Below are 72089 nucleotides of genomic sequence, written 5' to 3' on the forward strand. Positions count from 1 at the left end.
AATCAGTGCCCCCTCATCCCAGATGCCTGCTCCCATCCTTTTTTGCCTCTGTGTCCCCTGAGTAACAGGCCTGCTGTCCTACTGTCTATGATGGCCACCACCTCCTCTCCCAGCCATCTCCCCTGCCTGCCAGCTTCATGGAAGGCATCAGTCTTGCCAATGCTGGCACATGGTGGGCGTGTTCTCCTCAGCAGGGACTGTCTTGGTGGGTGCTGTGGGCCTTGGCTGTGGGTGCAGTGTGGCCCTGGTTTTGTGCTCATGACCTCTCTGATGCCTCCTTGTGCACTCAGCACAGTCTATCTCCCTTTCAGATGACTATGTTGACAGGCAGATGAGATACGCGAAGTGAGGAGGCCTCTTCAGGACACAGCTGCTATGAGCCTGCACTTGGCTTCGCTCCGGACATCTGCTGCAGCGACCCCATTCCACACCACTGCCTGCGTGTTCTGATGCCTGAATAAGATGGTCCTCCAAGTGCTCACGTCCAGCTAATTCCTTGCAGAGTGCTTCGTCTCACCATACCTTGAATGACTTTGGACACTTATCCCAGTCACTTGTTCCCCTTCTTTTTTGCCTTTGGGCCCCCACCCGAGTCACCGGTCTGCTTCCCCACTGTGACAGCCTCATGTCCTCACCCAGCTATCTCCCCTTCTCTCCAGCTTCATGGAAGGAGGCCTCCTGTCCTTCTCCTGCACTGGGACTGCCCCAGTGCAGGGAAGGCTGCAGGGCCTCAGAATAAAGTCCTGTCCCAGGGAGATGCAGCCCCAGGAGGCCAGGAACTGCCCAGGAGAGTTTTGCCTATAACAGTGTGCACAGTCCTGGGGGACAGTGGCACAAGAGGTGCAGGTTGTTTGTGTCTGTGCCTGGGACACTGGCCAGGGCTCTGTGGTCTGGCGGCAGTGCCCTCACCTCCAGGGGAGCAGGAAGGGCAATGGGGGAGAGATCTCCAAGAATCAGGGTCCAGGGCAGCCAGGAACTTGGCACTTGGACATCAAATCTGTTCCTTTTGGGATCATGAGTGGATAGAGGGGGAAGGGGTGCCCCTCCTTTAAAGTAGGGCTTCTAAGAGACTCTCTTCTTCCCCTCCAGCCCCTGCTTTGTACCCCAAGTTCAAACAAATCCATGTAGACATAGAGGCTGCTCCTTCTAAAGTTTCTAGAAAAATGAGATTAAAATGTTTTCTAAACCTTTTCCAAAACTTTTGAAATTGATGCATTTCCTTGTATGTGTAACATAAGTGAGAAATAGAGGAAGGTCAAGAGCATTATTTTTCAAAAAGGATGCATTTATTCATTTGAAAGGCAGAGTTACAGTGAGAGCACGAAGGAGAGACAGAGCTTCCATCCACTGGCTCACTCTCCAAATGGCTGCAAGTGTTGGAACAGGCCAGCCCAGAGCCAGGAGCCAGAAGCTTCTTCCAGGTCTCTGTCACGGGATCAGGGGTCCAAGGGTTTGAGCCATGTTCCTCTGCCTCCCCAGGCACTTTAGCAGGGAGCTGGACTGGAAATGGATTTACTGGGCCTGAAAGTGGAGCCCCAGTGGGATGCCAGCCTCCCAAGTGGTGCTTCACCGGCTACAGCATGCCACAACAGCCCGCCAGGATGATTCTATAGGGGAGGAGTTCTAGTGGATGCCTTTCTCTGCCCCGCCCTCTCCTGCACTGCCAGCACAGCTGAGAGCCTGGTGCAGTGCCTAGAGATGCAGCACAGTGGCTGGCAAGCAGGAATCCTGAGTCAGCTGCCTGGGACTCACTCACCCAAAGTCTAACACTGGGGCTGGGCAGGGGACTCTAAGCTGAAACGGACATCCGGCCCCTCACTTCCCCGCCCTGACCCCCAAGCCCTCACTGGTCCCCATTCTCCCTGCACTCCAACGCCCAAACCCAAGGGCCTGAGGCACCTGGCACTGACTCTCAGAACCTAAGTCCAAGAGAAGCAGATGGATGAGGAACGAGACATGGCCTCTCCACATCCATACCCAGGTTCCCAGAGGCTGCCCGGATTCAGTCCCAGGACAAGTAACCCCAGGTTTCTGGGATGCCTTCTCCACACAGCAGGACCAGTCCTCAGGGACATTCCTCACCTAGAAGGGAAACTTCTCTGAGGAGCCCTTTGCTTGAAAGAACAAAGCTGTTGGAAAGGGGCAGGCAATGGGCTTGCCTGGACTGAAGCGTGCAGGTCCGGGCTCGTGGTCACCCAGCACATGGGGCTGGGGTCTGTGGTGGCTGCGTCAGGCCGGGCACTTGGGTGCACACATCAGGAGAGCTTGTTCGGCACTCAGCCGCCAGTACCCCAAGGACCCTAGCACAGGTACCATGTTCCACATGACCCCCACACCCTGAGAAACCCTGAGCCAGGAGCACCCTTTGTCCTCTTGGGCCCCAGGCAACCATCTGCCCTGTGGGGGTGCAGACAGGTGAGCTTGTGTGTGGGCCTGCGTTTCCAGCAGAAGCCATCAAGGACCCTGGGGCTGCAGGGGTCTGTGCAGTCAAGCTACCTCCTGGGTGGGCAAACGGGTCAGTGGGCCTCACCCTGCACCCTATGCAGCTATTGGGGCCCCTGAGACCTGGAGGTGCTGCACCTGGTAGCCACTAGCAGTCATGTGGCTGTGAGGTCACCACCCACGTAGGAGACCCAGAAGCCTCTGACTCCTGGCTTTGGATCAGCATGAGGAGGACAGCCAGTTTCAGAGAAGAGTCAAAACTTCCCCAGTCAATGCGCAGCGCCCTTGCCTTCAGCTGCTGCCTGCTTCTGGGGTCAGGGGTGGATGGGTGGGACAGAACAGGAGAGTCTTACGGGGGCAGGGCCAAGCCTGCAGATTCTTGCTGTCTTGGGGCCATTCCTCCCGGCAGATGCTAGTTTCTTCTGAGGTGTGGCAAAGCACTGGCCGCTCCTGGGTGCCATTGCCACAGGTCACCAAGCACTGCATGGGCAGAATCCCTGTTCAGGGTCCTCAGCCTGGAGAGAGCTGGAAGAGGCTATGACAGCCCTGCCTCACCTCCTCTGAATGTGACCCAAAGGAGACTGGCTGAGCTCCAGGGGCAGAGTGCAGGTCAGAGCTTGCCCACTCTCAGTGGCCACTCCATCCTCCTGGGCTCCAAAGACAGGACACACGTGTTCACCTCTGAGCCAATGACTGTTAAACACAGGTGTGCGATGCCTGCCTGTGGCCTGGTGCTTGTGGGAGCCACAGGCAGGACACTTGGTCTTCAGTGTGGTGATAACGGAGGCATCTTTCAAGGCTGGGGCCTCTTAGGAGGTTGCTGCTGTTCCCTCCCTGTCTCTCTCCCAGCTGCCTTCTCTGTTGGTAAATGCTGGGGCTGTGACGCCACCTGCCAGGAGACCGTCCCCAGAGTCGAGCTGATGGCTGCAGCAGGCCCTTAAGCCTCCAGAATTGTGGACTGAATGTATTTTTTTTTTTTCAGTTTGACACTGTCCCAAGCAGGTTAAGCTGTTGCGTTCAATACTTGCATCCCATATGGGTGCCAGCTCCACTGCCGGCTGCCCCACATCCATTCCAGATCCCTAATGTGCCCAGCAGAACGGCCCAAGATGGCCCAAGGACTTGGGCCCCTGCACCCTCATGAGACACCTGGCTGAAGCTCCTGGCTCCCAGCTTCAGCTTGACTCAGCCCTGGCCATTGTGACCCTCTTCTCTTCTCTAACTCTAGCTTTCAAATAAAGACTAAAATCTAAAGAAACAAATAAAAAACTCCACCCGTTTTCTTTATAATGTACACAGCCTCAAATATTTCAGTATAGCAACGGGAAAACAGACTAAAACCAGAGCACTTCAAAAGCGTTAAGCCAGAATGTGTGGAATACAGCCATGCATAACACATATCCACATAAACAACACAACTTGTAAATGTGAAGTAGGAGAAAAGTATTGAAATAAAGCATTTCCTTAAAAAAATTCATGGAAAATTGAAGTGCAAGTAAACTTGCTTTGGTGCAAAAAAGTTCTGAAGTCCCTGCACAGGTTTTGCATAACTGGTATCTTCCAGGGACTTTGGGAGGCCCCTAGTACACATCTGTTGGAGGGGCCAGAGGCCAGGGGCAGTTGCCCTGTGCGGGGGTGTGTGTGGGAGATCACCAACGCACCCCAGGAGACTCGGGCTGAAAAGGGAATCCCACCTTTCAACTATGGCCCTTCAGCATGCCCACACCCTCAGCCTCACTAGCTAAGTGGTTTTCCAGAGGAGTGGCCTGACTTATTCCAACCCATAGAGAAGGACAATTTCATTACCACATCCTCACCAAGATGTGCCATTTCCATCTCTCTTATGTATTTTAATGTTTGTACTTCCATCTACTTGAGGATCAGAATAAGAGAGGAAGAGAGAGAGAACCAGAGATTTTTCACTCCCCAAATGCCTGCAACAAGCCAAGACTGAGCCAGACCAGGCAGGAGCAGAAACTCCCCCGGGGTCTTCTAGTGGATGGCAGGGCCCAGGACTTGGCTTCACCTGCTGCTTTCCCAGGCACATCAGCAGCAAGCTGGCTTGGAAACAGACCCGTGGAAACTCAAGCCAGTGCCCTAACACGGGATGAGCGTGTGCTGGTGTTGCAAGGAAGGGCTTCATCTGCACCACAACACTGGCCCCAGTTTTTCAACTGTAATCCATGGATTCCAAAGAGCCAAATTTGGTTTTCCACCACCCTTCAGCTTTTATCATTTCTATGTCCTTCTTTTAGGGGGATTAACTTGCTGCTCTTTGTCCAGTTTCTTGGTAAAGATGTGGCAGGAGTGATCTTTACTTTCCTTCATGAATGCACTCGAGGCTCTGAAGGTCCACCTGATCCCGGGGCCGGCTGTCTCCACAACTTCTGCTCCGTCACTGCTGTCATCATCATCATTCAGATAATGTATTCTCATCCACACCGAGATTTCTAACTTGACCCATGGATTATCATTAACTGTGCCATTTAATTTGCAAACATTCGGTATTTCTTGTCTTCCTTTTCCAGTGTTGCCTGAGAATAGTCTCTGTGCAATGTTTTTGATTCTTCACACTTTGCTGGGTTTTCGCTGTGGCCAGCACATGCTTGCTGGAGATTTCCATACAATCCTCAGTCTCTACTACTAGAATAGCCATTTCATCTGAGTCCCTTCAGTTAAAGATGACAGCATGATGGAAAAGCAGCAAAAAAAAGTAAAAATGATGCAAATAAGCATATGGTCATATAAACTACTAAATGAAAATGGGCAAAGTCCAGAATATAGTAAACATTATGTTATTCTTGTGTAGAAAATTACTGAAAATGTTACAGGCACAGGAATTTGAACAGGTATGAAAAATCTCTGCAAAAGGGCATGGCATCAAAGATCTCTTTTTTTCCAAGCGGAATCCAATAACGAAGATTGCAAGAGAGTTACACAAGAAAGGAACAGAGTTGTGTCCATTGGATTAAACAAATTCAGGCCATAAAACATTTGTGACTTAAATTTCTCCTCTATACTAAATTTATATAACCCAGTTAGCATGAAGTGTTTGCTAGAAATCCTTTTTCACAGCTTCTTTTTAAGATCTTCAGTTATCTTCTTCTTTTTGCATTAGGATTATATCTGCAAGGAAAGAATTGGCACTAAAGGATGTTCAAATAAGGGATCATCATTTATTCTGAAAGCTTAAGACACACACACAACAGCCAACAGGATGAAAATGCCAATTTTATCCTTTATTAAAGGATTGGCAGTTCATTTTGCATTTATGCCTTTGATGTTGCTTTTATGAATATATTATAAACTGAAACAAATCATTAACAAAAAATGTTATAAAGCACTAAAATAATTAAAACAATAGTTTAAAAGTCACGGCATGTTTATACTTCTTTCAGTAAGGCTTGGAATGGATCCCACATACCTGTACTCAGAAATTAAAGCATACCATTTACACAACAGAACAGAATGAACCCAAAATAGAATTATAACTGTAGAAAAGTTTCTGCTACAGCAATTAAACAAATATAATTGGGCCACCTGACAGTCTCATTTAATCCTGAAGAAATCAGTATTAAACCAGTATAAAAGGCATTTTCATCTAAAAAAAGTTGACTGTATTTTCAAAATTAGAGAATCAACCAAACTGACTGTGAAAAGTACATGACTTTCTTCTGTCTTTAAGGTCAGAGAAAAAAAAAAAGATTAGGAAAATGCACCCTCACACTGTGTTTCTCTTCTATTTAGTATTTGAGCGTCAACTAAGACTTGTTTGGCTTATTAAATTTCCAACACTCATTACACTCCTCTAAAACCTCCCACAAAACTTAGAAAACTCCAATCTATTTTTTTTGCTTTTATGTATGTGCCAATTAAAGTTAATGTCTGTCATTTTGTCTTAATTCAAAGCCCCATTCCTTCATAAGTCTTCTTAAGAGTTGAAAATAAATCTCACAAATTGGTCAAGTTCAGCTAGCTGCGGGAAGTCTCCTTTTCCCTGCATGAGCCAATACAGATGCTAACTACCTTATGTTACAGCGCAACTGCATCAATCCCAAATTTGAAAACTATATCCAATAAGCCCAATTGAGAGGTGCTCAAATAGTACAAGGAAATAGGTATGTTAAAAATAAAACACTCGTAGTGAAGGGCCTATTCGTCCAAAAGGACAGAACAACAAAAAGTCATCTGTATAAGTAACAATGCAAAGTTTAAGAAAGCTGAAATCAAACTTTACCTAAAGAGATCATCAGCAAGTGATTCTTCCTTGGCGTGCTGAATTTGCACCTGTTGAAATGAACACACTTTCAAACATTTGCTCAGGGGTGAATATTAAGGAATGAATATCTCGGCAGACAGGTCACAGTGAGCTCTGGCCTCCCAACCATCTCCCCTTCCACAAATCATTTGGTTTCACTTCACACTGAGACTATCACTGCCCTAGTGCTTCAACAGAACAATTCTCTCATGCCTGCCTTCTACAGGTGTCCAACACATATTATTAGCTTGTTGAGTTTTTCATTGATCTTTCCAGCAGAATCCTTCCACTGCATGAAATTCCAGTGCACTCATGAGCCTGAGATGGGGGCGCTTCCCCAGTAGCAAATGGGCTCCCTTCCGTTTAGTCCCAGCTGAGGATGCTGAAGTGGCTGCTGAACTACCCCAGCCGGGCAGTAATTTTCACACTAAACTCATCAAGCTTCTAACACATTAGAACAGAAAAACCATGTGCTGAGGGCATTTCCTCAAACCCGCCTCTGATCCCTTCATTCGCCATCCAAAACCCTTCAGTGACTGAGTCTGACCCTTACAACGTGCAAATCCCTTGAGAAGCTGGCTTCCTATCACCTTCCTAATCACATCCTGCCTCTCCAGACCTGTTCTTGGGCCCATGCCTTCGCATCACTGAGCTATGGATGTTGTGGCCATTTGGAGAATGAACCAGCAGATGGAAGAAAATCCCTCTCTGTCTCTCCTTCTCTCTGTAACTCTGTCTTTCAAATAAAAATAATATAAAGCCTAAAAAATATGGAAAAGACATAGTAGATAGCAATAAGACAGTTATATCTTAAATGTAGAGACCAATAAATAAGCAAATAAATATTTTAAAAGCTATCAGAGAAGCTCCTAAAATGAAGCAGAACTAAATTCAAAAATCAAACTGTTATACTTTGTATTATATCAAATATTATACAATATTCCAGGAAAAAAACAGTGGAGGATGATCAACCCTGAGATCTACTCTGTTTGCTGCTGACTTTCATGCTTAAGATACTTCAAACACGCAAGTCATCCAGAAAGTGGAAAAACTGGACTATCAAAAGGTAGAGCAGGGGAGCTGGACAGAGGTACAAACAATACCCTTTGGGCTTACGGCAGAGAGACAACAGACAACACACTTTCTGTGACGTTTGCAGGGACACAGAAGAAAACCCAAGGGGAGGATGAACTCAGCACGAAAGGGAGAAACGTAAACCACAAAACACAGGACAGACCGCAGCATTGTGCGTGTCACGACTCTGGCATCTGAGAAAACAAGGAAATCAAAATTTTACGTTAAGCTTCTGACTCCAAATACATACTAACTGAGTGCTCCAAAAACAAATATCACAAGAGACTGTAAAATGGTCACGTATTGGTGAGCAAGACTGGCATATAGAGGCAAACTTTATTTTTTCTGGAGGAAATAAACTGAACCTACAATCCAAACAAAACACACAGATAACATTCCAAGCAAAGTGATCACAATCAGAGCATACAAAATAGATACTCTGGAAAAAAGGGCAAAAACAGATCAAGGATCAAGAAATACTAGGTACTGATCTCACAGGCAAAGGAAACAGGAACTTTAAAGAATCAGTAGGAAACAAGAAAGTTTATAGAAGAATGCAACAGACTCCCGGTGATACAAACAATACACTAGGCTGAATTAGAACTCAATGGACTGAGGACATACCAACCAGAACTGAAGAAAGCAGCTGTAAATGGGGAGATGATCTGAAGCTATCGCCAAAAATAAAGTTCAGTGACATAAAGAAAGAAAACATGTAGAAAAGAGGTCAGGATGCATGGGAGAAAACAGTGAGAAAATCTAACTGACACCAAATTGGACTTCCAGAAGAGAACAGAGGAAATAAAAACTGGACTCCAGCTGTTAGGAATGTTTTGTTCTTAACTTGGATGGTGGTTGTGAGCACAGAAACACTCACTGATCTGCAGCTAACGTGCACTTGTTGGCACGCACACCAGATTTTAATGGTTTCCAATACTCAAAAAAATTACCTATGATAAATTTTCAGGTATGTAAATTACAGTTCCTGGTTTAAAACAGCAGGCCATCTATCAAATTTATCACTGATATATTTGTAATCACCTACAGAAGCCTACACACCCATACTTTTTGTGGCTGAAAACTTTTTCCTTTCTTTAGATTAGAATGTTAACTAACCCACTTGCTTATGTATCATTTTGTAAACTAATAACAATAAATTAGAATTTTCTAAAAGAAGTGATATAGAAAGTACAGATTAATCTCAAGGCTTCAGATCTCAAGTTTCTTGAATGATCTCAGGCTAGTTATCTTTTTTTCTGGCTTTAAGTAGCTGTTTTTAAGAGCTCAATCTTAAGAAAGCTGCATGTGTTGCCTTAATTTAAGATGATATGATGTTATATATAACATGTTATGTTATGAATGTTATATGTTGTGTATAAACTAAAATTGAAATGTCAATGAGGTGGTCACAGAAGGTGGCTAGGAACTCGCATTTACTTTTAACATATTGGTTACTCATCACTATGTCAATTAATTCCATAATGATGTAAATTTTTGCTGATGGTATGTTGGAGCTTTTAATTGACTGGGATGATACTCTGCTGGCTCTGTCTTCAGACCAGAAAGGGTATATACCTAAGAAGCCGTTGAACTTGACTGGACAATAAGATGCTGGACTCTATGTTTGGTATACGCTTGCAATGGGGGAATCTCAACTGAACTTGAGCTGTGGTTATGCAACAAGGTGGAGGAATCCACCATGGTGGGAGGGTTTGGGGAGGGGTGGGGAGAACCCAAGTACCTATGGAACTGTGTCACATAATACAATGTAATTAATGAATTAAAAATAATAAATAATTAAAAAAAAAAGAAAGCTGCATGTGTAATTTAAATCAGTAACTAACCTCCATCTCCTGCCTTAGCCACTCTTCTAACTCCGTATTCTTTCGAGCATTATGAGCTATTAGATCTGATCCTCCAATGATGTGTGGCATTCTTCCTGCTCCGGGAAACGTGACCTGTTAAGCAATAAAAGTAATATGGTTTTCAACATTTAACTAACAAACTACGACGATCATTGTTTCAAAAAAGTTAAAAAGCAAAGACTCAGAAGAATCAGGTATAACATACTATAAAATATTTAAATGCCATAAATGAAAACAAGAAATGAGCTAAGAAACACATGTGATTTGGCTTTTTATCTTTTTGAGCAATGTCTATACCTAATTTCAGACATGTCACTAGGATATATGTGCAGAGAAGATTCTCAGATTTTAAAATTGGAGTTGTTAGAATTAAAAAATGGATTTAGCTTATTATCTAGCAATTCAAACAACTCAAGTGAACAATAGTTTTTTAGCCTAAATATACTGGAGATGGAATCAATTTATACTCTAAATGATATTTTAACTATTTATAAATGAACAGTTTGCACCAAATAACGTCTGTGTGCAAATGCATTTTTCAAAGCACAACAACCACTATATTACTGATTTGGATAAAACTCAGATTCCTTTTAATTAGAGGCAACCCAGTACCTTTTCCATAGAAATTTTGATTTGAACACCTTGTGAAGTTTAAAAAGAATTTTAGCATATCAATATTTCTAATGATTTTTATATATTCAAACTACTTTCCAGGTATTTGGACTACTAACACTGTTTTCTACTGATTTATATACCAACAGCAAACACCACATTGTTCCCTGGTATCTTAATCAATAGTAAAATCCCGTCTCTTTTGGGTTTCTATTCACAAGCCACAGCTGTGAGTTGGGAAAGAGCAAGTGCACAAGTTAAAAGGCGTCATATGAGAGGGATCTCGTCTGAGCAAAAGAGATTGCTCCTGTCGGACGGAGTTCAGACCCCTCTAGGCAGCATCATAGCAGGTACAAATCAACCTGAGAAATGACAACAGTACACGCTCGCATCAGAGACAAAGAGTTACACTATGTCAGTTATGGCCGACACTGAAATAATGACTGTTCTCTGATCAAATGCATAGGGCAAAGGCCACCAGTTAGTGACAGGTCTGGATCAAGAAACAAAACTCCCAGAACAGATAACAAACTCACACTGATTGAATCAGTGATATCTCATTAGTTGCTCTAATCAAATTTATGTAATGTCAGTTCTTTAATAAGCAGGAATTCAGATCTGATGCAACATTCAGTGTCCATGAAGTAATGCGTATATCATGGTATTGAGTCAATGACACACATTATTGACACTGGTTCCCAACAATTTTAATATAATATAAGCCAGATATGTAGACAGGTGTTGTGATCCACACCATGGTATCTCACAATGAGGAAACTGTCTTCTCAGAATGTATCTCAGTGTTGTTAGGGATACATGACTGTGTTTCTATTCTGCTTTATAAAGGCATGTAACAATAGAATGCCTACACCCTTCACTACTGGTTGTGCTCAGCTTTTGGGTAGAAGAAATTGCATCCGTTTTGAACATAAGCTGCTCTCATTACCAGTTAATCTTAACAATATTTCAAAAAACATTTCAAACACTGCCCTCTTGTGATACACTTAAAGAAATAACTACCTTTTTGAATTTCTTGAAATTCTTCAGTTGACCATAATCAATATTTACACCTGACATATTTCTGGAAGTGGAGCTAACCACCAATGATCTAAATTCAGTCAGTAACAGCTTTCTTGGAAGCACCTCGCCATCTTCCCGAAGTTCATCATCGTTCTTAAATGGAGTCAGAAGGGATGGAAAAGGAGAAGGAAAATTACTTCTTACTTAGGAATTTACAGCAAAAACTTAGAAAGTCTGAGAAGACTAAGTTTGCTTTTGGTGCCTGCACTTTGTATTTGCAACCAAATCATACCTTCTTCAAACCCCCCAAATTATTAATTCAAATGTTTTATTACTTTGGAAACATTTAAACACATTGGCCTGTAATAGAAGACTAAAAAAATCATATGGGATTTTAAATTTAGTATCCTATCCTAATAAATAAATGGCTCACCTTCGTGCATATGTTCTCAATACAAAACCTCAGCATTGTCTGCTTTTCATTAGAACGGCTCACACAGATGATTACATATTCTACCTCAGCCACAGGTCAGCTACCATACTTAAGCATTCATGGATTCTTAGTACTTTTTTATTTTTACTTTAATACCTCAAAAAAAAAAAATCAATCTTTATCTTTAGACATTACTTCATTCACTCACAAGCCATTTCTTTTTCCAGATGAAGAGTTCTAAAATCAGCCTCAGGATTCCTTCAGACATCCTTCACTTGCTAACAGTGACCTCTGTTTCATGACATTTGTTATTAGCTACTTAGTCAGTCACACAGCACCACTGTTGAAGCTGCTCCTGAAGCTGCTAAACTGGAAAAACTCTAGGGGAAAGTGCTAACAGGTCTAAATTACAGGCAGTCCGGAAGGAAAGGAAAACCAGGACAGACAGCAAGCAAGGGTTCCCGAGACAGACAGAGCGCCGTCAGGGGCTCATTCTAAAAAGCAGCAGCCTGATACTTCCACAGTTCACAATATCTCACATCTCCCACCCTCCAGGATTCACTTTCATTATTTAAGTAAAGAACTGGAATTTTATGAGTATGAAAATGTCTTGCTCCAGGTCATGTACCTACTGATGTCACAGGAGGCAAGGAATGACTCCATACTGTCAGTTAACAACAGCGTTCATTTCCAGAGGAGGCACGAGGAAGAACAAGATCAGAGTTGCAGAAAGAGAAACAATTAATCCCAAGAGTGTCCAATGAAGGAAACAGATGATAGTTGCTCCCTACACATCAGATCTTCTAAAAATAAAATAGAACACATAAAAATTTCCTCACGTGAGCTTCTTCTTTGATGGACACTTCTTTGACTGACCACAGTGATTCTTGCTTGAGATCACACTTCTTCCCAATTTCACTTTCTTGCTATAGGAATAAAATTCATAAAATATTGTTCATACGAGTTACAAAAACACACATATTTACTTAACTTGAAAGGCAGAGTTACAGAGAAAGAAGCAGAAAAAGATATTCCTTCTGCTGGTTCACTCACCCATAGACACAACAACTAGGATTGGGCCAGGTCAAACCCAGGTTCCAGGAGCCAGGAGCTTCATCTGGGTCTCCCAGATGGCTGACAGCAGAAGATGGCCCAAGACCTTGAGCTACTTGCCTCCCACTCTGGAGCCCTAGAAGAACTTCCTGGCTTCACCTGCCAGCCCTGGAGGCTGTGACCACCTGGCCAGCGAACTAGCACATGCAAGCTCTCCTTGTCTCTGCCTCTCTGTAGCCCTGACTTTCAAATCAATCAATCAATCAATCTTAAACACAAACCACTGTCCACTGTGCAAGCCAAACAGACTTTGTTCAGGCCTATAGTAAGTTCTAGAAGCACACTGCGTTCCCCTAAAAATCATCTGCCATTGTACCAACACTCCCTTCTTCTCCCCTTCCCTGTGGAAAAGCGGTACCTATGTTTCTACATAATTGGGATGGTGGGAAACACTTGTGTGGCCTTGCCCTGTGATGTGACTCTTTCTCCTTCTTTAAATGCCTTTCCTCCTCCATCACCTCTGTCAGTTTATTCCAGGAAAGGGTCATAGGGCAGAGGGAAAGTTTTCCTTCATTCCTACAGCAGCAATACCAATAAATTGTCACTGTGCTTCCCTTTATCCTCCACATTTTCTAATTCTCACAGATGAGTTCTATAATCAAAAAACACCTTAATTCCACTTAGCTATGTTACAATGGAATCTTAACTCATATTTACAATTATAAAGTCACATTAAGTGTTCAACATATTTGTCTGCAATGAAAGTGGAGAGCATCTTGTATAGAATCACAGTGTCTTTCATACTGAGATGTCCAGATCACGTTCTAGGCAAAATCATATGACATAGTTTCCTAAACTTTCAGTAAAACTACAGTCCCTTTAGATACAGTGCACGACATATGATTGTATATAAAGTTTTCAATGTTACAGCAATAAATATTCACATCACTTTTGAAAAGGAGATTGGAAAGTGCATGTTTAGGAACTAAAGAAAATTAATGCTTCACTCACCAATTATTATGAGTAAATATGTGTCTTCAACCCTACTAGGTATGGCTACTTTAATATACACCCAGTTGCTATCACCTTCAGATTATTTTAACTTCATTTAGACACAATTATAACATAAATTCAATATATGAACCTTCTCCTACCTTACTCCTCTCTACATCCTCAAATCTGCTAATTCTCCTAGGGTTTTGGTTTTTTCAATAATAACATTTACCTAGTTATTTGAAACACAGAGTTCCTGAGAGAGAAGGAGAGAGAGATCTTCTACCCATCAGCTCGCTTTCCAGGTAGCTGCACTGCCTAGGACTAAGCCAGGCTGAAGCCAGGAGCTTCACCCAAGTCTCACACACAGGTGGCAGGGGTCCAAACATTTGGACCAATTCCACTGCTTTTGCCTGGCCACTGGCAGGGAACTGGATCAGAAGAGGAACAGCAAAAACAAACCAGTTCCTATATGGGATGCAGACATGGCAGGCAGTGGCCTAACCCACCACACCAAAACATCAGCCTCCAACATTTTATTTTGTAACTTAGAGAATCACATAATTATCAATGTGGACTCTCAGAATGTAAGCTGGGGGATGACCTATACTCTTTCTCATGTCTCATGTAAGTCTACCGCCAGGTCAGAGATCTTATCTCAAGGCCTATGAAAAATAACATCTCAGATTGCCTTGCATATTTGCATGTTCAGTCTCCAGTGTAACTAACTAAATGAATGAATGACATTCTGGGAAAGCTGACAAAAGAGATCAACAAAATCACAGGGCATCAACATAAGTCCCAGTATCTATGAGACCCACTACAGTTAGTGTCTGCCCATGTTCAATGGATATTTGCTAGTGCATTGCAGGTTGAGTGTAAATATAATGATGGTATCTCCCAAGTAATAGCTATTATGACAGGGTAGTGGAAAATGATATAAATTAAAACCAGAAGGAAAACTTTGGACTAGGAGGGTATAATGAGAGGAGGAAGAACTAGGCCATAGACGCAGTGGGTGCTACTAAGAAGAATGTTAACATGGCAGGAGGCAATTGCCTAGACTGTCTTGGACCTAGACAAGTGTTAAACTGTTGGGAGAAAAGCAGCCAATAGCTGGTGGGCATTCTGGGCCTGGATAATGCCAATCCAGTGTGAAGTAAACCAGTGTGCCAGCATAGCTGCTTATTTTATTGTTTTTAAAGATTTGCAGCAAATGCCACACAGTGGGACAGGGGACACACTAGCCTGGGAACCCCCTGCACACACTGGCCCTCAGGCTTACTGTGTGCTGCCCAATGGCAGGGGTGCTGCAGACTACCTGAGGAAGGGGGTCAGGGGCATGTTGCAGTGGGGGGCCCTGACAGCATGCCTGACAGATGAGGAGTGACCTCATAAAACTTCGAGCTGATAAACCTTGGAAATTGTCTCAACCCTGGTGCAATGAAGCTGACAACATCTCAGAACTAACACAACCACTCAAGTTATCCCCTTTGCAGCATTCTTCCCCACATCGGGGTCTCTAAGCTCTCATCAAATGACTGTCCCCATCCCTAGGTGCTGATGTAGTTTGACAGCAAGGAGTGACTCCCTTTCTTTCCCACTGTGGACACATGAGAAACAAAGAAAAAAGAACTGATACTTTTATCCCACCCACCTCCCTCCCCACCCTAACTGGAGGCCCACATGCTGTACATTCCCCTCAATGTTGTAAATAATAGTGAAAATAAAAGTTAAAACAGATTAGAAATAACTGAAAAAGAAGGATAAAATCGTTGCAGGAATATCACTAAATCTTCCATTTCAGCCAACAGTAAATCTATGGACATACTATAATCTGTATTAAGTCCCAAAGTAGAAAAAGCAGTTCTAGGGGCTGGCTTTGTGCTAAAGCGGTTGAAGCTGCACATTGTGTTACCAGTACACCATACCTGAGGGCCAGTTCAAATCCTCCTGCTCCATTCCTGTTCCAGCTTCCTGCTAAGACGCCCGCCTAGGAAGGGAGCAGCTTAAGTACTTAGTCCCCTGTCACCAATAAGGAAGACCAGGATGTAACTCCTGGCTCCAGCTTTTGGCTATGGCCATCTGCCAAGTGGGCTGGCAGCTGGAAGGTATCTCTCTCAATAGCCCTCTCTGTTACTCTTTCAAATACATACATTTTAGAAAGAAAAAGAAAGGACAGAACAGTTCTACCATCCACATAGTTTAGAAACTGCCTTTTGGAAATCCAGCTCAGGCTGGATTCAACATGTCACCACAGGGAGACCTGCACGGAATTCCTAGTGCTGAGACTGAGCCTGCCAAGTCCAGGTTGTCATGGCCACCTGGCTGGAATCACTCTCTCCCCCTCCTTCCCTTCATCACACCGCCTTTCAAGTAAATCGCTCAGTACATGAATTTTTAAAGACACTTACAGATCCTTTGTCTCTTTCTGGTGCTGTTTCATCATTGCGAGTGCTGCCTGTTTCCAGATCCATCTTGGTCCTTTTCCTCATATTGACATTTTCCTCTTGCTTAGGAGCATTCACTTGCATTTCCAACTCTGGTTTTGTGTTCTTCAATAACTCTTCCAAGACTTCATCTTCTATGGCCCGAAAATCCATTTCTTTTCTCTTTTTAGTTATTAGCTTTTCCGGGCAAAGAGACTGATGAGCAGAATTTTTCACATCAGATTTGAAATTGTTCACTAGAATCAAGTGCTCTGTTTTTTTGTCAAGAGGCTCATTCTGAGATAGATGCTGCTGTGTATTTTCCCATAGTAAGACTGGGGCAGGTTGGGTTTGTTCTAGAAGAGAACAAGACATTTCTATTCGTGCTGACTTGGATGAAGACATTTCTTGATCTTCTTCATCTCGTTCCCTTAGATTTCAACAAAGAAAAGACAAAAACAGATCATGAATACAGTTAAGTAATTTTTCAGTTAGGTAATAGTTACAGTTCCTTCCATCTAACTCGCAATATACTCCTGATTTCCATAATTAATACTATCACTGGAAACCAACCACAGACATTTGAAAGCATTTCAGTTACATACATTCTACAGTTGTGATAGGACTAATGGACCTTGTGGCTCAAGCAATAAGGAACTCCATTTTCTCTGCTGAAGCAGAACTGATAAATCAGTGCTGAGAAAAAGGTAAAAACAAACAAGAAAAAGTCTAAAAATACTCTGCTGCCAGGAGACAGCAGCTGATGTGTAATGTAGGGAATCGTGGGTAGTGAACATTCCCCAAAGGATAAAACTTGACAGGTTAACTCACTTTAAGTTAACAAATCAGAGTAACTAAATCTTAAAGATGCTACTGACGTTCAGTGCATTTACTGTGTGACCGGATCACGAAAACACAATGACCTAGGTCCCTGCTCTCAAGTGCTTACTGGATCAGTGCTGAACTGGACCTGTTAAGGTAATGTTTTAACGCTGATTCAATGTTAGGGTAAATGGCGGGCAGAATGACCAAGAGAAGTTGATAGTAATTTAGGAGATCAGAATTCAAACCAGGGAGCTGTAGCTCAGACAGGAAGGGAAGGACTGAAAAGATACTGAAAAGCAGAAGCCACACATGTTTTTTTGAGAGGCACAGGAGAGTTAATCACAAGGGAAATGACCACAAACAAAACATAACAAAAACAAAAAACCCAGAATGACCTCCCCCAAAACCAGAATGCATACAAAACATACACAAATGTGTAAAGCAACTCTCAGGGCCAAGTCAGACAGACCAAAGAATCTGGATAGGCCACTATTGTGAAAAACAAATGAAGACTACAATAAAGAGAAAGATTTAATAGTTAAGCACTAAGCAACTGTGTCCAAGAATGTCACTTAAAGATGATGCATTGCTGGTTACGAGACAAGCCCTACAGAATGGCAGAAACATCAATGATCTGCTTTCAGAAAATACTCATTGATTGAAAGGTAGACACACTTCATGACAGAGTGATATAGACAGATTTCTTTCACACGTTAGTCAATTCCCCAAATGGCTGTGCAGGCCAAAGTCAGAACCCTGCAATGCCATGCAGCTCTTCCACGTGGGTGGCTCGTGACCAAGTACTAGTGACCTACACCAGCAGGTAGCTGGACTGAGAGCAAAGCAGCCAGGACTACAACCGGAACTTACTGCAAGCAGCAGCTGAATGCACTCTGCACAACAATGCTACTCCAGCAATAATCATCTTGAACAGCTTCATGGTGACTTAAGAAACAAAAGGGAAGGGGCCAGCATAATGGCTCAAGTGGCTAATTCTCTGCTGGCAGCGCTGTCATCCTATATGGGCACCGGTTCATGTCACTGCTGCTCCACTTCTCATCCAGCTCCCTTCTTATGGTTTGCAAAGGTGGTGGATGATGGCCTACATCCTTGGGACTGTGCAACCCACATGGGAGACACAGAGGAAGCTCCTGACCTTGCCTTCAGATCAGTTCAGCCCCAGCGCCTGCAGCCATTTGGGGAATGAATCAGCAGATGGAGGATCTTTCTCTGTCTTTCCTTCTCTCTGCAACTTTGCCCTTTCCAAGAAAAATATGCAAAATCTGCTAAAAATTCCACAAAAAGTAATTTCATCTAAGAGAATTATTATCCACAAGCACACACAGAGGCAAAATAGGACTGAAACAATGCCAACTATATAATAATAGAAAAGCAATATTTTCTAGAGACACAGAAAAGTCATCTAAAAATTTACCTTTTTTTAGGAAATGGTTGAAAGTAGTTTTTGATGGAGTTAGTCTGCTGCGCAGAAGCCCATTTTCTACCTTTATGTTCACCTGCAAACTTTGTGGGTGAACCTTGAGAGTCTGACGTTTTCTTCCTTTCCAGAGCATTTGATCCTGTATTATGAGAACCTGTTTGGGGAGGCTCCCTTACAATGGATCTTTCCTGTGGAAGTGTTACAGACTTTTCTTCCAATCTGCACATCTGGATTTCTTTTGGCCTTTCACTCAAATCCATACTGCAGCAAAAGAAAAAAAATGCAAGTAGGTAATCAAGTTTACAGCAAATTTATCTACAAATAAGGATCTTGGAAAAGTCTAAAGTGATGTAACTTTAGGAGCAAAGTCCTGACAGACACTATTTCGCTGGACTGATGTTACCATCCAAGGGAGCAGCTACGGTCAGACAAGCCCCAGGAGGAAGAGCTTCATCCTCACAAGCATGTAGTTTCAGGCATGCTCTAACAGATAAACAGCCTACACAAGGAAAATCTACCTTGTCTCTTACTATAGATCAAATGAAGTGATAATCCTAGATAATGCTTATTTTATTTCTAAGTAAATGTGCCATAATAAAAAAATTAAAAATGAGAAAAATCTGTCATTCCAATATCACATGTAAAGAGCTATTTGTATCATTCTAGATGGGTTGATGTTGATATTCTAGCTAGATGGCATCTCTAGAATAGAACAGAACTCCATACACTGGCAGAACATAGTTTAAAGACACAGTTTTACAGCATATGGTTGAATAATGCCAATGCTATTATTTTCACACACACACTCACCCATAGCACAACAGGTAAACTTATCATTCAGCATCCAAAAGAGTCTCTGTTTAAAAAGTTAAATCTGGCCTCAATATAAATGTAAGTATAGCAATAACTAAATACAGTCCAATATATGAGTAAGGATAGCTCAAATATCTTAATATGAACACTTCATTGAGGAGTATTCAAAATAAAATACACTATCTTAAATAAAAAGTATAACAGAGCATACATAAACAAGCTAATCTAATGCATTCCAAAGAAAGTCATCTCAAAAAAAATAAAACCCCCAAACCCTTAACAAACATAAAGGCACTAAATAAGCTATCTTTATAGTGAAATATTTAGTGATTAGATGACTACAATTGTAAATAATTATGTCAATGGGGGCCCTTTTTAAGAAACAGAGGTAGTTCTACGGGGTCCCTGGCCTCTTGTCCCTTCCCTCTCCCCCCACTTCTTCCCCTCCCGTTTCCTCTCCTTCTCTCTCCCCTCCCCTCTCCATCCCTCCCTACCCTTCTTCTCTGCTCTCCCCTCTACACCCCTCCTTTACTCTCCCCTCTCCTTTCCTCTAACCTCCCTACCTCTCCCCTCCTCCCCCACTGCACAGAAGAACGACCAATGTCCTGGATGGGATGGCGTGGGAAGCACAGACTTCATTATGCTGAGAACGGCACAACATTTGAAACTTACAAAATGTTTTCTCTGCAATGTTCCACTTAATCATTTTTGATCATAGTTGACTATAGATAATAGAAGCTCCAAATGCAAAACTATGGATAAAGGAAAACTACCATTGTTTCAAACTATACCACAAGTGACAAAGCTATGTAATTCTTTCTAATCTACAAGATACAACTGAAGGAAATGAAAAAAAGAAATTCACGATAAGCCAAGAGTCTACAGAGCTGGCTTCCATGTCACAAAGGCAAAACTGAGTAGATGCAACAGAAAAGTCAAAAGGCTAAAATACTTACTTGCTGGTCCCTTACAGAAAATTGATGACTTCTATTCTGTCATCTTCCCTGCCATCCTACTTTGCCATGCTTCATCTCCTAAGACAGGATGTGATAAAGGCACTATTTCTTCACCATATTAATCTATCATTAATCTAGTGAGAGCACATTGGCAATAGCTTATTAACACAGATGCCTTACCACGTATCTACTTGCTCTGACTCTGTGTCAACGACAGACGTTGTAGTGTTCACTGGGATACTTGGCCTTAGTTTTTCATCAACCAATAAGGCTTGTGAAAGGCTTGGCCCTGGAGTCGTTGTCTTTACTCCTGTAAATCACACAAGTGAACAAGTGGAAACAAAACAAGGCAAAAAGAATCACAAGGGCTAGAACCAAGAGAGACATTTAGTCTCTGCATTTCCACAACTACCACACTGGACCAAAGCACCAGCCTCTTCATCACCTTGAGCTTTTCACTTGACCCACCCTTCCACTGTAGACCTTAGGAATCCATTCTCCACACAAACCCAGGCTAATCCTTCTCGTCTACCTGGACACTCCGTCACACAGACATATAATCTGCCTTCTCCCTCATTCAGGCTGCACTTCAGTGAAGCCCCCACGCCTGCCTCGCTACAAGAGCTTGTTCTCAATCACTTCCTCTTCACCTTGCTCTACTCTTCTCTTTCTTTGTACTTGGCCCTATCTGAACTGAGGCAGTAGACTGCTGTTTACTTTTGAATCCTGAACTGTAGGATATAAAATTCATTAAAAGAGGCCTGCATTACGTGATTCACCAAGGTGTCTTCAACACCCAGAACACAGCTTAGTACCTGGTAGCCATGAATATTTATTGAAAGAGTTAACAAATGTATGCATGTATAAACAAATGTTTTAGGAGACTGCAAATGCGATCAGTCTTAGAAAGCATAGCAGTACATAGTATATATACAGACTATGACTAAATGATAAAGTGGCTAAACCATAGAAGAATGTTTTAATTACCTAAACGGGGCTGGTGCTGAGGATCACAATAATTCTCTGCAGTCACGAAAATAACTGCCAATCCAATTTCTGCTTCAGGAATAGGTCGAAGACCCTGTCTACCAGGACAAAATATTAAGATTACATCATGCAAAATCAATCTTATGTTTCTCCCAGATATCGTAATTTTTTGGTAGGAACAGAATTTCAAACACAGACCTAGCTTCCATTAACAATAATTGCATTTTATGAATTCAGATAACTATCTATAAAATGAAAAAAAAGGTCAGAAAAAGATACAGATCTTTATAGTCATAAATTTTGAATAATTTTCATAAGAAAACGGCAATTCCAAGATGAAACAAGAAGACAGTATTATAAATGAATCTATGATGACAATGATACAAGAAAAAAGGGAAAAAGGAAAGGAAGTAGAAAGGCCTACATACAAGCTATAGCTATACATGTGTCTGTACGTCAAATAAACTTCGACAACCAAATGTATTAAATATCCTCTTTTGGGGGCGGGTTATTTATTTTTATTGGAAACGCAGAATATCTTCTGTCCTCTGGTTCATTTCCTAAATGGCCACAATAGCCGGAGCTGAGGACATCCAAAGCCAGGAGCTTCTTCCAGGTCTCCCACCTGGGTACACGGTCCCCAAATTGGGCCATCTTCCACTGCTTTTTCCAGGACATTAGCACAGAGCTGGACGGGAAGTGGACACCAACTGGCATCCATAGGGGATCCTGGAGCTTCCCAGGGGAAGATGAGCCACATGAGCCACTGCCCTGGACCCTGAAGTATCTTCTTAAAGGAATCTCGTGGTATATTAATTTTCTGCTATTTTATACTGTGAATGACTGACTTTACAAAACAAAGACAAGTATAAACTGAACTTTAAAAAGACTTCAGGTACATGTGTAATCCTAAAAATTTTGTACTAAAACATTTTTTAGACATTATAATCAGCTGATCACATATACCTATGTATCTTTTTGGCAACATAAAGCCAGTATTTAAATGCCCTGTTAAGCTTTAAAACTATTCATTATAATGTGCAATTCATTCTAAAGAATCAATACTTGAAATACTTAAGTATTAACAATGGTATACAGAAAACACATCGCTCTAAGTGGGAAGACAAAAGAAGCATCTTTCATATGATTAAAATTGTTTAATATTTCTCTGACAGGCAGACACAGAGTTTGCAAGCTTTGACCCACTAGCTCATTTAAATAGGCACAATGACTGGGGCTGGGCCACTTGCAAGCTCATTAACTGAGGAAGCAATCCAGCTCTTCCATGGTTTGGGCAGCGGCCCAGTTACTGGACACTGTTGCTTCCCAAGATCTGTACTGTTGGGAAGCTAGAGTCGGGAGCCAAAATAAGGAACTGTATCCAGGCACTCTGACGTGGGAGAGTGGCATCTTCATGACAACATTCAGCTAAAGGCCTGCCCCACTGCTTCTGAAATCAATAAAGAGAGTAATGTGGTCACCGTTACTACATTTATTCAACACTGCTCTCACGGCCCCAAATAGAACAAAACAAAAAAGGAGAGAGAAAAAAAAATAGACGAATCAGAGGCTCAGGGATTAGGAGAGAGAGCAGAAATGTTATTATCTGTAGGTACAGTTTATACAAAACAGGATATATTACTAAGGGTGAAAGGGGAGTCTAAGGAGTGGCTACACACAGGATGAATATCTAAATGTCAACACTTTACATACATCAACAGCAAATAACCAGAAATACCATCAGGGAGACAGTGTCATGCTTTTGCAATAGTACCTTAGGGTACAGACTATCTACAAACGAGTCTAACAAAAACATTAAAATGTACACATAACAAACACAAACTTATACTGATTTATAAGGGATTTTAAAAGGCCAAAGTGAATGGTTAGGGACATCACATCCAGTGACACTAATCAACACCTAATTCTACTCCGTGCACATACATTCAGTGGAATGCCAAATAGAAGTTCCAACACGGGTTTTGAGATTGTGATTCTAAACATACATGGAAAATTGAGAAGCTAACAATAGCTGGGATGCGTCTGAAGAAGTGGAGAAAAAGTCTCCCAGCAGAGAGGAACTCACTGAAGTAACAGCGATTACAACAAAGTGGTAAATGTGGTCTGACACACTCATCAATGGAATAAAACAAAGGTAAAAGCATAGCTGCACATGAAGGAACTCTGTTATGCAACAGAATTAACTTCAGAAATTAAAAAAAAAACCAACTTTCAAAAACAAAATAAGACTAGTAAAAAGTCAATAACACATGAGCATTTTCTGACCTACAAAAATACTTCTTAAACATTAACAAAATCACTGACTACAAAAATTGTCAATTTCACTACAATAAAATTAAGGGCTTTTTATTTATCATCACACTAAAAACACAAGCTCCAAAGTTACAAGTTGTACACATTTCACAGATCTTGCAATACTCCTAAGTAAACAGACAAACAAAAAAGAATTCATAGAAAGTTTCTATAAATGTAAAAGAACACAGAAAAATGTGAATACTAAGATGGCCTGTGGGCCCAGCACGATGGCTCAGTGGCTAAATCCTCACCTTGCAAGCGCCAGGATCCCATATAGGCATTGGTTCGTGTCCTGGCTGCTCCACTTCCCAGCCAGCTCCCTGCTTGTGGCCTGGGAAAGCAGTCCAGGATGGCCCAAAGCCTTGGGACTCTGCACCTGTGTGGGAGACAGAAAGAGGCTCCTGGCTCCTGGCTTCGGATGAACTCAGTTCTGGCTGTTGTGGCCACTTGCTGTGTAAGGCAGTGGAAGTAAGATCTTTCTTTCTGTGTCTGTCTGGTTGCCTCTGTAAATCTGCCTTTCCAAAAATAAATAAATAAATACATGAATCTTCACCAAAAAAAAAAGGCCTGGTATTTGCACCAGACATTTATTCTCAAACATTTATTCACAAATTAACCTTTACATGAAATGTTCCTAACAGTCTATTTTTAAAAAATACTGTATTTTTTTTTACAAAGACTGTAAAGAATACAAATATTCTCTGATAGTTGAAGATTTAACCAATAGTTAAGATTTTTTTTCTTTTTTGAATTTGAGAAGGACACAACGGAGAGTCCACAGCCAAGTCTGTGCCAGGCCAAAGCTAGGAGTCAGGAACTCCATTCTGGTCTCCCGTATGGGCAGTAGCAGCCCAAGTACTTGGTACATCTTCTGGTGCCTTCTTATGTGCCTTAGCAGGAAGCTGGATCTGAACTGGAGCAGCCAGGACTGGAACAAGCCCTCTTAGAAGGCATACTGCAGTGCTGCAAGCATGGTTACTTAACGTGCAGTGCCACAACACCAACTCCAACCATCTTTTTCAAATTCTGAGACTTCTCTGCCTATCCCGGAGTCCTCCACACTTATCCTGGCCCCAAAACAAATAACAGGGACCAAAGACTATAGAAGCAAATGTCACCTATGGCCAAGGTTGTCAGTCCAACCTTGTACTCCACCGAGGGTTTCTTCCCAGCATCTATGTGTGTGGAAAGCAACATGCACTGCTGAAGAGCCTAGACTAGAGAACTAGACTGCCTGGATCCCTATCCTGGTTATACTGCTCACTCCATCTTCTAGTCAAACCCCTTCATCAGGTACCACTGGCAGTGTCGTTAACCCACACACCACGGTACTAGCAGGAGGGGCCTTCTATATTTAGAATGGACTTCTCCACTTAGCCCTGTTACCTAGTTTCCTTCATGCACATACATAATTATCGGCCTACTTTCTCTTTCTCTCTCTCTCTCTCTCTCTAGACAGTAAGCTCCCCTCGTGGCAGAGATTATGATTATCTTGCTAACCATTAAATTCCTAGTACACAAAATATAATGAAACAGTACATTTCTGTATTAGCAATAAAATAATTTCGCTTTACAAATTTTTTTTTTACAAAAAAAAAGATTTACTTATTTTTATTTGAAAGGCAGAGTCATAAAGAGAGGAGGAGAGACAGAGATCTTCCATCTGATGGTTCACTCAGCAAATGGCTGCAATGGAGTGTTGGGCCGGTCTGAAGTCAAGAGCCAGGATCTTCTTACTGGTACCTCTCACACATGCAGGGGCCCAGGGTCATGGGCCATCCTCCACTGTCTTCCCAGGCTGAGAAGCAGGAAGCTGGATTCCAACTGGAGCAGCAGGGACTCAAATTGGCCACCAAATGGGATGCTGACACCACAGCCTACTACATTACGGTGACGGCCCTGAAATTTATTTTCTATTTAGCAAACCCATGTGAGGAAAAAGAAACCACCATCGTCAGAAGGACTCTGGGGACAGGACAACTGAATCTCTAGTACAGAGCTGGTGATGATTTCTCGGGCATATCTGCACTCAAGGTCCCATCTATGTATCTTCTTAGCTGACTATAAATTTAGTCACCAGACTAGCAAACCTGGTATTTCCATTGTGAGAAGTTGGTGTGATGGAGGGGGTGAACAATTCACTAGAGAGAGTGAGCACAGCGAGGGTAACTGAACTCACCCTGCAAGGAGGCAGGAGACAGGCAGGTCCCCACGGAGTGGCTGACAACAGTGGCCACACAGAGAGTGACCTGAGGGGTACACCTGCAGTGCAGTCCCCTTTTCCTTATGCTGACTGCCACCACATGCTTGGAAGGGAGCAGTGGGCGGAACAGCTGTCTGTTCCAGTATTGACCATAGTTAAAGAAGCATACTTGTAGCTACAATTGGTCCTCAGCTGGGATGAGTTTTCTCTGGTCCACCAGATTGTCCTAGGTAGGTTTTTAGTGATTTTGCCCTGTGCTGGGGAATCTATATCCTCCGTCATCCGAGACGACTCCACCGAGTGCTCCAGGAACACCCTCCACAATCTCGCAAATCCTTTTAAGCTTCAGTAACACTGAGACTGTGGATCAGTGGCACGGTGGGTAGGTCGGAGCTGCTTCACTCCATTTCAGCTCCCCGCTGATGTGCCTATGAATGCAGGGGAGGATGGCCGCAGCGCTTGGGCGTTTGTACCCACAGGGAAGAAGCTCCAGGCTCCTGCTTTTGGATCAGTCCAGCTGCAGTCACTGCAGCCACTTGGGAAGATCTCTTTCTCTCTGTCTCCCCCTTTTCCCTTCTATGACTCAACGTTTCATATAAATAAGTCTTAAAATAAAAATCATACTGATTAGGCTGGGTCCCAATCCCCTCTTGAGCCATGTTTGAGCTGTATGTGGGTATGGACGAGCCATGGCCGGGCTGAAACATCCAACAACAAGAACCAGAATGGGGTGAAAGCCAGCCAGGAAAAGCCACTGTTCCTGCTAGGACAGGAGGTGAACTGGGTAGGGCTGGCTCAAGGACCCCCTGGCATGCGCAAAATCTGGCATTGGGAGGGGTTCTGATGGAGGAGCCTGGGCAACTCCTCTGGCAGGACACAGTCCCTGCAGGTTAGCACAAGAAGCATGATAGGAAACAGCCCAGAATAGGCCATGGAAAGTTTCCCACTGGCACACATTCAGCATGGGTTGGGGGCAGACCAGGCTGAATCAGTTCATGTCACCCACTGGCAAATCCGATCATCAGAACAGAGTGTGGGATGAGCCGGGTTTGGTCGCGACAAAACCAGTACACATTATGGAATGCCAGGGCGTGGTTGCCTGTACTGGATATGAATGCAGCACCCAACCAGCACACGTGAGATCCAGGAAGGGAGGGGTAGAACTGGCAGGGGGATTAAGGGGCTGGTCCCCTCGCTGGACAGCTACTCCCACCGGAGAGCGTGGGCTGGGATAGAGACAGACCAGACTAAGCAAGGCTACATCACCTGTGCGCTGCATGTGGATTAGACGAGGGAAAAGCCAGGCTGGGCTGATTGTTCCTGCTGGTGCAAGCATAAACTAGAGTGGGTGAGGGATGTTTGGGCATAGCCGCAAAAGCTGGCACTGGGGACTAATTCTGTCAAGTCAAATCACAGGACCACCTAAAGAGTGCATAAACGGGGATAGAGAGACCTGGGAGGGAAAAAGTGGGTTCCCCCTTCTTGGGTCACTATTCCCGTGGGAGGGCATGAAAACTAGGACGGGGGCTGGGATGGCTAGATAGAGAGGCACTCAACCACACCCGTGAGGGCTGGATGGTTGAGTTGGTTAGATAGAACTAAGCTTTAATACCCATTGACACGTACAAGAGCCAAAGGGGATGGGGGACAGACTGGTCTTCTGCTACACATACTGGCAAACCAGGGCAGGGAGCGGGCCTGGTGGGGGTTATTGTGGGTCGCCCCAACTAGGCTGCAGCTCCCACTGGTTGATGTAAGGGCCGAACCAGACTGGACTGCAACACCCATTGGTTCCAGTGCAACTCGGGACCGAAAACAGAACCAACCCAGCAATTGAAACCACCAGCTGATCGGGGTGATGGACTGTGCGAGGCCCTGTGCTTGCTAGAACATACAAGAAACTAGTCTGGGAATACCACAAAGTTTCTTTGGAGATCTCCCCATTCGAACTGCTGGACTCAGAACTCTAATCAAGAAAAGGCAGAAGACAGAGCAGATCAATCATTCATCTCAGCTATATGTTGGCAGCGAAATATGGGGCAAACGGAGACTTTATAATGGACCATATCAATCAGTGGACGACCTCATTGAGCAAAACTGGCAGCGATTCATAACCGGAGAACTACTAACACCACTCGAGCACATATCTCAGAGCATGCCCCACATCCGGGACTCGGAGTGGGCGGGAAACCGGGTGGGGCTTCTCCCTCAATATCCCCCTTTACCTCAGATACATGATGGAAACAATATGGACATAATAGTATTACCCACTTCCCTATCCCCTTGAACCTTTTTTTTTCTTTTTCTTTCTTTAACTGTAATTAACTATGTAAAGATTGTCAACAACAATACAATAAAATAGATTAAAAAAAATTAAAAATAAAAAAATAAAAATAAAAATCATAATATTGCTGAGATGGTTAACCAATAAAAACTGATGGCAGAATGGCAGAAACCCTTGACTGAACGTATCTACTGACTCTATCCCCACTACAAATACTATTCTAAGGTATCCGACCTTTATTTTATTATTATTATTTTTTGCTTTCTCAAAATCACATTATAGAGGAAGAAATTTTTATATGAATTTTAATATGTAGTTATGAAAGGACAAATACATTTCAGCTGTAAGCAACTTCAGAAAGAAATTATCTTTGAATTTTAACCTTCTCAACTGTATCATATTCAGCAAAAAAGCTTAATATGACTTCATTGATTCAGAAACGCTAAGTTTACAAATTCTATTAATGCAAAAAAAAAGAGGCAGAAAATATTCTGATAAAACTGTTCTTTGCACACGAAGTCACAATCAATTGTCAAGTCAATCACACGGCATAACTATAACAAGAACCTTTGTATCTAGGAAGCATCTTCAAAAGTTCATGAAAATTGGGTATTAGGAAAACACTATGTACGAATTTTAAAGTGTTTTTGTCTCCAAATGAATGTCTTTCAAGGTCATTTTCCCAAAATTTTCTGAAGTACTCTAATACTTTTTCATTGCTAAATGAAGTGTAATCAAAATGTGACATACAACTTCCCATTTGCATTTTTATTTAAAATAATAGTACTGTACCTCTGAAGCAGCTCCATAATTGAGCGAATCCATTTTCTCTGAGAGTCAGGAATTACCATTTGTGTACTGGTTATTGCTATATCAATAACACACGTTCCAGGAGCTGAAAAGAAGCTATCATCTTCTTCATTTTCTTCTGTTATCAACCTCGCTTCTCCACCTCCAAAAACAACTGCTGAACTTAGTTTCTTATACTAAAAATGGAAAGAAACATGTTTTGTTAGCCAAAGTGTCCTGAGATAACTTTTGCTATGAAAAAATTTAATTTGGAAAATAAAACTGAATTGGAATTTAAAAAGAATTGGTTCTACTCCTAGAACAGATCATTTGAGATTTCATTTTGGGAAGAATTCTTAACTCAGAAGTTCTCCAGGCAGCCCTGGAACCATTGCCTTGTCCACAGTAATATCACCATCGTCATCAGACTTACTCTAACTGTCGGCTTAGCCGCATGACTTTTCTGCAGTAACAAAGTGTAAGGACCCTTGTTTGGCACAGAGAAGACACTCTACGGATGCTTACTGACTGATAAGCTAGGACAAAGTTTCCTGTCCTCTGTGTTTACATATTTATATAAACCAGGTCAGTTAACAGGTATTAAGAAATATAATTCTATACATGATCACCTGGCAGACTCTGGTACCTGCACTTCACAATTCTGTACAAAAATTCTCAAATCAAATACCTTCTCAGTGTGAGAACAACAGCACGTGTTGATTTATGGTCTTCTTTAGGAAAGTATAATTTCTAACATTACCTGCTTGGCATTTAAAAATACAAATGTTTTTCCTTTGAAGATCTCTTTTCTTTCCTGCCGCCTCGACAGATCAATATTATTATTTCCAATAGCTGGTTCATCAATAGGTGGGTAAAAACTGTAGAAGTTTTTAAAGCATATTATAGTTACATACTATTATGCATGCTTACTATTACATTTATAAATTTCTGATACCAGAAAAGCATAATTTCCATAAAATCACAACAACTTCTTTTTAAAGTAAGATTTTTTTTTTTAACTTGGTACAAAATGACCAAAAACCATCCATGTGCCTTTGCAGGAACTATAGTGAGAGGTACTGCACAGCACAGCAGGACTGGCTTTCAGTTCCTCAGAATAACCAAGGTAGACAATCACAATCAGACACATATGAAACACACATGACTCAAACAGTTCATGTGAATTGCAAAAGGGTGAGAGAAAAGACCAAATTCTATTAGCAGCTCGTGTTGATCTGGGAGCCACTCTGTGTTACTAACGCTCACATTTAGTTCTGTGAACACTACCGTAATACTGTTTCAGAGCATCTTAGAAAGGTTCACAATAGTTTAAAACCTACTCTAAAGAGTAAAGAACCTATTTTTCTGCTCTTTAGTAAGATGCTATAATATTTTTTCAATCATCTGGGAAAATGAGAAGAAAGCAAACAGGAAGTAAAATTCAACAGATAATTCTTAAAATTTCACTAGGCCATACTTTGAATTCCCTAAGAGATTTTGTTACAGTAAAACTATTAACCAGCTCCCAGTAAAACTATTAACTCAACATAATGATGACTACAGGGAACAAGACAGGAAGAGGCAGTTCACAACATGGACAGTCAATAAACATTTAAGGGCTAATTATCTTCAGAGAGTAACAACCAATAGGACAATATAGCAATCTTAATGGTGATCAAAGGACTGTAGAACTGATTTCCCTGCATTCCTCCCTCCAGCTGCCATCTCGCTCCGCCTCCACTGCTCCTTGGCCACACAGAGTATGCACATCTCCTAAAGAAAAGCTGAGTCTTGACAGAAAAGTGGAAAATTTATAACTTGAAGGATAATAGCATTTACTCCAATCCATCACAACAAATGCTCTAAGTATATCCTGAGATGATTTCTGCAAGCCAAAATCCCAGGTGACTGGGTTATCCAGAAGGATCACCACAGATTTAATTGACAATACAAAATTCGAGCTACCATGTTAACTCTCATGTTTCTAAACAACTTTTAAAATTACATAGTTCACTTTTCGCAGTTTACTGTACCTAAGAAAAGAGTTAACTGTAGTTTAGTTCAAAGGATTTAACATTCTCTCTACACTGAACCAGGTTTGTAAAAATAAGCATAGAATTTACATTCAGTTTTTCTTAACAACACTATGAGAGTACTAACTATGTCTGAATCTAGAATATTTGGCTCTTCCACTAAATATGATGAGGGCAGAAATTTAAAACTACACACACAAAAAAAGATTTAATTATTTTATTTGATGGAGTTCCAGAGACAGAAGGGAAGAGAGAGCCAAGCCAGGGCGCTATCTTCCATCTGTGGATTCACTGCTTTCACTTCCCAAATGGCCTCAACAGTCAGTGCTGAACCAGGGTGAAGGCAGGAGCAAGGAGCTCCTTCAGGTCTCCCACATGGATGGGTCATCTGCTGCTGCTTTTCCCAGGACATTAACAGGGAACTGGGTCTAAAGTGGGTAAGTCAAGACATGAACTGGTGTCCATATGACATGCTGTCAGCATTGTAGGCAACAGCTGAGACTGCTGCGCAACGACCTGAGTTCCTGTAAATTTTTTTGGCTTATTTGATCCTCAATGTATCTTTTGCCTGGTTTATGGTAGACATTCAACAGACGTAATTATAAATTATAACTTTGATAAATATACAAAGTATAAACATCCCTCAATTTGGGGACAACAAATTTAAGTATTAAAATTCTAGGATTAAAACAATGTATCTTGTTTACTTTAGAACACTGTTCAATTTGAAACCCACTAACAAGTAAAATCTACCTTGGGGAAAAAAAAAGATACAGGTAAGAACTACCCTGAGCCAAGAACACCGATGCATTATGGGTAGCTGGAGAGAAAGCCGTACTTGACCTGGCACACAGACTGCGATCTCAGCTTCACCCCTGTGCTCCAACTTCAGCCCCAGGACAAACACAGAAGATTAATAACACACTGAGAAAAAGCATACCAGTGGGAGTGGTTGTCCAGCAGGGGAGCCCACATTCCCCTGCCGGCTTTGCCTCCTCCTCCCCAACCCCGGTTCTCACGTGTGCTGTTTGGGCACTGCAACCATATCTGGTACGGCTCACCTCACGTTGGCATTCCTTAATGTGCATGGTATGTGTTGCGACCAAAATTGGCCTGACCCACACTCTATGCTGGCATTCAGATTTGCCAGCAGTTGATGGTCTGCCCCCCACCTATGCCATATGTATGATGTAAAGATTTATTTTATCTTTTTTGCAAAGTCAGATATACAGAGAGGAGGAGAGGCAGAGAAGATCTTCCATCTGATAATTCACTCCCCAAGAGACTGCAACGGTCGAAGCTAAGCCGATCCAAAGCCTGGAGCCAGGAACTTCCTCCAGGTCTCCCATGTGGGTGCAGGGTCCCAAGGTTTTGGGCCATCCTCCACTACTTTCCCAGGCCATAAACTACGAGCTGGATGAGAAGTGGGACTGCTGGGATTAGAACCGGCACCTATATGGGATCCTGGCATGTGCAAGGCGAGGACTTTACTGCTAGACTACCACACCTAGCCCCAGATAAAAATAAACATTAAAAAAAAACAAACAAACCCTACTACTGCCTGCCTTCCTTCCTTCCTTTCCTCCGTCCCTCCTTTCACTCTCTCTTTTCCCTTCAAGGTCAACAATCCACAAGGTAACATGGTCAGTGGTTCTGGCTGTTGTGCAACCTCTGCGCATATACGTTACCCTGGCTCCCCTTCTGGCTACTCTGGAGGCTGTCAGCACCACATTGGGCCACCAGGGCAGAAAATGAAAGGCCATGTGGATGGGGCCAGGAGAAAAGCAAAGAGCAAGCTACAAAGGAGACTCAGCGTCTCAGACAACGTTCACAGAGGCCTGTTGACAGTTGCTCTCCAAGGTTCTGTCCTCTGCCTACTTCTACATTTCCCCTGGTGACCATGTCCACACTCAGCACCTCAAAAGATGTGTATTAGGATGAAGGTGACATCAGAAGAGGATGTGGAGGCCCGGCGCAATGGCTCAGTGGTTAAATTCTTGCCTTGAACGCACTGGGATACCATATGGCTAAATTCTTGCGGTACATGCCCTGGGATCTCACATGGGTGCCAGTTTGTGTCCTGGCTGCTCCACTTTCCACCCAGCTCCCTGCCTCTGGCCTGCAAAAGCCTTGGAGGATGGCCCAATACCTTGGGACCTGCACCCACACTGGAGACTTGGAAGAAGCTTCTGGCTCCTGGCTTCAGATCAGCTCAACTCTGGCCATTGTGGCCACTTGGACATTGTACCAATGAATGGAATGAAGATCTTTCTCTGTGTCCTACTCTCTATAAATCTGCTTTCCCAATCAAATAAATAAATTTTTGGAAGTAGAAAAACAAAAAAACACAAGCTACTACTACTACCCAGTACTTCATACCCATTGTAATATAGCATAACACATAACCCTGTGTTTATGGTGATGCTGATATTAACAAACCTATACTTGTCAGTCCTATAAAAACATAGCACATACATATGTATACAATAAGACATGCTTTGAGCTGGGATAGGGATGGACCAGACTAGGCAGGGCTGCAGCACCTGTGTGCCTCATGTGAACCAGATTAGGGAAGAGCCAGGGCGGACTATTCCTACTAGTGCTAACAAACCTAGAGGGCATGAGAGCTGTCGGGATTTAACCATAGCAGAAGCTGGCATTAGGGGCTAATACAGTCAAATCCAACCACAGGGCCACCTGGAGAGAGCACAATCTGGGAATGAGAGTGACCTGGGAGGGAAATAGTGGGCTCCTTCCTCTTGGGCTATCACTCCCATGGGAGGGCAAAAATAACTAGCACAAGGGCTGGGTGGCTAGACAGAGAGGAACTCAACAACATCCGTGAGGGCTGGACAGCTGAGCTGGTTCGATGGAACTAAGCTACAATTCCCTTCGACATTTACGAGAGCCAAATGGGATATGGGGCAGACTAAACTAGTCTGCTACACATGCTGGCAAATTAGGACAGGGATGGGCCTGGTGGGGGTTATTGGGGGTTGCGTTCACTAGGCTGCAGCTCCCACTGGTTGTTGGTGTGATGACGGAGTATGTGATGAGCAGAACCAGGACAGACTGCAACACCCTTTGGCTGGAAGTCGGGGCTGAATGGAACCAAACCAGCAACTGCAACCACCAGCTGATCGGGGCGATGGACTGTGCCAGGTCCTGTACTTGCTAGTACATACAGGATTCTGGTCTGGCAACACCTCAAAGTTTCTTTGGGGATCCCCTCAACCGAAATGGCGGACTCAGAACCTTAACCAAGAAAAGACAGAAGATAGAACAGGTCAATCAACTACCACAGCTATATGTTGCCAGTGAAACATTGGACAAAGGGAGACTCTATGATGGACTATGTCAATCTCCAACAGCCTCATCGTGTCTGGAGTGGCGAGATGAGCAGCAATGCATAACTGGTGAACTACCGGGACCACTTGAGCAAGGATCTCAGAGCATGTCCTACATCCAGGACCTGGGGTGGATGGGAGACTGGGTGGAGCTTCTCCTCAATATTCCCTTTAACCCTTGTAACTTTTTACCCTAATCAACAATGTAAAGATTGTCAAAATATAATAAAAAAAAATAAGACATGCTTATGAACATGAACCACTATGTTACTGTTCTCAAAATAAAATTAGTGGGCTCAGCTTGATGGCTCAGAGGTTAAATCCTTGTCTTGTAAGCACTGGCATCCCCCAGGGAGCTGATCTGTGTTCCCGTTGTTCCACTTCCCATTCAGCTCCCTGCTGGTGGCCTGGGAAATCAGCAGAGGATGGCCCAAAACCTTGGGATCCTGTGCCCATGTGGGAGACCCAGAAGAAGCTCCTGGCTCCTGGTTTCAGATCGGCTCAGCTTTGGATGTTGCAGCCCTTTGGGAAGTGAACCAGTGGATGGAAGATCTTTGTCTCTGTCTCTCCCTCTCTCCAAAAATCTGATCTGTCTTTCCAGTAACAATAAATAAATCCTTAAAAAATAAAAAAATTAGTAACAAACACTACAAAATCCTGATAAAAATACTTTTGAAATACTTAACTTGCTTAACACCCTTAAACTTAAGGCCATTTTAAATATCAACTCATTCTATAGAAACAATATAAGCTTGTAAATGTACAATCTGGCCACACTGATGGCTTTGGGGCAGCAGGTTAGGGTCTAACAGGTTCCAGACAGTCGCACCCATGGCAGTAATCATGGGGTGATCCACACCAACACCCTCTGGTGTCACCAAGAACCCCAGGCTTTCGGGACTGGTTGGTCCCAGACACGGCAGGACCCGCAATCTCAGGGAGCACAGAATGGGCTGTGTGTGCTAGCGCTGAAACACACAGTGCACGCTGTGCTGCCTGCGCTGACTCCAGTGCGGAGGAGGGAAGCCTGCCCAGGTGCACTCGAATGAGTGGGGCTGCTCCTACAAACCAGCTGAGGTCCTCAGATGCCACTTCAAACACAAAAAAGGCCAGAAACTTCTCCGAGTTAGTGACAGTGACCTATGGACACAGCCAACAGAATCAGCTAAGTTTTCTATGGCTCCTGAGATGTAGCCCTGAGATGAGATGCGGAGAGCTTTCTGAACCCAGGACATGAAGACCTTCACACCTAATCAGTAAGAAGCAGCTACAGAAGATGAGACAAATGTATATCCTTCAGCAACCCTTAAGAAAAGGGGTTGGAAATCTCTTAGTGGGAGAGTGAAACAGGACACATAAGGAGCAAGCTTAGCATCACCAACTGGAAGTCAAAGCTCCCCTACCTTATGCAATGTGCTCTACCTACTTGTCAATCAAATGGCCCCTTTCCCAGGAGGCACTCCCCTCACCTGGGACTTGGGGTGGTATTAGGTACCACCCCTCTTTCCAGGATCACAAGAAGCCAGCCAATGGCAAGTGGCACTCTCTCTTCCCCACCCAAGATAACAAGGTTAAAGCAGAAAACCTCTTTCCTGCCTTTCCTCTCTCTGGCCACTCTAGCCCTAAGTGTGTGTCTGTGGTGTCCTCATCTTTCAAGTAAACTGTGCCACGGGGGGGGGGGGGGGGATATATATATATACAATCTATTTTGTCACATTACCCTATAATTTACTGATTTGTGCATTTTGACTAAACAAGCTCTTGTCCTATGTAACTGACTAAAGACACTGACCATTTTGTTACGCTCAGCATTTTGATCATACAATCTGGAATAAATAATAACAAATACTTTCCCTTGTAACAATCATTCTTACTGCTTTAAAGATCACTAACAATATCCATAAATAGATCTCCAAGTCTAGTGGCTCACAAATCTGGCACAGTACCAACAAAATCAAACAAAATTCTTATGAATCATACACATTTGGTTGCAATGACCAACAATCAACATTTCTTTTAACAAGCAATTAGGATGAGAGCAAGCCGTGTGCTCAGATTTTATAGATGTAATTACTAATCTAGAGCTACTCAACTGTGTCAGTGCTGATCTCGTTTTGAAATGAGGTAACAAAAGCAATGCTCAGTGCTGTCAACATTTAGGTCCAAATATGTGGTTCTCCAAGAGGGTTCCTGCACCCCCACTTTCAAGCGTACCTCACCCATGACCCCAACACTGGCACATGAGCAATGCTGACCTATTTACCATCCTTCAACACTTTTTTGTTATATATAAGCAGTTAACATCTGTTTCACAGAGCTAAGAAATAACCAATTAAGAATTTGGGGTACTCTTTCTGTACAGTCTAACTGAAACAATTTCATTATCATGGAACACATACACACACACAAAAACCAAGCAACTATCACATCTAGAATTAGAGCGAGTTCACCGAAAGTCAATGCTCTTATCTTTTCTAAGTCATATGTTGTTAATTAGAAACACAAAATATACCTTTCCAATTGTGGAGGTTGTTTCTTGGACTGAACTGCTTTGAGAAATTCAGTAAAATACTCTGGCTTGACAATAGGGCATCCACAAATGAGTGCACAAATCGTCTAAAAGGAAGAAAATATAGGTGGCTATAATATAGTCATTATGATAGCTTCTTCTAAAGAAAAAATTGATGTTATAAATGACAAAGATGCCTTTCTAATAACTGTTTTCTTTCCTTAAATTCATAAATGAAGTCACAATCTGTAAAATAGAAATTCATATTTGCTCAGTTTTATATCCCAAACCAGAACTACTCAATTATCAGGAGCCTATGACACAGTAGTCCTTTTGGATAGGCAGAATAACATCAAGACTTTTAAAATGCATTCCAATTTGAAAAATATTACAAGTATACTTTCAGGCTGAAGAAATCTAACCCATCCTGCAGAGGCAATACACATTATGAAATACATGGAAATTATTTTGGAGCCTAACTGCTTTCAGAAGGAGTAAGAGTATAGAATAAAGCCTCTTCAACAAAGTAAATCAAGGAGCAACTGGTTAGGCTCAGTGGAAGCTGATGCACACATAAAGAGGGAAAGAAACCGTGAACTAACGGGAATCAAGCTATAAGCCTCAAGTAACATACATCCACAAAATCAGAAAAGGACTAGAGAATACTACTGTAGGCAATTAAAATAAGAAAGATCTGGCATATTCTAGGAAATAATCCAACTATACAGTTTATACAGATGTTTTCAATAATGCAGGTGTTAGGAGTGACCAGATTGAGGGCATCTCTAAAGACTGGAATCTGACAGGTATCAACTTCCTATGTGAATGAGATCATCCAAATCCAACAGGAAGTAGTGAAATGCAATCAACAGAGGACTGAATAAAACTCCAACACATGCGATTCTGGGCAAAGTGCTTAATTGCTCCAAGTCTCAAATTGCTCTTCAAAATATAAAAGCTGGGCCCGGTGGCGTGGCCTAGCGGCTGAAGTCCTCGCCTTGAACGCCCCGGGATCCCATATGGCCGCCGCTTCTAATCCCGGCAGCTCCACTTCCCATCCAGCTCCCTGCTTGTGGCCTGGGAAAACAGTTGAGGACAGCCCAATGCTTTGGGACCCTGCACCTGCATGGGAGACCCGGAAGAGGTTCCTGGTTCCCAGCTTCAGATCGGCACACACCAGCCATTGCGATTCACTTGGGGAGTGAATCATCGGACGGAAGATCTTCCTCTCTGTATATCTGAATTTGTAATAAAATAAATAAATCTTTAAAAAAAAAAGAAATAAATAAAAGCTGAACTAAATACTCCTCAGGTTTCCCTTTGGCTCTAACCTTCAATAATCTAAACAAAACAAAACACAAGCAAGAGAAAACCTATGAGCCTAAATATAAGTTGGGAAGGATGACCAAAAAATAAAATAATATAATGATCAGATTTATTTTTTTTTAGCAAAAAGTGGTTAGAAACACTAGAGGAAGCGCTGCACACTCCATGGTGGTGTCTCCAATGGTGGGCATTGGCATGTCAGTTACTACAAGTGTCCAGCTCTGAGGACTTGGCAAAGTCTCCTAGGACAATCAAAGCATCTGCGACCTTATTTCAGGCCTTCTAAACCCACGTATCATTACCTATTCCATTTAAATAACTTAATATCTTAAGGTCCCAAAATGGGGCATATGATTTTTGGTTTTACAAATGTTCTATGAATCTATTGCCTGTGAGTTTATCAATGTGAGTATTTTTGATATGTCATGCTGCAGAAGCTATAAAATCAATGTCCTAAATTTCCAAGAGGGAACTATCTTTGTTCAGGGCTACCTTTCCCATGGTACATGTTTAACTTCAGGTTCAATCTGGGCAGCGAGCCTTTCGCTTTGACAGCTATTTCACACACATAGATGTATACATGTAAGAGTTATTTATACATAAATTAGAACATAACACTACCATTTAATTAATTATAACTAAAGGTTTTTGCATCTTTAAACAAAAGAATCAAAGTATTTGTTGCTTTTCAGCCTAAAACAATCCCACATATCTTTCTGCACTGTCAGCCTGTCTAACGAATCACATCTTAATGCCATTCTTCAATTACCTTTGGATCTATCAAAGCTGATGAAAACGCAAAATCTGAAAACATACCAAAATACATCACTGTTTTAATGACTAGTCAGCATCTTTGGAAGGAACATATCTATACATCTCAGGACATTAAAGATACATCAAAGAAATCTTGGTGTGATTAGAGCTTAACTGAGGGAGCATGAGACCATGAGACAATGTCAGGGACAGGAGGAAGACAATCTGACAGAAGAGACACATGGTGCTAACTCTGGGCTGTGGGTGAGCACACTCAAGCTCCCAGAACTTGTGTTAATATGGCAACACAGTTCAACTTACTTTAATGGTGACTTTCACTGACATCATGACAAGGTGAGTACATTCTTTTGTCCAACTGTTCACAGTGAGTCCTCCAAGTTGCAATACAGCTTGATTTAGAGCAGTTTTCCCAGACACATCTAAACAAGAAGAACAAGCAACCAAAGGCTCATACTCCACCCTGTGAATGACAATAAAGTTGCATTATCACAGTTACAGAGAGGACAATTTACAGTACTTTACAACTTTAAGCTTACAACATATTATTAACTTAATTTTGACACACTATACATTTGTAACTTAGGAAATTCTTACTTCCTAAGTCTTGTGTTCCCAAAGAAGAACACATCAACATTGTATTTTCAATTATGAAGCATCAAACAAACGAGGCTCCTATCACAACTCACAGGGACTAACACAAACTTTTATGCACCTGTCACCCACCACCTATGATCGACCAAAATGCACTAACCACACAAAGTTCACTGCCATGCTAAACGGGAAGTCAATTATACTGTCATCTTATAATCCTTAAATCTTTTCTTTAAAATTCAATTGTTGTGAAATAAAATTGTCTACTTTAACATAGTTTAAAGTTTGGGGCCAGCGCCGTCGTTTGGTAGACTAAGCTTCCACCAGGATTCCATATGGGCAACAGTTCACACCCCAGCTCCCCAACTGGGGATGCAGCTCCCTGCTTGTGGCCTGAGAAAACAGTCAAGGACAGCCCAAAGCCGTGGGACTCCTCAGCCATGTGGGAGACTCAGAAGAAGCTCTGGTTCCTGGCATCGGATTGGCCCAGTTCTGGCTGTTGTGGCAACCTGGGGAGTGAACTAGTGAAGGCAAGATCTTTCTGTCTCTCCTTCTCTCTGTTTATCTGCCTTTCATGTTAAAATAAAGCTTTAACAACAAAAATTAAATAAACAAATCCATACCTGAATTTACTTTCAAACACTCCAAAGGTGACTCTATCCCCTGTCTTCAAAGTTTGGGGAAGCTTATTTTGCATTTTTTCCTCATTAACAAAGGTACCATATTTAGAATTATCTTTGATTGTCAATACAGGGATTTCATCAGTTTGACTCTGAAAATTAGATAAGTAATTACAAGTCTTTTACAGCTCAAGTACATACAATCCAGGGGGAGACGGGAGACATTTGATAACTTTTGAAAAGGGCAAAACAAGGAAACAGCTGGATCTCCTGCCACCAGAGGGAATGACAGCTACTGTTTTGGCTGCCTTCAAAGGACTCATTAGGAATTAACATAAATATCTCCCTTTAAGAAAACCTCTGAACTTCAGAATTACAACTCTTGGAACACACATTTTTCTTTATTTCTGTAAATTTCCCAATCCTTCCATTTCACACACTGGAGAATTTGACGATTGGCAGCAGTTTGCCTCATGCATACCATGTCAGCTTCAGTCCTAAGTTTTCATTTTGTTTTGTTTACATTATCAAAAGCACATGGTAAACACTGGGCGAATGAAAACAAGGCATAAAGCCTAGAGGTTCTGACTTTTGGTAATAATTTTACTTTTTCTATAGGAACTTCTATAATAATGCTTTTCTACAACACAAATAGACACAAAACCTAAATGCCAGTAAACAATCCATCATTTGTGCATTTGTCACATTTGTTCCAACTAACTGCTTACTTTCTTGTTACTACCACGATTATTTTGAACATATTTATTCATATATTTTTACTCTCATCACCCGTGGTTCTGGTGAAAGCTAACAAATACATTCCAAGCTATTCAAAAGAGCTGTGGATGAGAAGCAACAGTTGTCTTCCCAGGAACACCGTCATTCCCACTGCAGAGCCTCCCTTTACACACCCAGAGTTTGTGTCCATCAGTCACATACTCTCTTGAAGAGCAAGCATCATGAATGCATCACAGCTAAGCCCAGTAACTCTCACCAGGGAACATTCAATGCTTGTTAAGTAAACAAACACAACTACAACCTACTTTCTCCAAGTTTCTAAGTCACTAAAACAAAAGCATAAAATGCTCAAACAGCTCTCTCTCACATCAAGGCAATATACTGTGATTTCAACTCTCACTGCAAGCTAGCAAAATACAATCAGGAACATACCAAGTCGGTCACAGCAAAATGAGCGGTTAACACTGCATGATTTCGACTGATAGACTGATCATTTTCAATTAGTATAGCACAGTTTTTCCTTCCAATGATGTACTCAGTGCCAGTCAAAAGTCTGTACGGTTCTAAGAGAAATAAAATAAAGAGACACAAACACATATACATACATGTGTACATTATATAGGATAAAACTCATGATATTTCAAGAAAACATTTAGTTTGCTATTTAAATATGAATCAGTTTCACATAAGTTAAACTCACATTTTCTATTAAACCCTATTGAGGAATAACAAAAGATCACCTACATTCATGCAAGGGCATACCATTTCTCTCCAGGAGGAACAACAGTGAAAGGAATTAATGCTTTCCCAAATTATACATTTACTGAAATCCTAAGTAAAGTCCCAATACGAACTTGATTGGAGCTTCCATCCAACAGTTCACTCCCCAAATGGCCACAACACCGGAGCTGAGCTGATCTGAAACCAGGAGATAGGAGCTTCTTCCAGGTCTCTCATGTTGAGTGTAGGGCCCAAGGCTTTGGGTCGTCCTGGACTGCTTTTCCAGGCCGCAGAAGGGAGCTGGATGGGAAGTGGAGCAGCTGGGAGTAGGAGTGGTGGCCATATGGGATGCCAGTGCTAACAGCAGAGGATTATCCAGTTGAGCCATCACACCAGCCCCTATTCTTTGGTTTTAAATTTTTACTTTACAATACTTTACTTATTTGGGGGACAGGGATACACATTCTGACTCACTGCCCAAACATCCATGGTATCTGGGCACAGGACTCAAACTAGATCAGCCCACAGGTGGCAGTAACTCAACTCTGAGCTGTGCCCAAGGATGCACTTTAGCCAACAGTGGAGACAGGGCTGAACAGGACTCCCAGGCTAGCCCTGCTACACAGTGCCAAATGTCCACCCTTAGCAGTGCTATCCCCGTAACAGATGGCTAAGTCTCAGCTTGTCACCTACTCAGACCAGGTCCTGCAGGGCAAATGCCTTCTCACTGCACACTCAGTGCAGGCCACCAGTGAGCTGCAACTAACCAATCTGGCTGCTTCTGGAAGTCACCTCCTACTATCTGCTGGACTGTTGGGTACTGCTCTCCCAATCTCCACTGGCTTTGTCCACATCCTGATTCAGGAATCCTTTCCTCAGGTGTGCTGTGCCAAACTCAATTTGTCTCAGGTCTGTCTTCTTTCCACACATCCACAGGAACCCTGAGACCCATGAGAAAAACTGAAATCTTTATGGTCTATCCTTGCACTGGTCCAAGTTCATAGGGATGCCTGTATTGGTGTTTACAAAAGTCCTTCAGGGACCAGATCATATTAATTCTCAGTCTGCAGCACCGGCATCCCATGTGGACACTGGTTCAACCCCAAGCTGCTCCACTTCCCATCCAGCTCTCTGCTTGTGGCTGGGAGAGCAGTGGAGCACGACCCAACGTCCTGCACCCCTGTATCCACATGGGAGACGAGACGAAGCTTCTGGCTCCCAGCTTTGCACTGGTCCAGCTCTGGCCATGCAGGCCATCCCGAGAATGGAGGACTTCTCTGTATTTCCTGCTCTCATTCAAATGAAACAAAGAGTTCCTAACTTTTCTTTTCTTTAAACCTCTTACATAGCCAGTCAACACTGCCTCTCTGCAGACCCTTTTCCCAATCACAATGTCAACACCCTGAGCACACAGGCTATCATGGCTTTACCGGCTCACCCTTTGATCAGCCAATAAGGACCACAAACAGCAGGCAGGCAACTAGCAACTTCTCCTACAGAAGTGCAGACACACAACAAAGGGGCGGGGTGAATGCCTGGCTTTTGGGGCAGCTCCCCTGGGACACCAGCATCCCAGGTTTGTGCAGGGGCTTCAGTCCCAGCACCGCCAAGGCGCACTCTGACAGACAGCAACTGAGGCCCTTGCATCCCGGGGTTCCTGGCTCGGGCCTGGCCAGCCCCAGTGTTGGACACATCTAGGGCACTGAACTCGGAGATGCAAGATCTGGTCTTTTTTCAAAAAGAAAGTCTGGGCCACCCCCTCTTGCTGACAGCGCGGGAACGCGTCTGAGACCACAGGAAGCTGCTCGGTGCACCTGTTTCTCCTCAGCCTCCTCAGCCAGGGCTCAGCGCAGGGCCAGCCGCCCACCGCCCATGCCCACTGCACAGCGCCGGGGGCCCACCGGCCACTGCACAGCGCGGGACACGGCCGGGCGTCCACCCGCCCACGCCCACGCCCCAGGGCCGGGGACAGCGGCCTTCCCCGCCACGGCGCAGCCGGGACCACCACGCGCCCGCCAGACCCCGGCTTTCCTTCCCGTGCCCCCTGCCCCGTGCCCCGGAACGTAAGGGCACCGCACCGGAAGCGGCGCTCCCACACCTCCTTCCCCGCGGCGGCCGCTCCCCAGAACCCGGGCCCTCTGTCCCTTCTCTGTCCTTACCTCGGGCTGGGCCCGCGGCCGGGAGTAGCTTCCACATGGGCCCTGCTGCCGCCCGACGCCACCGGCGCCAGCCCGCCTGCCAGCCGCCCGAGCTCCGGCCGTGCGCGCTCCCGGGCCGCGCGAGCCTCTGTGCTGCCGGCGGGACGCAGCGGGCGTGCGGCCAGGGCGCGGGGCGCCACCTGCTGGGGAGCCAGGAACGGCGCTGTCTCTGCAGAAGTTGACCAGGTACTTGTTGGCAAGAATGGCAGAGAGAGCAGGAGAGACACACAAATCTTTCCAGCTGCCCTGTGGTTCCCCAGATGGCTCAAAGATCAGGGCTGGACCAGGCCCAAGTCAGGAACTTCATCAGGGTCTGCCTTGAGGGTGGTAGGGGCCCAAGCACTGGGGCCATCTTCCAGCTGCTTTGGAAAGATTTTTTTTTTAATTCGTCTTAGCTGAGGACGTTTTTCATTGATGCACGAAGATACTCCATGCATTTGGAGTTCCTAAGTTGCAATGATTCATTTGTGTGGATCCCTAAGGAGAGTGTTAGCAGTGAGGATGATGGTTTCATCCCAAAGTAACTCCCTTAGATTTTCTTTTTCAAATTCAACTTATCCTAACTTCTGTTTCATATTACACTCTCATCTAATCATACAGTAAGTATGGATAGTCTGCCACTATTTCGATTTTTTCCTGTTCCAAAATGGTTTACAGTCTCCTAATGTATCATCACCTAACTGCAAAACTAATCTTATCTTCAACCCAGGACACTTCCGAGTACTTGAGAACACACTTGTGATGGCGTAATTTCTGCTTTTCTGAAAGAACTTGGAGGAGACCTGATAGAGGAGCTTCGGGAACACCTGTCAGGACACAGTCCCTGCAGGTAAGCACAAGAACCAGGGCAGGGAGCAGCCCAGACCAGGCCCGATTACAGTACCCACCAGTACACCTGTGGCTCAGATATGGGGGCAGGCCATGCTGGGCCAGTTCTTGGCACCCACTGGCAGATCTGAGAACCAGGACAGGGTGCAGGACAGGCTGAGTCAGGCGACAGTACCTACCAGTTCACATTTAGGGCTGCGACTGAGGGCTAGCTAGGCTGGGCTGGGTGGCACTGCCCACCTGCATGAGCTGGAAATGGGTACAAACCATGCCAGGCCAGGCTACAGCACCAGCCAACAAATGCCGAGGTGAGGCAGAACATGCCAGACCGGCTGCAGCACCCACCAGTACATGTGAGACCCGGGGAAGCTTGGTGGGGGCAGCAGGGGATTCTACTGGATGGGAAGTGGGGCTGCTGGGATTAGAACCAGCACCCATATGGGATCCTGGAACAATGAAGGCGAGGAATTTAGCCACTAGACCACGGCACCAGGCCCTGTTTTTCTGAAAAATTTGTTGATTTTATTTGAAAAATTACACAGAGAGGGAGAAGCTTAAAGAGAGATGTCTCCTATATGTTGATTCATTCCCCATATGTCCACAATGGCCAGGGCTGGGCTAGGCCAGAACCAAGAGCCCGGAGTTTCCGTTGGATCTCCCAAGTCATGTTCCGTTGCTTTGCCAAGTACATAGGCTAGGTAGCCAAGACTTGACCTGGTGCCCGTATGGGATGCCTGCATTGCAAGTGACTGCCTGATCCTTGGTGCTACAACACCAGCCCCAACATTTGCATATTTTAATTTGTCTTATTGAGTTCTTCCATTTTTAATATTTCTATTCACTCCTTTTCAGTCTCATTCTCTTTGCTGAATTTCTTATTCAAACCATATACTGATTATTGAATTTTGTTTAACTGTCTGCTGGTATTCTCTTCTGTCTGTTTAAATAACCTCATATTGATGTCTTTGACTGTTTTCTGAGGAGTCACTGATTTATTTGAAAGAGAGTAAGACGGAAAGAATGATTATTGAGATCTTCCACTCACTGATTGGTTCTCCAGATGGCCATGGCGGTCAGAGCTGAGCCCCAACAGTCAGGAATTTCCTCCAGACCCCCACAATGCCAGCCTCACACACAGTGACTTAACCCGTTGTAACCCACAGCATCAGCCTCCCCTTTGAATTCTTCAGCAGGCATTTCATCTGTTTGTCCTCACGTTTTGATTTCTGGAAGTGCTATTATGCTCATCTGGGGTGAGGCTGTGGGCCAGTGTAGTTGCTCGGAACCCTGTGATACATACAGGTCTCCAGTGATTTCCTGAGGGAAGTATTGGAGTGAGGAGCTTCTCAGGTTTTGTGAACAGTTCCTGCTGGTATAGCAGGTGCCCCTGTAGCAGGTGCCCCTGGCATACAGGCTTCCAGCAAACACAACTTGAGATCAGCAGTGACTCAAGGACAAGGGTGAGCTCACAGACTCCCAAAGTCACTAATGCTGACTGGGAGAGGCAGGTTCCCCAGATGCTTTCTGAGTAGATGGATTTGAGGGGAAATGTGCTGCAACAGAACAGGAAGTATTCCCAGGCACTCTGCATGGGCCATGTGCTGAAGTGGGATCAGGGGGCGCAGAGCCAGTCTGTGGGTACTGAATCTTTAACTGGAGCCCGGAAGCTGTAGGCAAGAGGTAGCCTTGCAGGGGCCTAGAAACTTGCCAACTTCTGGGCCTGATGCAATACCCTAGAGGTTAAATCCTCGCGTTGCATCCACTAGGATTGTCTGTGGGTGCTGGTTTGTATTCTGGCTGCTCCACTTCCCATCTGGCTCCCTGCTTGTGGCCTGGGAAAAAAGTAGAGGAAGGCTCAAAGCCCTGGGAACCTGCATCTGCATGGGAGACACAGAAGAAGCTACTGGCTTTGGATCAGGTCAGTCTCAGGCATTGTGGCCATTTGGGGAGTGAACCAGCACATGAAAGATGGTTCTCTGTATCTCCTCTCTATATATGCCTTTCCAATGGAAACAAACAAATAAACAAATAAACAAACAAAGAACTTACCAATTTCTGTGGGAAAGGCTGGATCTCTTAGGACCAAAGCTGGACCTGAGTGAGGCACAGAAACCATGGGTTAGGATCCCTAGCAAGTCCAAATGCTGCGCTAGTGAAAGCATGGAATCTTGGGCCAGAACCCTGCCTGTTTTTTTTCAATATTACTTGTTTGAAGGAACACTCCCCAAGTGGCTGAGTTTGTACATAGCCAGGCACTGGGAATTCTGGGCAAGACTCCTCCATGGCTGCAAGATCCCAAGGTCTTGGGCTGTTTGTTGCCTGCTGCTTTCCCAGGCACATTAGCAGGCAGCTGGATGGCAAGTGGAGCAGCCAGGACACAAACTCCTGCTCTTATGGGGTGCAGACATCACAGGTGGTGGCTTAAACGGCTGCACCACACTGCCAGTCCCTGCTGGCCCTTTGCTGTACTGCTGTTATTAGTTAGCTAGGTGCAGCATCAAGCGTGACTGTACATCTCCCCTCCCAAAGGTGCATTGTCCAGAACATGGACACACTCTAATGTGTGCTCAGACCCTAGTCTAAAACCTGTGTCTTGGTGTCCCTACTCCAGAAACAGCTTTGGGTCTCAGAGGGGAAATTGTACAGGACATAGGACCCCCGAGTGTCAGTATGTACATGTTTCAGCAGCAATGAGTGATGCCTTGAGTGGTCAGGGGAAGTGGTAAAGGGGGCAGGGGATGATCTGAGAGTACAAAAGGGCAGGCACCCCTACTTCTAGGTTCCTTGGACTGAGATGTGCAGCAGCTGTGTGAGCTGTGATGCTAGGGTCACCCCTGCTCCTTTTGACCCCTGAGCCTCAGTCTTCCTCATGCAGGGCTGTTTGTGGGGCTTAGAGAGAAAGATACACCGAGGCTTCTGTCTTAGCATAGCATGGCTTCTACCAGTGCCTCCTTCCTGTAAATGGCACCTCCCTGCCTCAGCCTGCACGCTCTGAGGGCCAGGAAAGGACATGTGCCCCACTTCTCTGGAGCAAAGCTGCTATGTTTCCAAGGGAGCCCTCCTTACCAAGCTTCTGGTCTGTGCTGACTGGATTGCTGTTGGGCAGGTGTTGCCCACTTTGGGGGTTCACATTGTTGGGCTCTGCTGGTGCTCCCTTGCTCGGCCTTTCCCCTGTGGGAGGGAATCCCACTGGCTCTGGGGCTGCCTTCCTGGATTTTATTCCCCTCTTCTGTGCTGCTGTGTCTTGGTGTCCTGCCCTGTACCCACTGTCCCGTTACTGCCCCTTGGCACTCAACCTTGACATGTGGCTGATTTGGGTCTTCTTGGTGGAGGTAAGTGCTGAACTCCTCTATTTGGCCATCTTGAAAATGCTTGTTTTTGTCTTTAAGATGGTGATGTTGATCCACACCTGCACACAGTCACTGATGCAGCCGAGAATCAGTCTTAGCAGACTCCTTCTTTTCTCTCTGTCTCGCTGAGTTCTTCTCCTTTTCTGACTTCCATGGGGTGAGATTTTAGCATTCTATTTTACCTCCTCTGTTGGCTTTCAGCTCAATTTTCTTACTAGGCACAGTCTTCCATAAGTTAATGACATGCTATTTCATCTATGATGTATAAACACCTTTTAAAAGTATCCTAACTCTAAACTGCAGGCAACTGGCTAGCTTGCATTGTACCTAGGCAGTGTTCTATTGCCAGCAGCAAAAGAGCCAGTGGGTGGTGGGCACTCTGGGGCTGGATAATGCCAAATCTGTATGAACTATACCAGTATGCCAGCAAAGTTACCTATTTCTATTTTTTAAAGATATGTGTGGATGTGGGGAACACCAGGCTGGGACACACAATCCTGGACCTCAGAATGGGGGTTGGGGGGCCCGGCAGCGTGGCTAGCGGCTAAAGTCCTCGCCTTGAACGCCCCAGGATCCCATATGTGCACCGGATCTAATCCCGGCAGCTCCATTTTCCATCCAGCTCCCTGCTTGTGGCCTGGGAAAGCAGTCGAGGACGGCCCAGTTCATTGGGACACTGCACCCGCGTGGGAGACCTGGAAGAGGTTCCTGGTTCCTGGCATCAGATCGGCGCGCACTGGCCCGTTGCGGCTCATTTGGGGAGTGAATCATCGGACGGAAGATCTTCCTCTCTGTCTCTCCTCCACTCTGTATATCTGACTTTGTAATAAAATAAAATAAATCTTTAAAAAAAAGAAAATCATGATTATGTATACATTGCTGATCATTATTTATGGCTAATAGTATTTACAGACATTTTTTAACCTGAAAATAGAAAAGCAAATGAGAAATGACTAAAAACAGTAAGGAAATCTAATAAAGTGGGTGCAAACAAAACTAACACAATCTCCAAAGGTTAATGTAGCTTTTATATAACAAATCACTAGTTACATGGAAGACCCAGAAGAGCTTGTGGCTTCAGCCGGCCTGCCTGGCCCAGCCGCTGCAGCCAGATGGAAACGAAGCAGCAGATGGCAATCTGTGTCTCCCTCCTTCTGTCACTCTGCCTGGTAAAGCCACAAAACAGGGGCTTTGAGCTCTGTCTCACTCAGCCTTTCCAACAAACAGTCATTTCTGGAAATCTGCAGATGCAGCTCTGGCCCAATGGCTCAACTGGATATTCCTTCACCTCCTAGTGTAGCATCCTGTATGGGTGCTTGTTCATGCCCAGCTGATCCACTTGCTACCCAGCTTCCTGCTTATGGCCTGGGAATGCAGGAGAGGATGGCCCAAAGCCTTGTAACCTGGACCCATGTGGGAGACCTGCAGGAGGCTCCTGGCTCTAGACTGGCTCAGTTCTGGCCACTGTGGCCATTTGGGAAGTAAGCAACAGATGGAAGAGCTTTGTCTCTTCTCTCTGTAAATCTGATTTTCCAATAAAATAAATAAATCTTAAAAAGAATACCCTACAGATTCACAACTAGTGGAAATGAACTCACTGGGGAGCAAGTGAGAGATGGTATGGCGTGTAAGATTTCTACAGCTGTAGGCTTCTGTCTGCCATCTATTAGATGATGAAACAACTTGATCTTTCCAGAGCTCAGCATTCTAGGCTCTGTAAGAGGGAAATGCTCCTTAATTCAGGGGCTTCTGCAAAGAAATGAGATGTGTGAGAATGCCCGTGATACAGGTCTACCACTAGGGTAACCTCCTCTGGGTTCGAATCCTTTCTCAGAGAGTTGAAATGACCATGAGAACTGCACTACATTATCCATGTGCAACAACTTAAAGATGCAAATAATTTCCATTCCAGAATACCAACTCTCAGAATACACTGAAATAGGGAAGTAGTACGTGGGCTCAGCTCAGGCCGTTGCTATCCGGGGAGTGCACCACTGGACTTTTCTCTCTGTCCTCTAGGAAACTCTGCCTTTCAAATAAAAATAAAGCAGCTTTTAAAAAGATGTATTTATTTTGGGCCCGGTGTGATAACATAGTGATTAAAGTCCTCACTTTGCACATATCAGGATCCTATATGGTCGCTGGTTCTAATCCCGGCGGCCCTGCTTCTCATCCATCTCCCTTCTTGTGGCCGCGGAGGGCAGTCGAGCATGGCCCAAGTCCTTGGGACCCTGCACCGAAGCAGGAGACCTGGAAGAGCTCCTGGCTCCTGACTTTGGATCGCTCAGGTCTGGCTGTTATGGTTACTTGAGGAGTAATCATTGGACAAAGGGTCTTCCTCTCTATTTCTCTTCCTCTCTGTAGATCGCCTTTAAAATCAAAATAAACACATTATTTTTTTAAAGATGTATTTATTTTTATTTTAAAGGCTGATCTACAGAGAAGCAGAGACGGAAGGAAAGATCTTCCATGTGCTAGTTCAGTCCTCAAGTGGCCACAACTGAACTCCTCTGAAGTCAGGAGCCAGGAGCTTCTTCTGGGTCTCCCTCATGAGTACAGGGTCATCCTCGACTACACTCCCAGGCCACAAGCAGGGAGCTGGATGAGAAGTGGAACAGCCAGGACTACAACCGGTGCCCATAAGGGATGCTGGTGTCTGTGTACGGCCAGGACTTTTGCCAACAGGCTACTGTGCCAGGCCCATAGATAAAACTTTAAGAAGAAAATTAAAAATCTCTTGAAGTCCTAAAGTAGTCTTACCTAAAATGCCTAGCCTTTAATGTAACGATACCCACTCAATAGCCCGATTTGGGGGGCAGGGTAAGAGATGGTTCTCTCAAGAAGCTGGCATCGTGGGGTGAGAGCTTTTGATACAAAATGTGCTTTTTTTTTTCCAAAATGCGCTTTTTACCCCTAAAAGTCAACTGGCTTTTTAACACACATCTTACAGAAGTCGGATGCCAGGACACAGCCGACCAGCACAGCACCAAGAAGGGGTGTCCCTGAGAAGGGGACAGGGACGTCCAGCCAGCAGGAGAGGACAAGCTGTGAGACAGGGTGGAGCCCCAGGATGTGGTGACAGGGTGCCCGCGGCGGGGAGGGGTGCTTCTCCCTGGGGGAAGCCTGAGAGCCACTGCGGGGGGCCCGGGATGCCACCCCCACCCCGCCTGGGTCCCACAAGGTGCCCCAAATGCCCGCTAGAATTCACCGGAGCCGCCTCTGCAGAAGCCAACACCACTCCAAAACCTACAACACAGAGGCCGGGACGACGCCGGAGGGAAGCGACCCCACACCACACCCGCCGGCCACGCCCGAGGACCGGGAGGCCGGCGCCCAGCCCACCTGGTGCGCTTGGAAGAGGCCGCAGCTGCAGCACCTGAGGACGCGGCAGCGCTGAGGCGGCGCCATGGGGCCTCCCACCCGGAGCCTCCCGCGCTCCCGCGCTCCGATGCGCCTGCGCCCTCCGCCGGCCCCGCCCCTGCGCCCTCCGCCGGCCCCGCCCCTGCGCCCTCTGCCGGCCCCGCCCCTGCGCCCTCCGCCGGCCCCGCGCCTGCGCCCTCTGCCGGCCCGCCCCGCCCCCACAGGCCTCTGCTGGCCCAGGGGCGCAACCCCCACTTGAGGGGATCCGGATGTTGTGGCTGCTCCAGCTACACTTAGGGCCCTGGGTCTCAGTCAGCCATTCACAGACTTGGCGGCCGTCCCACGGCATTTCCTCCGGGTCGTGCCTTTGCCCATTGCTGCCCTCTGTGCAGGGTCACCCGGGAACCGAAGACCCGGGAAGGCTCCCCACAGTGCGTCCAGGAGACCCCTGAGGATGAAACCCACACCGGGCACCTTGGAAGGCACAGGGCTACTTAGATAGGACTGTGGAGAATTTCCCAACACCGAGCCCTTTCAAGAGTCTCCTCAGAGTCCCCTCAGCGCATGCTGCTGCCAGAACAAAACAAAAATGGGGGACAAAACCAAAAACACATCAGAAAGCAGCCTGGCCGTCCACTGATTCCTAGGGAGAGAACCCTAAACCTAAACCCAAGCCCAACCCCAAACCTAACCTTTGTAATTTGTGAGCTTGGAGCTCAGCCCCTGGGCGACAGCACTGAATTAGGCCACATTCTTGCAGAACCCTCAAGGTGTAGGTTTCTTTGAGAAAAGACCCTGAATTGTTACTTAGAATTGCATGGAAACAGGGAAGCCTGATTTGGGGGCAGGAGGGTGGTCATTAATTAGGAGGTCTCCTAAAATAGCTGGGTTCCCCAAATTTGCCAGGTGGGGGGCCATCACTCCTACTCCATCTTTCTCATCCCAGTTGTTAGGCAAAGGAAATGTGGCCTGGGGGTGGACTGCAATGTTCCTGTGCTGGGAAACTTTGTAACAAACAGGTGAGCCTCAGCCAATGACTTCAGCCCAGATTCTCTTCAGGGCAGACAGCTAAGTGTCCAGGCAGACAGACACCTTTTGTTGCCAGTGAAGCTGTGTTTGTTCCTCCCTTCCCTTTGCTTTCCTGAAACAGTGTGCTGAGGTCTTTGAGCTGGTGCTTCTTCCTTCAAAAAACTGCCGCATTCAACTTGCCTACTGTTTTTTGTTTTTGTTTTTGTTTTTTTTGGCCTTTTCACACTAACTTAATGTTAAAAATGTGTTTTCATGTTGTGTAGAACTGATTTACATCTAAAAGCATCTAATAACAGGTTACTTGAAATGGCAATTTTTTTTAAAAGATTTTATTATTATTGGAAAGTCGGATATACAGAGAGGAGGAGAGATAGAGAGGAAGATCTTCCATCCGATGTTTCACTCCCCAAGTGAGCCGCAACGGGCCTGTGTGCATCGATCCAATGCCGGGAACCAGGAACCTCTTCCGGGTCTCCCACGCGGGTGCAGGGTCCCAAAGCCTTGGGCCGTCCTCGACTGCTTTCCCAGGCCACAAGCAGGGAGCTGGATGGGAAGTGGAGCTGCCGGGATTAGAACTGGCGCCCATATGGGATCCAGGTGTGTTCAAGGCGAGGACTTTAGCCGCTAGGCCACGCTGCTGGGCCCGTGAAATGGCAATTCTTATATACACTGGCAAATCATATGATGCTTTTAGGATATTGCCCTTAAGTCACTATCAAGCAAAGGTTTGTTTCGGTGCAGCAAATGAAGCCACCATTGAAATGCCTGCATCCCATCTCGAGAGTCCCACTGGAGTCCCAGCTACTCCTCTTTTGATCCAGCTTCTTGCCAAGGCATCCTGGGAGGCAATGGGTGGTGGTTCAGGTGCTTGGACCCCTGCAACCTCTGTGGGAAATTCAGAGGGACTTCCAGGCTCCTGGCTTTGGCTACACCCACTCTGGGGAATTAATCCGCAAGCAGGAGTTATCTTTCTCACTCTCTCCCTTCAAGTCAATGAAAATAATAAGCATTATGAAGCAGTTCATTCTGAATTTGAACAAAGAAGAAAGCATAAGTTTAAAGAATCACAAACACATAAATATCAGTGAAACGAGTTTTGTGTAACAATTTACTGCATCAGTTTAAAAAGGTTGTTCTTTTTGGGGCCCGGTGTGGCAGTCTAACATGTAAAGTCCTTGCCTTGCATGTGCCAGGATCGCATATGGGTGCCGGTTCACATCCCAGCAGCTCTGCTTCCAATCCAGCTCCCTGCTTGCAGTCTGGGAAGGCAGTTGAGGACTGCCCAAAGCCTTGGGACCCTGCGTCTGCCTGGGACACCCAGAGGAGGCTCTGGGCTCCTTGGCTTTGGATCTGTTCAGCTTCGGTTGTTGCGGCTGCATCAATGGATGGAAGATCTTTGTATGTGTCTCTGCTCCTCTCTGTATATCTGACTTTCCAGTATAAATAAATAAATCTTTAAAACAATTTCTAAATTGAGTTTCTGCTTTATACCAGAGAGTTCCTAATTTTTCCATCTGTCACTGTGTATTATTTTGAATCTCTTCAAGTGTGCTTTAAAGGGGCCCTCCAGATTGATTCCAACATCCCATCCTAACATGGATGGCCCTCTGGTTCCCCCTCATTCATAATTGTTCTCTTCCTTCTATTTTTCCCCAGCCTGATTTCATGTGTTCAAAATATCTCCACACTCAAATGCAAAAACTCTCCCCAAGCCTCAACCAGCTTCTCTCACAGGGAGATCTACTTTTCCTCCTGCAAACACCATGAAACTCTCACCTAGATGATCCTGTGTCCCAGTTCAGCTCAGAGAAATTATAGAAGAACACAGCATTCCTCTTCCTTTTATTTATAAAAAAGGGAGGAATGTGAGAAGTGACTCACATCTACAACTTGAAGCCCAATGCCCTTTGTCCTTCCCCAAGTCCTGTTTTCTTCTGGGCTTACTGCTTCCCTGCCCCAGAGCCACGCCCTTTGTGTTCAAATTTTACTCCCTGCCAACCAGCTACAACCCTATGAGCCCTCATTCCCCAACCCCATGGCATGACTACCTCCAGTGGCCTGATCCATAGGCTAACTACTCTGCCCATCTCCAGTGGCCTGCTCCCTACACACCCACTCTGTCCCCTGTGAACACCCGCTGTCCAAGCCGTTCCCTCTGACCTCATTCTCTCCCTCTGATGCCGCTGCTTCCTGCGACCCTGCATAAAGGACCTTCTGCGTGACTTGCATATCTGAGGCTTCTGAGTTTGCGCTGGCCACTGAAAAGAGCCATTTAGCAAGAGCTGCTTGAACAAGAGCTGTCTGAAAAGAGCTTGTAACTATGCATTAAAATCTATCTCTTTAAGTGTCCTTAAGATGGATCACTCATCAGAGCACTATTGGGCATTCTAATGAGTCATTGTCAGTTTTTGTGCATGTGGAGTCTCATATTAAAGTCTCCTGTTAATTTTTTGATTCTTTTGGGGGCTTTACACACTGCTTATGGGCCCACTTTTGTGCATCTAGCATGTCATTTGTTTGCACTGGTTTAAAAGGGGAAACTCCAGGCCTGAGGCTGTGTTCCAGAATGTGTCTTTAGGAGTGGGTTTCACAGGCTCTGTTGGCTGTAGCTCTAGTTATATACTGAAGTATGCTCTCCCAGCATTGGGGGGTGGTCATAGGATCCCATTAGACCCTGCAGGGTTCTGTGGGTCTTGTTGGTGGGGACTGGAATCCCGGCAGTGCTGGACCCAGATCATAGATGTCTGTGCACGCAAGCTCCTGCATGCCAGGGCTGGGGCAGCTCAGCACACGTCAGGACCAACTGGAACAGGCTGGAGATGGGAACTGTGCAACCAGGCACTCCCACCAGAGCTGGAATCAATTCAGACCACAGTGTTTCTAGCAGCCCTGGTTCTCACCCAGGCTGAAGGGGTACCTAAGAAGGGATTTGTGCAGTCCTGCTGTGTGCGTTTGTGTGTGTGTGTGTGTGTGTGTGTGTGTGTGTGTATAATCTGCCAGCCAGGCAGTGAAAGCTGAGGCTAAGGTCAGGGAGGCCTTGCAGTTTCCGGGTCCACATGAGGCTGATATTGCAAGTCCTCTTTGTTACCGTAGTGGATGTTCTACTGCATCCCAAGCACAGGGTGTGCAGGTGCTTCTGTTTCTGGGGCCATGTATGCTCCACAGTGATGGTTTTCTCCAGGTGGCGTCTCATGGCCACAGCTCGCCCCCTGGCGTCAGCAGCAGGACATGTGAGCACTTGATGAAGCTACTGTCCCAAGTCTCTGGGTCATATGTGTTCCCGATGTTCTCCCCAGACACTCATTCTAAACAGAGTGAATTACTTGCCTTCTGTTGAGAGGAGGAGAACAAGCCCCTCTGCGTGAGTCCTCTCGTGTCCGCTGAAGCATGTGTGGCTGCATCTCACTGTGGAGCGTGAGTTCTATCCCAGGTGTGGCTCCTGACACCACCCTTCCAGCTAATGCAGACTGCGGGAAGAAGCAGTGTGGCTCAGGTTCCTGAGTTCATCCCTGCCACCCGGGAGACCTCAGCAGCATCTTTTCCTCCTGACCTCAGCCCTGTATCACAGGGATGGGGGAGTGAACCAAATGATGGAAGCAAGCTTCTAATTCACTAATTAACTAAAATTTTAATTTAACTTTTCTCTCTTCTACATTTCTACATTTCATTGGAAACAGGTTTAAAGTTTTCTGTGAATGCTAGTGAGTTTATTGTTTAAGATTGTATTGATTGTTAATGTAAAACATATGTTCTACTAACACACTAAATCCATCCTTTACTATGTTTTGAGTACATAGAATTGTTTACCATTAAACTGTTATGCTTATTGCTGAACCAGAAAAGAAGAAGTTGTTTCACAGGTTTCCCTTTCCCCCAGCTCTTTCTTGCTGCCCGAATATTTTTTCATATATACATGAAGGTACATCTCTATGTACATATCTGTATGTACATCTCTATGTGTATATATATGAAGGTACATCTCTGCATGTGTTCTTGGATTCCACACATATTAAAGTTGTAATTGAGACTTTCTCTGTGTTAAATATGCAGTCTACTTTTCTTGTCACAGCCTTCTTTATCAACTCTTCTCTGGATTTTATATTTTATTGATTTTTTTCTCTCACAGTCTATAGAACCTTTAGTTTTTCAACAATTAATTTCTCCTTTTTGCATTGAGGACTTAAATTTGCTTTACCATAGTTCACTGTTCCCCAATAGTGTGTGTGTGTGCGAGTGTGTGTGTGCCTACTGACCTTCAGTCTTTCCTGCCTCTAATATGCTTTGTAACATTTTTTATTGGAAAGTCAGATGTGCAAAGAGAAGGAGAGACCAAGAGAAAGATCTTCCATATGCCGAATCACTCACCAAGTGCTTGCAACAGCCAGAGCTGAGCTGACGTACAGCTAGGATTCAGGAGCTTCTTCCAGGTCTCCCACACGGGTGCAGGGTCCCAAGGCTTTGGGCCATCCTCCACTGCTTTCCCAGGCCACAAGTTGGGAGCTGGGAGGGAAGTGGAACAGGTGAAACACTTCCATAGATGGAACACTACCAGCTCCCATATAGATCCCAGCATTGGTAAGCAGAGGATTTAGCCACTGAGCCATCATCCTGGGCCCCAGAGCAGATTTTTTACCCTCCTGTAATCCCAGTCATGTTATTTTGCTTTATTCCTGTGTTTCCTCTTTCTGAGAAGTCATTGTGTGTGCCAGTGTCCTGCCGAGTTTCTCAGATGTTTTCTAGTAATCTGATGATACCAAGTCATGAACTTAGATCCTTGATCCACGGACTTGGTTTTCATGTAAGGTGTAAGGTGGGATATTGTTTCACAAATTCTGCGTGCAGAGATCCAGTTGTTCCCAGGTCCGTGTGTTGAAGAGACTGGCCTCTCTCAGGGCACTGATCTTCACTCCTTGTTGTGGATGAGCTGGTTGCAGATTTGCAGATTGATTTCTGGGGTTTCTGTTCTCTTCCGTTGGTGTGCATGTTACTTTTTGTGCCAGTATAAGGCTTCTTGGATTATTTCTGCCTATAGACTGTGATATTCTTCCCCTGCCACACACACTGACAAGGATGGGCACCCTGACTGCACTAACGCCCTGGCCAGATGACATGTTTCTCTGCCCACATATTTTAAAAGGAACCTTCTATTCCCTAATCATCAACGTATTCCTTGCTCTGCTCTAGAACTTTGATAATTTGCCACTGCCCTCAAAATTATGAAAGGCTGTAAATTCCTGTTCTATTTTCTAAGATGTTGTAAATTGTTGAGCCACTGTATGACTAGTTGAAATCTTTTGCCATTTACAATGTGATTCCTGAAAATATTTGTCTTTGAACAAAGTTTTATTGATACCATGCTTCAACATGCTGTCTGTTATGGAAACTTTCTGACCACTGCTCTGATCAGGACGTTTCTGACTTAAATCTCACTTTGCTCATTGAAAAGCAAAACAAAACAAAACAAACTATGTAAGGAAAAGCCTCAGAAAAGTTTCTAAGGGACTTGTCTGACGTTAACACATATTTCCCAGGGTTTGATCAAGTAATGAAAAATGGAAGAGAATTTGAACAATGGAGAAAGAGACACATAAATACCATCCACCCTGTGAGTACAGCAGGCTTCTTCCTTTTTTCTGCTTGAGAACTAATGACAAGGTTCTTAGCTACAACACAAATTTTAATAGAGATGCCAAAACATTGGTTTCTTGGGTGACATTCACCTTTCTCACAAAGCTAGTAATTAGAAACCAAAAATCAAAATGTTGGTAAACTTAAGAGTGGTGGGTTTCATCATGCCAGAAGAAAATGAACGCACAAGGCCTCTCACTCTTGGGCCCCTCTGGGTGTCAGGAGGGCAGAGAATGGGCCCAGGTGGCCCGGAAGGAAGGGACAGGGACTGCAGGCTCTGAGGCAAGCCCAGAATGCAGGTGAGTGCAAGAAGGCTCTGACCTGGTGGGGGGGGGGGGGGGGAGCGAGGAAGGGAGCACCTGAAGGCAAAGAGGGTGGCAGGGCCACAAGAGAAGTCCCTGTCCCCATCCACTCCTAGCGATGTCATGAAAAACAGAGGCAAGAGGACAAAGATGGACTCAGTGTCCTGGGGGCCAGGCATGTGGGGTTGGGGTGGCACACTCAGTGTTCCCTGAGAGTGCCAAACTGAGTCCTGCCCTGGCAGAAGGCGGGAGGGCACGAGGCAGAAGGCCCTCCTCCACTCCTGGGAGAACATTACCCTGCCATGACCTTTCAACCCCCAGTCCCATCTTAGTACTACCATCTTAGGGTGTGGGCGCCCAGGCCACGTCTGTTGGGTCAGACAGTCTCATCTCTGCAGCCCACACGGGAGTTAACAGTTGGCTGAACATGGCGTGAGGGTGAGGGGACAGGTGGGTGAGATGACAGGTGGGTAAGGTAAGAGGTAGCTGAGGTGACAGGTGGGTTAGTTGCAGGGAGATGATAATGACTGCCCTGTCTGCTTGTAATCCAAGCTCAGGAGGTGGGAGGACTGGGGCACCCTCTCCCCCTCTGGCCTCCTCTGAGTCTCCATTTGTCCTTGAGGGTCCAGGAGGGAGACACAGCAGGGGCACATGGCAGAGCCAGCCCTGCAGGAGGTGTGGGGGCTGCCCTGGTGGGAGCAGCCTGATTCCTCAGAGACCAGAGCTGTCCCTGCCTCCTGGGATCCTCCTCACAGCCTGGGAGCATGCTGGGACAGCTCACAGTGCTGTCCACACAAGAGGCACCTAGGCTCCAGGCCTGGCAGCAGCAGGTGGTCACAGTTGGGCAGCGTGCAGGCCATTGAGAATCATCTCAACTGGGCCTTCCCGCTGGGCCCAGAGAGCTGCCTTCTCTTCCCTCAGCCTCCAAGCCTGCTTGTCCCACCCTGTCCTGGGCAGAATTCCCAGTTACCCCCTGCTTCCAGCCAGACTTCCAGGAGCACAAAGGGTGGACATGGGATGGCCACACCGCTGCTGCTTCTCTGGCTGGGGCCAGGGACTCCGAGGAGGTACCCAGGAAGCACTTAGCCCTGTGCTAAGAGCAGTACAGAGAGCACTGAGCTGGCTGAGAGCAGCAAGGGTCGCAGGAACACCTCAAGCTGCTCCCTGCTCTCTCACCTACATCCCACGCCTGGACCCGAGAAACGATCTGGCCTGAGGATGCCTTCCTGGTTTCCACAGCTCGGGGAGGCCTCCCCGAGGGAGGGACACGCTGGACCCGGTGGACAGGAAGCAGAGAATGAAGCCGGAAGCGGGTAGAAAGCATGATGCCTGCCTTGGTCCTCCAAAGACCTCTGCATTCCCGGGAGTGAGGCCTGCATGGGCAGGTGCCAGGGCAGGAGAGTGGGTGAAGTTCAGCTCCCTGCACGCCAGGAGAGCTGGATCAAGGTCCTCATGCCACTTGATGAGATGCAAGGCCCAGGGAGACTTGGCGGGCACAGAGACAAGCGCTTCTCAGTCCCGGATCTCTGTGGGGATCCCTGGCCTTGGGGAGCCCACCTGAGCCTGCAACCTGCTCGGCAAGCCCACAGGGCCTCGCAGCAGCGGGGTCCTTCACTGTCTGTCCCGGGGGCGGCCGCACGGACCCCACGTGCCTGGGCGCGCCAGCTCTGCGCAGCGGCCCACCCGCCTCGCTCTGGGCGCGCGCTGCCCCGGATGTTGCTAACGGAAATCTCTCGGAGCCCCCAAGAGCTTCAGAGGCCTAGACTCAGACAGCCTGCTGTGAGTATTGAGGGCCAAGGCAAGGTCCACGGCATCTTGGGCCACTCAGCCCCCTCGCCCAGTGCCGTTGCTTGCCTGGCCCTCTCATGCCTGAACCGAGTTCACAGGGCACTGAGGAGGCTCCCAGGGCTTCCCCTTGCTGCCGCTGTCCCCAGTGTTTATGGCGGTGGCTCGTACCCCATGGGTAGCATTTCACAGGTCCTCAGCGTACTGAGGGCACACTCCAGGGCGACTTCCCGGAGGAGGTGCTAGGAGGAGGAAGCTGGTGCTGCTCGAGGCCATGCACGGGGGTGGGGTGGAGTGGGGCACGTGCCTTGGTGCTGCTCAAGACAGTCTCTCCCCAGGGCCATCTTGTGATCCGCGAGGCCCTGCAGCAGGCTCTGCTGTGCGTGTGCGTCTTGCTGGCCGCCCTCCTGGCCTGGTCTCCAGGGAGGGCACTTCCTAGCAGCCCCTAGGAGAAGGGTGTTTGAGTTAGAGCCTGGGAGGAGAGTAGCCCTGCAGAGTGGACAGGAGGCACGGAAGCCCGGGGGTGACCCCACAGCCAGGGGCGGGCAGGACACTAAGCACAGCAGCTCTCAGACCGCTAGCAGCACCCCATCGTTGGCCTTCAGACACCTGCAGGTTGATGTGGTCCTGGCTTCCTTTGTGCACAGGTCTGAGCCTCTGAGGAGCACCCCAAGTCCCAAGAGATGACAGAGAAGGGAACCTGAGTTCCCCTTCAGGGTGACGTGCACCAGGTGCAACCCTATCAGCAGCTCCTATAGCTCCACCACGGAGCCCTGGATGCTGACAGCAATCAGGGCACGACCTCCTGCACCGGAGCAGGAGGCTCCCCTGCTGCAGAAGGCTCCTCTGCTGCTGCCCTGCAGGAGACGTGAGCTGCTCATCCTGCCCGAGGCACCTGACCTGCCTAGAGTCACCACCAAGGACCAAGGAACGCTGTGCTGTGAGGCAGTGGATCAACAGTGTCCTGAGTGGTAAGCATGGTCCCTGTCTGCCACCTCCTCTGGTGGAGCCATTTCCTGTTCCCTGGCAGACACCTACCTTCCTCCTTCTGCAGGGAACAGAAGCAGAGCTCTGGCCTGCTCTTGCCTCTGTCTGTAGGGAGAGGCTGCTCTGAGGCTCGTCCAGGAAGCCTGCCTTGCTGGGCCAGGCCATAAGGACCTGGGTGTCCTTTCCTGGGGCCCAGGGCTCCTTATTGTGCTGCGAGGCTCCTGCTGGTGTGTGGGATGAGGGCTGTGCAAGACCTCCGTGAATCTGCATTTGAGGTGAGCCCAGCAGACCCCACCCCCCAGTTCGCCAGCAATAGCATGGCCTACAATATGGTCAGCTCCCAGAAGGGGCTTCATGGTACCGCTTGGTTGCTGGAGGCAGCAGGGCTGGGCCCTGTGTGGTAGCAGAGGGACAGGTCTCCTGGGATAGCCCCTCCAAGCCCACAGGATGCCTCTCCCTGCTGCTCTGACCCACACACGGCATCCTTGGCTTCCTTGGACCTGTGTGTACATGTGCACAGGGACATGCAGCCTGAGGAAGGGGTCTCTGCAGTGCAATGATCGCCTGAGAGTTCCAGAAGGACTCGCAGCCACGGGCTGGGGGTCTGCCACTAGTCTGGGCCCTAGATAGATGCAGGCAGCAGGTGTGGCAGAGGCTGAGTTGGTGCATGTGTACTCTGCACTGGGTCAGCTCTGCAAGGGAGGCAGATTGCCAGAGGAACAGGCCCCTAGGGGCTCCTCGGGGTCCCAGACAAGGCACAGTTTCCTGAGGTCAGAGGTCAGCTGATGTTCCAATGGTTTTCTGGATAATGCCACTTGTAAAAAATATTGATTTATTTATTAACTTATTTGAAAGAGTTACAGAGAAGTAGAGAAAGAGAAAAAGAGCTTCCACTTGCTGGTTTACTCCCCTGATGGCCACAGCGGCCATAGCTGGGCCAGACTGAAGTCCAGAGCCTAGAGCTTCCATTGGTCTCCCACATGGGTGTCAGGTCTCACCCAAGAATCTAATCAATCTTTGGAGGTTTTCCCTGGTGCCCCAACAGGGAGCTGGTCAGTAGTGGGACAGCCAGGACTGGAACTGGGGCCCATATGGGATGCCAATGCAGCTAGTACAGACCCTTTAGTTTCACGTTGATAGGGATGTGTGCACTCCCCTGGGAAATACTTCAACAATCTCATGGGAGATCTTGACCAAGCAACCTGCCCTGCAGGCTGGAGTGTGCGATCATGCCTTGCTTTCACTCCCCAGGAGGTGGCGGCAGTGAGTGCCCTCCTGCATCAGCTGGCAGACAGATGTGGAGTGAGCTGGGCTGCAACATCTCCAGGCTGCAGGACCTTCCTCGCCATCGACTCCTGGGGCTGCTCTTGAACTACTTCATGCTTGGTTGTGGACAGAGCCAGCTGTGTGCGCCACAGGACAGCGTGTCAGCTTCTCTGTCACAGCATGTGGACACAGTGATGGTTGAGTTTATAGAAAGCTGAATGAGTCAGACTTTACTGTGTGTCAGGCATCCCAGGACCCCACCCAAGGCCCCTTCACCTTTCCCTGCCTGCTTGCTGGAGGGCACCCAGTGTTGCCTCCTGGTCCCTGCGGTCCCAGAGTGTGAGATGGAGGCCCAGGCCCAGGCTTCCTCCTCCTGCTGACTCTTGCTATGTTTGGGGCTCACGGGGGAGTTGGTGTGGACAGTGCAGAAGGTCTGCACACACTGGGCCCTGAGACACGGCCTCTGTGAGCACCCACAGGACAGTGATGGAACAATCCCACTGCCACCTGCTGCCCCACACGCTGTGGACCTGAGCCAGGGCTCCTGTGTTCCAGCTATATTTCCTTTCTCCTCGGCATTGTCCCATAACTCCACGATGTTTCAGCATCATGTCTGCAGGCTGCCAGTTTCCTGCAAAGCTCTGCTCGCATCTTCTCTGGGGCTTTCCTACCTGTGGCTTTGTCTCCTGTTTTTACAAATTGTATTTGAGGTTAGGGATTTACAAAAAAAAAAAAAAAAAAAAAGAAAGAAAAGAAAAGAAAGGAAGAAAGAAAAGAGCCAGGGGCAGAAACTGAGAGAGGTCATCTGTCTGCCCATTTATTCCCCAGTGGCCACAATAACAAGGGCTGGGTCAGGCTGAAGCCAGGAGCCAGAAGCTCCCCCGAGTCTCCACATGGGTGGAAGGGGCCCAAGCACGTGGGTCATTTTCCATGTTTCCCTGGTGCATAGGCAGTGGACTGGATCACCAGTGGAGCGGCTGGGATTTGCGCCAATGCCCGTGTGGGATGCTGGTGCTGCAGGAAACAACTTCATGCACTATGCGACAGCACCAGCCCCTCGGGTTTGGGTATTGAGGCTGAACCCCACAGAGGGGCCTCCTTTTCCCCATGTGTCAGTTGAGAGTGATTAATACCCCGAGATCTTACTGCAGGCACTGCTGACCTGGATGAGCAGGAGGGACGTACTCTGATGCTGTGCACAAGTCCTGTCACACTCGTGTCAGCCTTCGTCCGTGGAGCCTGCCCGCAGCCGTGGTGGTGCCCCCGCACCAGGCGTGGCCGGCTGCTCCTGCTGCCTCTCTGGTCAGATTCTTCTCCAGAGTCTCTCCATGCACTCCTCACTCCTGGCACTAGGGACTCGTCGACAATCATTTCATGCTTTAGACCAACAGTTCATATTGTTAATGTGTAATTCGTTGCTGGAAATGTTGCAGTTGACTGTGTGAGTTCTTTGGAGAGGGAGAGAGAGATTTTCCTTCTGCTGGTTCACTTCCAGATAGCTGCAATAGCTGGGCCAGGTGAAGCCAGGATCCAGGAATTCCATCCTGGTCTTCCAGCGGGTAGCAGGGGGACAAGCACTTGGGCCATCCTCTGCTGTTTTCCTAAGCACATTAGCAGGGAGCTTGATCAGAAGTGGAGCAGCGGGCCTTGTACTGACATCCACATAGGATGCCGGCCTCACAGGCGGTGGCTTAGCTTGCTGTGCCGCAGCAGCAGTGTCCTTGTGAATTTTTCTCCTGTGCCTCCTGAACATGCCTGTTCCTCCTTTCTTCTCAGCACTTCTTTACCGGGAGCCCCACGAGAGGCTCCAGGGTCCTCTGGGGCTTTCCCTGCTCCCGTTCCAGGAGCATGGAATTCACAGTCAAGGTCTGGGGACTTGCACCTGCTCACACCTGTGGGGGAATGACTGCTTCCAGATGCTTGACGGAGACATCTGGAAATAAGTTTGTGTGCACACTGCTCACTTGTAACATGTGCCTCTATTTCTGGGCCCACGTCTTCCACTGTGGTGTGTGTTCAGGGATCCATGACAGACCTTGCACCCTGCGGGTCCCTTCCAGAAATGTCTCCTTGCGGGCCTGGGACGTCTTCAGCATCTTCTCAGAGGATCTCGGTCTAGTCATCTGATGTGTTACTTGTTCCTCCCTCCTCTGCATGGTGGGCAGAGCTGAGCAGTGACTAACAGCCCGTCAGCCCCTTCGGCATTAGCCCTGGAGTCCCAATCAGCTACTGGGTTTGTCCTTCCAGGTGGTGGGTTAGGCTCCCTTCTGGATGATGGGTGGAGGGCAGCTCATCTGTCATCTGTGCAACCAGAGTCTTTGTGCGCCCTCTGCCCTCCCTGTCGGGCCCTCTGGCAACCACACCGATGTGGGGTGCTGCTGGCTTCTGTTTTCCTGAGTATTTCTGTATCTACGTGACAGTCAGGACTGGGAATTTTTGTCTTTTAAGAGTTATTCTTTATGATATAAAGAACAATTTTCATTAGAGTTTATAGAAATAATTATAAAAGTCTAATAATTCTTGATTCCTACCTTGTTCCTTTCTTTTTAATTTCCTTGATAAAACCAAGTAAAGATTTCAACAAGTAAGAAGTACACAGAGCTAGCACTGTGGCATAGTAGGTAAAACCCCTACCTGCAAAGCCAGCATTCCATATGGCTGCCAGTCTTTTTTTTTTCGAAAGTCAGAGTTACAGAAGCAAAGCTCTTCCATCCACTGGTTCACTCCCAAATGGCTGCAACGGCTTGAGCTGAGCCGATCCCAAGCTAAGAGCCAGTAGCCACAAGCTTCTTCCAGGATTCCCACATGGGTGCAGCGTCTCATGGCTTTGGGTCATCCTCGATGGCTTTCCCAGGCCACAGGCAAGGAGCTGGATGAGGTGTGGAGTAGCCAGGACGTGAACTGGTGCCTGTATGGGGTTCTGACACTTGCAAGGGAAGGATTAGCTTATTGAGCCACTGTGTTGGGCTCGATGGGTGCTGTTCTTGTCCAGCTGTTCCGTCCCAGCTGCCTCCCTACCACTGTCCTAGGGAAAGCAGCAGAAGATGCTCCAACTCTGTCTCTCCCTGTTCTGTAACTTTGGCAAACAAATCTCCCTTTTTAATGTGAAAGTGCCACCATTGGCAGAAATGTAACAAGGACTACAAACAATAGCCAAATCTCAGGAGCAAAATTTTCTCATGATGCTTCTGCAACTAACCCCAAAATTGTTGTGGAAAGAGATCTCTTCCTCTCTCTGAATAATTTGTCAAAAGCATTTGTTGATTTATCTTTCTGGGAGGAAGTGTCACCCATCAAACCATCTGCCTCTGTGTCTTCCGTCCGTTCCATCTCTGCTTGCTGTAGGCCTAGCAGCAGTTCCTAATGGTCAGTAACTGTTTCCCGGGAATCCTCCTGTTACTCACGTGCGGTGACGTGCGGTGCTCACTGTGTGCCGTGAGCCATGCAGGATGCCCTCCCTCACTCCTACAAGGCTGAGGAATGCCCTTGCTGCCTCTGTGTCTGTCTCTTGCTAAGTCTGCATGGCAAAGAGGCCTGCCACAGAATCAAAGTAGGTCATTTTTATTTGCTCTGTTATTCTGCTGGGTTTTAAAGAAACTGGTTTATTTAGTTGAACTGTTAGAGAGTGGAAGAGAGAACTTTCGTGTTTTGCTTCACTCAGTAGATGGCTGCAGTGGCTGAGATGGGCCGGCCAAAGCCAGGAGCCAGAAGCTGCAGTGGGTCTCCCACATGGGTGGTCTGGGGCATGAGCACTTGGGCCACCATCTGCTGCTTTCTCAGGCCCTTAGCCGAATGGGCGGTGTGGATTGCACCAACGTGATTATACAGTGGTGTGGCATGCTCCATGCATGTGGGGGCCATGGCATTTGACCCTTCCTGGTTGGTCTTTGCTGCCTGTGGGTCTTTCTCAGGCACTGTTGTAGATGGTGCCCAGGTTGATATGCCCACAGTTTTCTTCTGCCACGTGTACCTGTGCGGCTCCCCTGACGCAGGGTAGCACAGGAATGGGTAATTCTTGGGGCACGTAGCATATGACAGCCAGGCAGGTTTGCCCATGGCCTTCTCTGGAGCAGTGCTGCTGAGCTCTAAAGACTTGGGTACTCTGTCCTGAGTGCTGAGTTTTTGTGAAGATAAAGCCCAGGAGGGGGTGCCCAATGCCTTGATCATTGGCAGGGCACATTGGAGGCAGGTGATTGTCCCAGCCTTCTTCAGATATCTGTACTTGTGGAGGTCAGGCACATTAGCCCACATCCTGCCTCTTGTACTGGGTGTGCCTGTGCGGTGTCCTGGAGGCCAAAACAGCAGTCCTCTGGCATTTCTCAGTTGTTCTAGCCCATACAGCCAGGCCAGGGGTTCCCACAGCCTTCTCCTGAGAACTTCTCATGTACACGACAAGGACTAACCCAGGAGATCATTCCTTCCTGCAGTAGTTCCTCAGGTTTCTTGGACAGTGTGGCCTGGGCAGGGGCTTCCACAACTTTCTCCTGTGGGATTTTGCTGTACAACATAGAGGAGTAGCACCTTTCTTCCTTTCCTTGTGGAATGGTCATTGCTTCTAGAAGATGTTCCGTTGGAGGATCGGCAGATGTCAGCCAGGCCCAGTGGTCCACAACTGTCTCCTGTGGCATGTTTCTGTATTACACAGAGCCCATGGGGCTAGTTTGTGAGCCTGTTTGAGGTCCTGCACATGGGGCACACAGCAGAGTTCACCCACTGCCTTCCCCTGACCGATGACACTGTGCGATGCACTGAAGCTGGGGCACCAATTGTGAACTTCTCTCATGTGTTCTTCATGTGGAACCATGCCAGGAGCACCTGTCATCTCCACCTAGAGGGGGATGGTGTGTTTTCCCTAAGCATGAGGGATCCTGGCTCGTGGGCCTACCTGGTTGCTCTTTGCTTCCTGTGGCCTTCCTCGGCAGTCTTTGCAGGTGGTGCCCAGGTGGATGTGGCTGCAGTGTTCCTGCTCAGATGGATGTACCTCTGTGGGTTTCTGGATGCAAGGGCACTGGCCCATGGGTGGTTTTTTTTTGAAGACTTGGCATAGGAGTGTCAGGCGGCTTTCCCACATCTTTCTCTTTTCCAGAGTTGCTCTGCTCCATGGAGTTAGGTGTTCTGGCCCGGGTTCCTGAGCTCTTTGCACGTTGTGCCCAGGACGGCGCATCCTCTGCCCTCCTCTTTGTCATGGCCCTGTATGGTCCTGCAGACACAGGCTATTTGTCTCAGACTTCCTTGGGTATTTGTGCATGTGGTGCACTCAGACATACCTGCAGCCTTCCTCTTCTGCCACATGTTGCTATGTGGTGTCCTGGAGGCTGAGAAAATAGGAGGCAGGTTTATCTTGGATGTCTTGGCCTGTGGAGCCAGGCTGGGGTTCCCATAGCCTTCTCCTGCGGGATTTTGCTCTCCACTACATGGGAATAGCAACTTTCTTCCTGGCCAGAATGGGGGTTGTTGTTTCCTGCAGACGTTCCTTAGGTGTGTTAGCAAATGGCGCCTCGGCCCATTCCTCCATGACTGTCTCCTGTGGCTGTGGTTGTTTTCCACAGTGCCTGTGGCATTGGCCCATGAGACTTCCTCGATGGTCTTCACCTGTGGTGCACAGGTGAGTTTTCCCATCACCTTCTTGTCAAGATGAATGTTCCTGTGCACCGCACTGGAGGCTGTGGTTGCTGCCTGTCGCCCTACCTCGGGGGTCCTCACCTGTGTCTTTAGGGCAGGGTCTTTGTCAGCCTTCTGCAGTGCCATTCTGCTGTGCTGTGTGGATGAGGAGGCCCTTTCTTCTGGGTCTTGCATGGGTTGTGTCACTTTCTGCTGTCCTTCCTCGGAGGTCTTGGTGTGTGTCGCCAGGGCAGGAGCACCTGTGTTCTCCGCCTCTGTGATGTGGTTGTGCTTCGTGCATGTGGGTTCCCTGGCTTGTGCGCCCTGCTGGTTGTTGTTTGCTGCCTGTGGCCTTTCTTAGGGCTTGTTGCAGCTGGTGTCCATGCTGATATGCCAGCAGCCTTCTTCTTCTGCCCTGTGTGGCACAGCAGAGGCTGGGGTGCTGACCCTTACACATTGCTCAGGTGTCTTGGCGTGTGATCCCCAGGCCCTTTTGCCCACAGCCTTCTCATGTGGCATGTTGGAGTACTCCCTGGAGGCAGGGGCACTCAGCTGCAGGTTAGCCTCTGGGGACTTCTCATGGGTGGCCGCCAGGATTGTTCACCCACAGCCTTTCTCTTGTGCTGGGTGTCCCCGTGTTGCTCTGCATGCTGAGATAGCAGCCTGCGGACCTACCCTGGGGATCTTGGCCAAAGGAGCCGAGGCAGGAGTTCCCACAGCCTTTTCCTGTGTGCTTTTGTTGTGCACCAGGCAGCGGGAGGACTTCCCTCCAGCCTCACTCATGCTCTGTGGGACATGCTCAGGGACTGGGCCCCTGGCAGTAGTGCTGAAGTGGCTACACACTTGCCCCTCTGCCGGATGTCCCTGTGTGGCTCCATGGAGCCGTTGTAGGTGAGCTGCGAGTCCTCTTCAGACGTGTTGTCCTGCAGTGCCTGGGCAGATTCAGCAGCAGTCTTCCCCTGCAGATGAGGTTGTGCTTCATGCATATGGGGGCCCTGGCTTGCGGGCCTTCCTCGTTAGTCTTTGCTTCCTGCGGGCCTTCCTCAGGGGTCTTTGCATTATTTGTTGGCCCTGCAGATGTGCCCGCCGCCTGTGTCTTCTGCCGCATGTCCCTGTGGGGAGCCCTGAAGGACAGGGCACCAGCCATAGGCGTTTCTCACTTGTCTTAGCATATGGTGACCAGTCTGCCCTGTGCACAGCTGTCTTCTGCAGGATGTTGGGGTGCTCTGCAGAGGCTGAGGTTCTGGCATGTGGGTTTTCCTCAGGGCTTTTCACATGTACTGCCCAGGAGAGTTGCTCTGCAGTTTTCACTTCTGCCGGATGTCTTTGTGCAGTGTCCTGAGGGTGGCTAAGCCAGCCTGTGGGCCTATGCAGCCAGGCCAAGGGCTCCGGGAACCTTCTCCTGTGGGCAATTGCTGCACACTACACAGGACTAGGACCTTGCTTCTGGCAAGGAGATCATAGCATTCTGCAGTTTTTATTTGCTCATGGTTTCATAGACTATGAGACTTGGGCAGGGGCCTCCACAACTTTCTCCTGTGGGATTTTGCTGTACAACATAGAGGAGTAGCACCTTTCTTCCTGGCCTTGTGGAATGGTCATTACTTCTAGAAGATCTTCCTCACGAGGATCGGCAGATGACAGCCAGGCCCAGTGGTCCACAACTGTTTCCTGTGGCATATTTCTGTATTCCGTGGAGACCAGGGTGTTGATTAATGAGTCTTCCTTAAGGTTCGGCACATGGGGTACACAGGAGCGTTCACCCGCTGCATTCTCCTGCCCAATGACACTATGCAATGCACTGGAAGCTGGGGCACCATCTTATGTTGTGGGCTGTGGAGCTGATTTACATTGCTTTAGCTGAGCACTCAGGAATCAGGCCTAAGGCAGTAGCACCTGGCCTTTGCAGACTCATTGGCGTCCTATTGTCCTGTTAATAGACTTGCGGGGAATAGGAGATAATATGTAACAAAGAGGCTTAGGAGCAGGCCGCTCCCAGCACTTCTACCACCAGCATGGTCTCCTTGTGTCAGTGCTTTTCGCTTGGACATTCGCAGTGCCTACTATGCCAGCTCAGCGGAAGAATTTAATCTGTCCAGGCATTTTTGCTACTGTGAGACTGGCTTTTTACACAATGTGAGCTTGGAGGTTAATGTCAATAATGTCTTACAAAAGGGCCTTCTATTATTCCTACTGTCTTGGTTGTCTCCATTGACCTTATGTTAATCAAGGGACCTGTATTTAGGGTTTCATTCTTTCCTTAATCTTTAGGTTCTTTTCTTTGTGATACAAGATTAGGTTGTAGGATAAGAATTGTAGCAGGAATTTCTATTGTTTTTGGATAAAGCAGATGGCATGGTTGTTCTTAGAAACACCCACTTGACCATGACGTGGAAAGTCTGAGCCAGAGTTTAACTGATTCTGTATAAATAAAGCCGACGGCTTTATTGCCGTGTCCACTATCTTCAAGGAATTCTGGTGGTCCGTCTCTTTCTTTCTGCGCCTCATCCACGCACCCTTCCCGAGTTCCGAAACCCAGGCTGGAGCTGGACTCCGGCAATCTTGTGAACTTCCCTCAGGTGTTCTTTCATGTGGAACCATGCCAGGGGCACCTGTCATCTCCACCTAGAGGAGGATGGTGTGTTGTTCCCTAAGCATGAGGGATCCTGGCTCGTGGGCATGCCTGGTTGCTTTTTGCTTCCTGTGGGCCTTCCTGGGCATCTTGGCAGGTGGTGCCCAGGTGGATGTGGCTGCAGTGTTCCTGTTCAGATGGATGTACCTCTATGGGTTTCTGGATGCAAGGGCACTGGCCCATGGTGTTTCTTGGGAGACTTGGCATAGGAGTGTCAGGTGGCTTTCCCACATCTTTCTGTTTCTCAGTATTGCTCTGCCCCATGGAGTTAGGTGTTCTGGCCCGCGTTCCTGAGTTGTTTGCACGTTGTGCCCAGGACGGCGCATCCTCTGCCCTCCTCTTTGTCATGGCCCTGTATGGTCCTGCAGACACAGGCTATTTGTCTCAGACTTCCTTGGGTATTTGTGCATGTGGTGCACTCAGACATACCTGCAGCCTTCCTCTTCTGCCCGATGTTGCTATGTGGTGTCCTGGAGGCTGAGAAAATAGGAGGCAGGTTTATCTTGGATGTCTTGGCCTGTGGAGCCAGGCTGGGGCTCCCATAGCCTTCCTCTGTGGGATTTTGCTCTCCACTACATGGGAATAGCAACTTTCTTCCTGGCCAGAATGGGGGTTGTTGTTTCCTGCAGACGTTCCTTAGGTGTGTTAGCAAATGGCACCTCGGCCCATTCCTCCATGACTGTCTCCTGTGGCTGTGGCTGTTTTCCACGGTGCCTGTGGCATTGGCCCGTGAGACTTCCTCGATGGTCTTCACCTGTGGTGCACAGGTGAGTTTTCCCATCACCTTCTTGTCAAGGTGAATGTTCCTGTGCACTGCACTGGAGACTGGGGTTGCTGCCTGTCGCCCTACCTCGGGGGTCCTCACCTGTGTCTTTAGGGCAGGGTTTTCGTCAGCCTTCTGCAGTGCCATTCTGCTGTGCTGTGTGGATGAGGAGGCCCTTTCTTCTGGGTCTTGCATGGGTTGTGTCACTTTCTGCTGTCCTTCCTCGGAGGTCTTGGTGTGTGTCGCCAGGGCAGGAGCACCTGTGTTCTCCGCCTCTGTGATGTGGTTGTGCTTCGTGCATGTGGGTTCCCTGGCTTGTGCGCCCTGCTGGTTGTTGTTTGCTGCCTGTGGCCTTTCTTAGGGCTTGTTGCAGCTGGTGTCCATGCTGATATGCCAGCAGCCTTCTTCTTCTGCCCTGTGTGGCACAGCAGAGGCTGGGGTGCTGACCCTTACACATTGCTCAGGTGTCTTGGCGTGTGATCCCCAGGCCCTTTTGCCCACAGCCTTCTCGTGTGGCATGTTGGAGTACTCCCTGGAGGCAGGGGCACTCAGCTGCAGGTTAGCCTCTGGGGACTTCTCATGGGTGGCCAGGATTGTTCACCCACAGCCTTTCTCTTGTGCTGGGTGTCCCCGTGTTGCTCTGCATGCTGAGATAGCAGCCTGCGGACCTACCCTGGGGATCTTGGCCAAAGGAGCTGAGGCAGGAGTTCCCACAGCCTTTTCCTGTGTGCTTTTGTTGTGCACCATGCAGCGGGAGGACTTCCCTCCAGCCTCACACATGCTCTGTGGGACATGCTCGGGGACTGGGTCCCTGGCAGTAGTGCTGAAGTGGCTACACACTTGCCCCTCTGCCGGATGTCCCTGTGTGGCTCCATGGAGCCGTTGTAGGTGAGCTGCGAGTCCTCTTCA

The 72089-nt window shown here is 46.6% G+C and overlaps 1 protein-coding gene across 6 annotated transcripts; it reads right to left on the bottom strand.

The window, feature by feature from the left end:
- Nucleotides 1-5415: 5415 nt before the first annotated feature.
- On the bottom strand, nt 5416-43817 carry LOC131481164 (nibrin-like). Of its 6 annotated transcripts, none has more exons than XM_058668839.1 (16): nt 43611-43817; nt 41164-41294; nt 39997-40145; nt 39083-39242; nt 36686-36750; nt 29554-29671; nt 28797-28990; nt 21202-21299; nt 20395-20524; nt 18440-18706; nt 16165-16609; nt 12544-12630; nt 11272-11424; nt 9619-9732; nt 6680-6729; nt 5416-5568 (listed from the first exon to the last, which is right to left on the bottom strand). In XM_058668839.1, exons 1-16 carry the CDS (start codon nt 43645-43647, stop codon nt 5538-5540), a joined length of 2229 nt encoding a protein of 742 aa, XP_058524822.1. In that variant the 5' UTR covers nt 43648-43817; the 3' UTR covers nt 5416-5537. The 6 variants fall into 6 exon arrangements, with proteins under 6 accessions (XP_058524822.1, XP_058524821.1, XP_058524824.1 ...); XM_058668838.1 differs by having other exon boundaries at nt 36686-36789; XM_058668841.1 differs by lacking the exon at nt 12544-12630 and having other exon boundaries at nt 36686-36789.
- Nucleotides 43818-72089: the final 28272 nt, after the last annotated feature.

Source organism: Ochotona princeps, chromosome 9, assembly GCF_030435755.1.
Source record: "Ochotona princeps isolate mOchPri1 chromosome 9, mOchPri1.hap1, whole genome shotgun sequence".
Lineage (NCBI taxonomy): Eukaryota > Metazoa > Chordata > Mammalia > Lagomorpha > Ochotonidae > Ochotona > Ochotona princeps.

What these genes read in the sequence shown, in the direction of transcription:
- LOC131481164 (XM_058668838.1), bottom strand. Translation starts at nt 43,647, where the DNA reads ATGTGGAAGCTACTCCCGGCCGCGGGCCCAGCCCGAG. An exon ending in GTGTTTGAAAGTAAATTCAG is followed by an intron (nt 39,243 to 39,996) that starts GTATGGATTTGT and finishes TGTCATTCACAG; the next exon opens with GGTGGAGTATGAGCCTTTGG. An exon ending in CCATCAAAGAAGAAGCTCAC is followed by an intron (nt 11,425 to 12,543) that starts GTGAGGAAATTT and finishes ACTCCATTTAAG; the next exon opens with AACGATGATGAACTTCGGGA.